This window comes from Sabethes cyaneus, chromosome 2 (genome assembly GCF_943734655.1).
Source record: "Sabethes cyaneus chromosome 2, idSabCyanKW18_F2, whole genome shotgun sequence".
NCBI lineage: Eukaryota > Metazoa > Arthropoda > Insecta > Diptera > Culicidae > Sabethes > Sabethes cyaneus.
Window position 1 is genome coordinate 200,926,291 of NC_071354.1, and position 72,089 is coordinate 200,998,379.

The 72,089-nt window shown below is 42.5% G+C and overlaps 3 protein-coding genes across 4 annotated transcripts; 1 reads left to right on the forward strand and 2 right to left on the reverse strand.

The window, feature by feature from the left end:
* Positions 1 to 11,048: 11,048 nt before the first annotated feature.
* On the reverse strand, positions 11,049 to 40,987 carry LOC128738004 (nuclear receptor coactivator 6-like). 2 transcript variants are annotated; one of them, XM_053832802.1, is made up of 9 exons: positions 34,534 to 34,936; positions 20,974 to 22,970; positions 19,431 to 20,910; positions 18,099 to 18,300; positions 17,793 to 18,027; positions 17,638 to 17,727; positions 17,127 to 17,294; positions 14,818 to 15,046; positions 11,049 to 14,750 (listed from the first exon to the last, which is right to left on the reverse strand). In XM_053832802.1, exons 1-9 carry the CDS (start codon positions 34,907 to 34,909, stop codon positions 14,272 to 14,274), a joined length of 5,256 nt encoding a protein of 1,751 aa, XP_053688777.1. In that variant the 5' UTR covers positions 34,910 to 34,936; the 3' UTR covers positions 11,049 to 14,271. The 2 variants fall into 2 exon arrangements, with proteins under 2 accessions (XP_053688777.1, XP_053688778.1); XM_053832803.1 differs by lacking the exon at positions 34,534 to 34,936 and adding an exon at positions 40,188 to 40,987 and having other exon boundaries at positions 19,431 to 22,970.
* Positions 40,988 to 45,452: 4,465 nt separating this feature from the next.
* LOC128738005 (D-glucuronyl C5-epimerase B) lies at positions 45,453 to 56,254 on the reverse strand. The gene is made up of 4 exons (XM_053832804.1): positions 55,568 to 56,254; positions 50,071 to 50,233; positions 48,597 to 50,012; positions 45,453 to 48,535 (listed from the first exon to the last, which is right to left on the reverse strand). The coding sequence occupies exons 1-4, from the start codon at positions 55,619 to 55,621 to the stop codon at positions 48,384 to 48,386; spliced, it is 1,785 nt and encodes a 594-aa protein (XP_053688779.1). The 5' UTR covers positions 55,622 to 56,254; the 3' UTR covers positions 45,453 to 48,383.
* A 975-nt stretch (positions 56,255 to 57,229) lies between these two features.
* Positions 57,230 to 59,066, forward strand: LOC128736545 (zinc finger protein 184-like). Its single transcript, XM_053831029.1, has 5 exons — positions 57,230 to 57,544; positions 57,606 to 57,759; positions 57,816 to 57,935; positions 57,997 to 58,291; positions 58,355 to 59,066. The coding sequence occupies exons 1-5, from the start codon at positions 57,230 to 57,232 to the stop codon at positions 59,034 to 59,036; spliced, it is 1,566 nt and encodes a 521-aa protein (XP_053687004.1). The 3' UTR covers positions 59,037 to 59,066.
* Positions 59,067 to 72,089: the final 13,023 nt, after the last annotated feature.

The following is a 72,089-nucleotide window of genomic DNA, read 5'->3' on the forward strand; positions in this document are numbered from 1 at the left end:
TGGACTACAATCCTTCCATACATTGCAAAATGGGCATATTTAAGGGAAAAAAGTTTTTCTAACAACAACTCTTTTAAGTCCTTTCCGGAAAAAAGGTATTCTAGTATTTTCGAAAATTTTAGCACCAACCAAAAATTTATGTATCGTGCCTTTTAGAAAATCTTCAGTTAAACAAAATGAGTACGTACTGGTGCGTGTTACACGAGTGGGGTTTTGGACTCGCTTGTACCGTAAGATGGTTTCAAGCGAGCTGACAGCCTATCGAATTTGCTGTTCAACATTGTATTGAAAGGTGCTATACAAAGGGCAGGCGTGTAGAGAAGTGATCTCATATACTTCTAGGCATCGCGGATGACATCGATATCATCGGTGTTAATCATAGAGCTGCGGAAGAAGCGTACACGCACCTTAAGGAGCAAGCTGTGACGATAGGGCTTATCAAACTCTGCTAAAACGAAGTATATGGTGGCTGGTAGAGAGCGTGGTAGCCCTTCGGTTGTTGGAACTGCAGTGGTGATACTTTTGAACGAATAAATCACGAAATATACCACGTATATAGATGTTGATATGATGAAGTGACTAAAACACGGCAGGCCACGTAGTAAGGATGCCGGACAAGAGGTAAGTCGCAGAGATCATTATCAGCACTATAGCGTGCGGTTGGCCAGACTGGCCCCCGCCATGGGCGCTAGTTCTTGAGGGCGCAAAAAGGGCATGCGTTTCAGCAATAACATGTACATTAAAAAGTGGGCTGAGCGACTTTCCTGTGGGCTTTTGTGGCTGACGTTCAGCGAGAAGAGAATGTTCAAGCCGCTGTTGTTTTTTTCGGAGTTTACGGTGACCAAGGAGATACGAAGATACAGTACGAAGTATCTACCGGATGTTGCCGTCTTCATCAATAAGTATCGCGCAAAGAACGAGCAAGTCTTTTGGCCGGCTCACCATCATGATAAGAGATCACTAGAGGAGATGAACCGGCTAAAGATAAACGTTGTACCGACGATCACCAACTCTCTGAAAATTTCCCAATTGCTACCTATCGAAAATGTTTAAGCGGAGCTCAAACGGAGCATTTACGCCAATAATTTTGTGACCAAAATCGAGAAGGAGCTCACCACCAAAGCCACGAAAGAGTTAAATAATATACCGACGTCTATCTTTTGATTGGCCACCATGAAGGTTCCAGCGAACGGCCGTAAAGCCACCTGGCAGAGCGTCAAAGCATTTTTATAGAAGGTTTATTAAACGTAGGATTTATGGATAACTAGCTGACCCGACAAACTTCGTATTGCCACAAATTAACCTGTGTTGTACATAAATCATGAATCTCGGATGATCTTTGTCACAATCTCGAGTTTTGCAAGCCCCCCAGTGGGCGGCGCTTCCGACGGCGGGTCACCGGCAACACTCGCGACCGTCTCGTCCTGAATGATCTAGTGTTACTATAGATAGTTTTTGTGGTCTTGTATTGACTAATGTTTTATGGAAGAGTCTCGAATTTTTCGAGTTCGATTAGTTTTTGAGTTTCGCAAAAATTTCTGTTTTATTTGTATGAGAGTCCATATCCCCCTACCACAGGGGTGAGAGGTCTCTAACTATCGTAAAATAAATTCAAGACTCCAAAATCTCCCACATGCCAAATTTGGTTCCATTTGCTTGATTAGTTCTCAAGTTTAAAAGGAAATTTGAATTTCATTTGTATGGGAGCTCCCCCTCTTAAAGTTGGGAGGGGTCCTAATTCACCATAGAAAATATTATTGCCCTCGAAAACTTTCACATGCCAAATTTGGTTTCATTTGCTTGATTAGCTCTCGAGTTATGAGGAAATTTGTATTTCATTTGTATTGGAGCCCCCCCTCCTAAAGTGAGGAGGGGTTCCAGTTCATCATAGAAAAAATTTTTGTCTCCAAAAACACCCACGTGCCAAATTTTGTTCCATTTGCTTGATTAGTTCTCGAGTTATGAGGAAATTTGTATTTCGTTTGTATAGGAGCCCCCCCTCTTAAAGTGAGGAGGGGTTCTAATTCACCATAGAAAATATTCATGCCCTAGAAAACTTTCACATGCCAAATTTGGTTCCATTTGCTTGATTAATTCTCGAGTTATGAGGAAATTTGCATTTCATTTGTATAGGAGCCCCCCTTCCTAAAGTGGGGAGGGGTCCCAATTTATCATAGAAAAAAATTTTGTCTCCAAAAACACCCACGTGCCAAATTTTGTTCCATTTGCTTGATTAGTTCTCGAGTTATGAGGAAATTTGTATTTCGTTTGTATAGGAGCCCCCCCTCTTAAAGTGGGAAGGGGTCCTTATTCACCATAGAAAATATTCTTGCCCTCGAAAACTTTCACATGCCAAATTTTGTTCCATTTGCTTGATTAGTTCTTCAGTTATGAGGAAATTTGTATTTCATGTGTATAGGATCCCCCCTCCTAAAACGGGGAGGGGTCCCAATTCATCATAGAAAAAATTTTTGTCTCCAAAAACAACCACATGCTAAATTTGGTTCCATTTGCTTGATTAGTTCTCGAGTTATGAGGAAATTTGTATGGAAGCCCCCCCTTTTAAAGAGGAGAGGAGATGTAATTCCCCTTATAAAGAGGGGAGGGGTCTCAATTTACCATAGAATAAATTCTTGTCACCGAAAACACCCACATGCCAAATTTTGTTCTATTTGCTTGATTAGTTGTCGAGTTATGCAGAAATTTGTGTTTCATTTGTATGGGAGCCCCCCCCCCCTCTTAGTGGGGGGAGGGGTTTCTAACCATCACTAAAACCTTTCCTGGCCCCAAAAACCCTCTACATGCATATTTTCATGCCGATTGGTTCAGTAGTTTTCGATTCTATAAGGAACATACGGACAGACAGACAGACAGACAGACAGAAATCCTTCTTTATAGGTATAGATTTGTTTCATTGCAGTTTCATTGGATTTTTTTCGAGGCCCCTATTCTCAACCACAAACGAGCTCAGGGAGAAATGAGAGTGTGTATGTGTTAGCTCTCTCTCCTCTTTCTGTCAGTATTTTTTGTTTTGTTTATGCTGGCCAAGTCTTGCTTAAAATGACGTTAAAACAAGAAGCATTCCGCGAGCGCGTTGTTATCTTCTACGAACTTCTACCGAAATCTCGGGAAAAAGTTTACGGTACAACGTTTAAAAAGCGAATATGTTGCGGCTTCGGCTGTTTACCATATCCTAGGATGCCCAATAACTATTCGCAAGCAAGGTAGTGGAAGACCGGCCAAAATTATAGACGCAGAAGGACATCGTTCTCTTTCTCGTTTCTTCAACAACAAGCCCTCTGGTTTGGCTTTCAATTAAGATGCACTAGACGAATGTTTGAAGAAAATTTTGAACCCGTTTCTACAAAAATATCATACAGATGGACAATACGTATTTTGGCCGGATAGAGCTTCATCGCATTACGCCTGAAAAACTCAACGAATACCCATTCGATCCCATTTTTACCCAAGAACCACGACCCGAAAAATTTGTCTCAGTGCGCCCAATCGAAAATTTCTTCGGAATTTTGAGTTCCTTGGTGAACAAAAATAACTGGCGAGCCACGAATTGCAAACAGTTGATTGATAGAATCAAGAGATGCAATTTGTTGCACACTGTGGCACCCAAGTGGCACTTTGACGTAGGACTACGTCTTTGTTTACTATACTGGAACTGGGTAGCACTTTGTGAAAACGCAAATAAAAGTGTAACGTTTGAATGAAAGATTTCAAATGCTAATAACTACTAAACTACTGAACGAAACTGAACAATTTATATGTCGTTAGATAGATAAAATGAACAGCAATTTTCTGGGGGATAAAACAGCAATTTCAAGGAGGGCGTAAGAGGAAGGGGGGCTCCTATCCAAAAGGAACACAAATTTCCTCAAAACTCGAGAACTAATCAAGCAAATGGAACCAAATTTGGCATGTGGGGGTTTTTGGAGGCAAGAATTTATTTTAAAATAATTTGAGACCCCTCACCCCTGTGGATAACGACTCTCATGCAAATAAAACAGGAATTTTTGCGTATTTGCCATGTTTTCTGTTAAATAACAAGCGGTAATCTATGAAAGTAAACTAGTAAAACCTTCGCGGGATAAGAGACAATGAATCAACGCCGCTAACTTACGTGCCTATTGCCATTCATGTCAAAAGAGAAGGACATTCGAATGGCACGTCATATTTGTGCGAACTGGTAGAAAGGAGCAACTGCTGGGTTGAAATTCTAAGTTTATAGACAGGAGGCTCTAAGGTGAAGTTGAATGATTAAATTGAAATCTGTAGCATCTCTTCGAATGGCAAGGCAATAAACATCAGATTCGTGTTCTGTCACCGCGTTGAGAGAACAAGCAACAATTACCATCGATTTCTGCCAAATAGCCGGTAGTAAATTTCAGGCGTCCCGATTCTCGGAAATTAAGATACAACAGGAGACAGCCAACGGTCAAATTCTGCGGATGCTGTACTGCTCTCTGCTTCCGATGTAGCAATTTACGCCACGTCGACCGTAATCGGTTCGCACCCGTTGCATATTTGCTATTAAATTTTATTACTTTATGATTATTGCTCGTACAGATAAATGTCTAACCACAGAGAGCGAATCCTTTATATGGACAACCCTTCCCCCGTTATGCTACGGTATGGTACATACATCTGTGCCACCGAGATGCTAAGATTATCATGAAACGGATGTTAGATATAGGAATACTGCCCTCTTCTGCCTGGTGCTGTTATGATGAGAATGGCGACTGATGGTATTTCGCCTCATCATAATAGGTACCATATCAGTACACATTGATGATGATAAAACCATCACTGTAGTTAACAACCATTCCCAGCACATTTCGCCCGTTTTCCGTTCGTATTTTCTAAAGAGACAATAATGGTTTTAAAATGATTATTGCCCTTTTTAACTTCAACGTGAGAAGCAAACCCGAATGTCTGACTGACAGCTTATTTGCCTTTCCTATACTGCTGTTCTCAGTTGGCCTACTTTCCAAAAGTTGTTGATGTTATGATGTTTTGAATTAATGGAGAAACATGGTGTTCTGTTATTTACGTAAAAACAAATAGAAGAAGAGGAAGCTTATTAATAACGTCCAAATTTTAGCTGCTCTTATTTTTAATTCTAATGAACAATCCGCTGCCTTGCACAGATTTTTATGAAATGTTTTCGGTTATGAACCCCGGCATAGGAGGTGGTGTCGCTGAAATTGGTGCTATTACATGCAGAAGAAAACCAGTCGGTGGACTAATAGTGAAATGATTGAATTTTTTTCTCGTTTCTCAATCTGCGTTCCGTGGTGACGGCTGTTGCGTGAAATTATTGCACTGTTTTTGACAAGCTTTTCGAATGATGGAATGGGTTGACCTGGTTGGGAGTTCCGACACAGAGAATTTTTGATGAAGGGGAAGACACTGACTGTCTGGGGCCGGCGTGCTGTTGCTGACTTTTGGCCGAAGGGATAGTACGGTAGTCTAGCAGCATCAAATATGCACGATAAGATGTTTTCATGACTGGTGTATTTTCGTCAAGTTTATGCTGAAAATGTGCCATTTAAGTTGGTAATAATGTAATACTCAATCGAAGTGGTGCCTTTCACAACAACCGAACTCTTCTTATCTTATCTTCTTATTCTTGTAATCGAACTCTTCTTATCAATCAATTCCTACTTGCCAATCTTTGAGATTACGAAGATCACCACCTACTTTATAGTTATCGTCTAAAGACTCAGAGAGAGTCAGAACAGCAAAATATTTTGAACAACTCTTTCGAGTTTAGAGTCAGTCAATGTCCAACAAAACCAGCAGCGCATGTCGCCAATAGTTCGACGCATTAATCGCGTCTACTCTGAGGCACAATCACTGGATAAAATTCAGGTAGCAATCAAAAGTATGAAATCCAGCAGAGCCCCAGGTATAAACTACATTTCAGCCGAGATGCTCAAAGCCGACTCTTCTTTGTCTATCCAGATGTTGCGTCAACCATTCAGCAATATACGTCAAATTGCAACTTTTCCGGTGGATTGGACGCAGGGCGTATTGGTCAAAATCCGTAAAAAGGTAGACCTAACTTTATGCGATAGCTGGCGTGTCATCACAAGCTTGGTAGCCAGACAACGCCCGACGGCGGTACCAAGACTGATAGAGCTACGCGGATTAGCAAGGCCAGAGGTGTCTTTGCAGGCGGTTCAGGCCCTAACCCAGCGAGGTTATGGTGCCGAACAAAGGCGCATTCGACTTTGCGCGACTTCATATAGCCAATAAGATGGGAGCGGGAACTCTTATTCCTATCTCCACGCGGTGCCGGCCGGGACACAACTGGGCCTAGGGTCGACCAAATACCAGTCTTTGGTTACCCCCTCAGTTGTGTGCTAACAGGGAGAGGGGGGCACGTTGTGCTTGTGGGTGGCGTGGTGCAGTGGTGTAAAGAGGCGAACGGGGCTCAACTCCTTTAAGCCAGCTGCGGACGCCGTAGTGTCCTGTTAGAGCTCAGGACTTTAAACGAAGAAGCCGGGTCAGGAGTGCCGTGAGCACATTAGGATCGGTTCCAGGAAGATCCTAATTATGGTGTACTGGACGGGCGGGAATAAACGTTTGGATTCGGCGCTATAGGGCTGACGGCTGTGCTATTCTACTACCTTAGGTAAGGAAGGGTGGTACCTTCCCGAAACGGCGAGTAGGCTAATGGTACAGCTGCCTTCCGTCCCGTCAAAACCGTGGCTGGTCTCTAGATACGTTCAAAGCTCGTCACACGCTATGTCCGAAGGCACATATTATTTAACTTTGATGCACCTCAGATTTTTCTTCACAGGCTGTTAGTATTGATCAAAACAATGAATTTAAAAAAGGTCTTAAAATATTCTATCTTGGGTTTTTTGAAAAATTCAATTTTTAAGTTTATATAGGAGTCATTTCCTCTCAAGTGATATTACCCGTTGTAATCGACCACCTCCGATTTCAACCAAATTTGGCATAATTGCTCATTCCAACCTCACCATCAATTTCCCAAAGTTTTGTACGGATTGATCAATCCCCCTTGCAGTGACATGCAGTGTAAAATGAGTTTTTTCGTGAATCTCAGAAAAATAGAGAAGCGGTACGGCAATTATGCCAAATTTGGTTGAAATCGGAGGTGGTCGATTACAACGGGTAATATCACTTGAGAGGAAATGGACCCTATATAAACTTAAAAATTGAATTTTTCAAAAAACCCAAGATAGAATATTTTAAGACCTTTTTTAAATTCATTGTTTTGATCAATACTAACAGCCTGTGAAGAAAAATCTGAGGTGCATCAAAGTTAAATAATATGTGCCTTCGGACATAGCGTGCGTCACTCACGTCAAAGTGTGGTGGAGTAGGCTCAGATGATACATTCCTGAATAACGCTGATCGGATGCTGACATCCCTGCCCCTATGACGGGTAGGGTGGAGTGTCCCTAGCCATGGCCTCACTGCTTGCATAGATCACCATGGGATCGTTAAGGCGACTACACAATACGAGTGGAGATAGCGGCCTTGAGTTGGGACCTATAAGCATGGATAAATTCCTAACAATGAAGACGACGGAAGAAACGAATGCGGGTGCTACAGGAGGCAAAGAGGATATCTTTGCCAAAAGTAATAAGCTGGCGAGATCGCCACCGGCAAAGACAGGTAGCCCCCCGTTACCGAGGGCGCGACCCAAGAAGGAAAGCCCGCAGAAATCGGGGGCACAGCCCAAACAGGAAAGCCCCCCGAAAACGGGGGCGATACCGAGAAGAAAGTTGACTCCACCAAAGTCTAACTAGGAAAATGTCAACGGAGGACGTGGTGCATCCTCTTCAGGCGGGAGTTGAGCTTCCTCCAGTCATCAGTAGCAAGCTGGAGGAAGCCAAAAGGTTGGTGAACGAGTTGTACTCGTTCATCAACTCGCGATCCAATGTCCACCTCGACATTAAAAAGCTGGCGGTGAACCATGAACCATGAGGCATGAGCTTCTGCACCGTTGCGAGATCGCCGAAGCTCTGGTCATAGCCGCTCAGGCTGTGGCCATGCCTGGTCATGTGCGTACGCCGCTTGCCAAGCGCAAGGCGGCTACGCCCGACCATGGACCAACGCTGGTGGCCAAGAGGCAGCGGACCTTGGATTGCGCCTCTACCAGCGAACGCGCGGAGGCGGTCCCGGACGGTGCTGCCGGGACCGGGGAAGACGACTGGCGGGTGGCTAGGCATAAACCGCCTAAACCGCCTAGGCCGAAACCGTGCGAGGCTGCGGCTGCAAAGCCAAAGCCAAGGCGTGTCCATAAGGGCGACGCCTTAGTAATGAAGCTGACAGGTAATCTGTCGTACGCTGACCTACTGCGTAAGGTTCGGGTGAACCCCAAGTTGCAGGACCTTGGGGCCAACGTAGTGAAGACCCGCCGAACCCAAGCCGGGGATATGCTCTTCGAGCTCAAAAAGGACCCAACGGTCCAGAGCTCGAATTACAGGCAACTGGTTGAGCAGTCCCTGGGCGAAGCGGGCCAGGTCAAGGCGCTGTCGCAGCGTGTTCTTGTCGAGTGTAAAAACCTCGACGAGATTACGACGGCAGTTGACCTGAAGGATGCTCTGCGGGATCAGCTTAAGGTTGATGTGGCACCCGCAGACATCCGGTTGCGGAAGGCATATGGAGATATGCAAACTGCAACCTTAAACGTGCCAGAGGCAATCGCCAACAAAATGTTGGCTTTTGAAAAAATTAAGGTGGGCTGGTCAGTCTGTACACTTGCGTCCAAACGGCGTATCGAACGCTGTTTCAGGTGTATGGGCTTTGGCCATCGGGCGGGCAAGTATAAGGCCCCCGATCGGTCTAAGCTGTGCAGGCGGTGCGGCGAAGATGGGCACTTCGCCAGGGGATGTAGCAATCCCCCTAGGTGCTTGTTCTGCACAGCCGAAGCGGGAAATAAGCATGCCACAGGTGGTCCACTGTGTGCGGCTTATAGGAGGGCTTTGCAACGATATTGATGCAGGTTATACAGATTAACCTGAACCACTGTGACACGGTACAGGAGTTGCTTTGGCAAACGGCAGCCGAAACGGGGTGCGATATTGCCATTATCGCGGATCCCTACTGGGTCCCCCGGGGCGGCGCTAAATGGGTAATCGACATGGGTCGGATGGCAGCGATCGCCGTGATGGGTAGATACCCGATCCAGGAGGTGGTGTAGTCCGACCAAGAAGGGTTCGTGATTGCTGTGGTCGATGGTGTCTGCATCTGTAGCAGCTACGCTCCACCCAGGTGGTCGCCGGAGCAGTTTGACCGGATGCTAGACGTACTCACCGACTAACTCACGGGCTGCAAGCTCGTTGTCAATGGAGGAGACTTCAATGCTTGGGTTGTCGAATGGTGTAGCAGATGCACTACTCCTAGGGGACAAAGCTTACAAGAAGCTCTGTCCAAGCTGGACGTAAGTCTGGTAAACGTGGGATCCAACAGTACCTTTTGTAGGGGGGTACAACCTTCTGCAGCCCAACGTTACTAGCCAAAATGGGTTGGAGGGTCTCGGATGAGTACACGCATAGCGACCACCAAGCTATACGGTATACGATTGAACGATGGATGCCACGGTCACGCGGGTAGCTCCGCTCCAGATGCCACAGAGCGAGAAGACTAGCGCAGAGGGCCCGGACCGATGCAGATGCTGAAGCTCGGGGTGTCGAACTTAGAGCGGCCAGGCTGGCGCTTAACAAGGAGGTTAGGTGTAGCAAGAAATCCTGTTTTCAGGAACTATGCCGCGATGCGGATTCGAACCCCTGGGGTGGTACATACCAGGTGGTGATGAAAAAGATGACGGGTGCATCCGCTCCGCAGGAAACCTGCCCCCAAAAGCTGAAAGTCATCGTGGAAGAGCTCTTTCCGCAACACGATCCAGTTTGGTGGCCTCCGACCCCGTACGGTCAATCAATTCCGGTCACGAATGAGGAACTCGTCGTAATTGCCAGGGGTTTAAAAACGAAAAAAGCGCCCGGTCCTGACGGGATTCCGAACGAGGCACTCAAAGTGGCGATTCAAGCATATCCCGATATGGTTAGAAAGGCGCTCCAGAACTGCCTAGAGGTATGCGAATTTCCCGATAAATGGAATGTTCAAAGATTGCTGCTGCTGCCAGTAGCGTGGTCTTAGTAAGGCAACCTACCCGAACAATAATTACAACACGGATCGTAATATTCGGCATTGACATAAGCGACGAAACAAGGAATGGAAACTCGGTACTTGGAACTGAAGATCGAGGAAGGCGACCAGGTCCAGCATCGTAGCTCTGCAGGAAATGTGACGCAAGAAAGAGAAGATTTAAAAAAACCCGCGGAGAAAAGGCCTAGTTTTACCAGAGCGGCGCCAACGTTGTATAAACTTCGCAGCTTTCCGAGGCCTAGTGATCGAAAATACCTTTTTCCCACGCAAAGATATCCATGAGATCACCTGACCAACGTAAATTGACCACATTCTCATATATGATCGTTCCTTTAACACGAACGTCCTCCTCGGTTGAACATTAGGCAACTGGATAACCCACAATCATCTAACATCAAATGAAATCATTATTACCTACCTTGGTTTCAATGTTACTTGAAGTTTTTCAATTTTCAATGAAATCTCCTGTGCTCTTAACTGATCAACTTGGAAATTTCTTTGGCATAGCTTGAAATTCTTTCACTAGTCACTTTGCTAATTTTTCGACCGAGCATCCTATTGCAGAATTAATTTCCCTCATTTCGTTGCCAGGTTTGTGGATTTCCGCAAAGATCACAATCTAGGATCGAGTTTCACCGTTTGTTTGTGTTTCTTTTTATAGTTACTACTAAGGATATGTGATAACAATAGGAGCACGCTATTTCCTTATATTAAATAGTCTAATATTTATTCCTTGTTTTAGCCTGTGACACACATGCACACCGCGACAATTTCGTTCCTACATGTATGCGCAACACTCAACTTGCTTGGTTGGTTTTAGTATCAGCCGGATTAGTTCAAACCAGATTTTTTTTTATTACGCAGCGCCTAGTCTTGTTTAAATTTTCATGTTTATTTTTTTCATACGCAGCGCCTAGTCTTGTTTAAATTTTGTTTCCATATGTTACATAATTTTAATGACAATCGTGTGTCAGTTTCTTTGTTTTTTACTCTAAATGTGTTTCATATAACTTTCCACGAAAAAAAAAACACAGTTCGAATTGTCTTTTAGTAATTAAAAAGAGAAGGAATTTCTATCATGGAACATAAGAGCAATGCCTCATCAGGGAAATGAGCAATGGTTGAGGATAGTTTTCAGTGCTTTTCTTTTTGTTTTTATACCAATTCAGTAAATAATATTACAATTCGCAAACCGAACTAAACATATAAGGTAAATAATTCATAAGCTTTTTTTAATCATACGTTTCCATCTATATCGGAATAGTTCGCTGTTTAATATAATGATGTTATGGGGGTACGTTATATTTTATGTGGTTCAAATATGACTGCCGTTAGCTTACTGCTGCATCCACCCAAGGTTTAAATATTTTTATTAGTAAGTGCACTTATCTACTGAACTCGTACGAACTCGAATCGATTGTAACGTTTTTTGTTTGTTTTACTTCAAACCGATTCATGACACACCAACAGTCGCTACATCCTAGGGTACGTAAAACTACCGCCGCCGTTGCAGCACACTATCGGCTAGTAGAAAAAAAAGAACTTACGTTCTAAAAAAAAACTTGCTGTTTTCAGTAATGTTTTGTTACCCTCATATCTACTTCAACCATTTTATTACTGCGTGCGTGTTGGGCATTCGATTTTCTCACTTCCCCAAGAAATTAAACGTAATTTGGCTAGTATACTGCGTTACAGATAGTGTTAGCTGTTTTGATCCTATTGTTTTTACTTTTGTTCCTCTAATTCTATCGTTTTTTTTACTGTGTGTTTGCTGCGAATGTTTGACATATGCATATTGTTAAATCTTGTTTGACTTCCTTACCTTTCTAGCGCTAGAATGATTAGATTATAGTATATTAGTTAAAAGTAGCGATTTTGTTGAACTTTACGTTCGGATTAATGTTATACACAGCCCTAACGGATCAGAAAACGGCTTCTCTCTCTCTCTTTCTTTCTTTCTTCGCACAAAAGATGACAACGGAAAGCGCAGTTCACTCTACTCTACTACTCTAGTCTACTCAGCCGACACCTTTCTATCGTTAATCTCTACAGTGTTCAGTCCTACCTTTATACCTGCAAATCTACATTCGGATTTTTAAGTCTACCGCATATTTTTTGCGCTTTTTCGTCATACACATTTCTACCTCTAACAGTGACTACGAACATTCTATAGACGTGCCAACCCAGTAAATGTTTCGGACCCATTTGGATGATGCATTCGGCTCGAAAATTCCCATCTATAAAAGAAAGTAAAGTCGAACTGCCACAGTTTGGTTTGTGTGCAAGATGCAACATGTAAAAACAATCAGTTTAGATGCCGATTAAACAATGATTATTCGTACGTTTTTATTCCAACAAATGAAAAGCGTCTCGACTACGATTACGTTTCAAAATAGTTAAAACGTGCCGTGCGAGTAGTTGTTTTTTTTTAAATTTCTATGTCGTAAACTAGAATAAGAAAATTCATACATTTTATAACGGATACACATAAAATACGGAACATTCTACATTAAACTGCTGATAGCGGCTCACTACTCGAACACGTCGGACACGTGCGCGTAGTGGCTTCGCTTCAAGAATTCCGCGCTGGTTAATTCAAGTCTCATTTTCGTCGGATGCGCACGATCGCTTGATCTATTCGCTAGAATCGTTAAACATTCGGAACAATGGATCGATCGATCGGATCGGATTCTACTTTCTATAGGAAAAACTACATCTCGCAGTGCAGTGCAGTATGTCACAAAATGTTTGCTGTACAGTACAGTTTAGTTAAGGTTCCAGGTGATTCACTGACTAAAATGTTAATGGAAGTAAATAAGAATTATGCCATACAACACAACAAGGTTGGGTAGTTTCCTTGCAAATTGCCAATTGTATGGTTAATAAAATACGACAGATATCAATTTTTAGCGATAGTATTCTACATTGATATAGGATTTAAAGGAAAAGGAGGAAACCACCAGGAAAGGGGATTTTCTACAGTTTGGCTAGATGCCATCATCATCACCAAACGAAACTATGTTTTACAACTATCATCGTGCACACATTTTTTTTTTTGTATTTCGCAATGCCTCACTTTTGTAACAGACCACAGGCAACACCAACTATACAGGTAGTAGTATGCCGTTCTATTCTGTGTATTAGAGTAATAATTTATTGCCGTAAATGTTCCTAACATCAAAGGTGATTAGAGATACAACTAAGATATAGTAAGGAAAGAAAATAATTGTAGTAACATAAGTTGCGATTCGTTTCCGGTGACTACCAACGCCATAAGCATATGATGATACACACACAGCTCTTACCATACACTTATGGCGCTGGGTAACATCTGGTAGTTTTTTCGGATCGCATGATTATTTGAATGCTATAAGATAGATATTATTCTGATCAAAAAACTATAAGTTAGACGTAATGCTTATAAAAACTCATGTAATAAGAAAAAACTGTGAACATATTTCCCGCTTTCAAAGGTTAGCAAAATAGGTATGGTTGCATAAAAGATGTATGTTTAATGTGATTATACAAAAACAAATAGTTCAGTATGTATCGTATCACTACAGCAGGAATCCTGTTTTACCCAGAGGAACTTAAACGATACAATAAGTTTGTCAAAGTAAACAAAGCCCCCTTTTCAAATGAGTAGCCAAATAAAAAGTTAATTACATGATCTACGCAAAAATACGATAATGAATTTTTTCTTGGTTTCAGGTTTCCCTAATCATGTCTCTCTAGAAAAGCTACCTCTAAACTAGTTTTTTTTCGGTTGATTTTACGTTTTTTTTTTTCGTTGATCCTCGGCGATTTGATCGCCCTTTTTCGCAACGTAGTTTTTCCTCTCTTCGCATCTACCAGTTGTTGTAGCATACAAAAAATTCTCTAAAACAAGCTGGGTCCCAATGATCGAAAATTCGTGCTGCTCGGAATAACACACCGTCCGCGATCGGATAACTTACTTAGTATATAGGGACACACGCAGACACACACACACAAATATCCTAGCTCACCCCTACGACAAACACTTACAAAACTAGATAAAAACGTCTTTTTTCGTTCGCTTTGCACTTGCAAATGTTCACTGTTCCTATTGGTGGCTTTCTTCCACGACTTCGTTTACTTCGAACCACTGCCACCACCGTAACCACTATTTGCACTGTAACTGTTTGCAGTGGAACTGAAGTTATTATTATTTACACTGTTACTGCTACTGTTATTGTTATTGTTGTTGTTGCTGCTGCTACTGGAACTGTTACTAGCGTTACTACCGTAACTTCCGGGTGCTCCCATGCCGGAACTATTGCTGCTGGAAGCAGCACTACTGTTTCCGCTGCTACCACCATAAGAATGGGTATCGAGCCGCCTATAGTAGAGCAGATACGGCACCCGAGGTGCCTTTGGATGCAGAACATTGAACTCCGGTACCGCCTTGACCGTACTATCATCGTAACGAATCCAGCTGCCGTAACCGGCGTGGAATACATCCGTAATGTAGTGACCCTTGGAGGCCTCCTTACCGTCGTGGTAAACCACGGCGAACAGCTTGTACTGTTTCTGTTTGGCCGTGTAGGTTTTACCCTTCGAAGACATTAGTTCTGTAAAATTCAAAAACAAAACATTTGTCAGTTCGAAAATTGGCTAGCAGGAAAAATAAAAACTCACTTGAATCGATCTTCAACTCGATCGGGAATTCCAACGTTTTCAGGATCTTGGTGCAACCGTCCATCTTGTAGTCGAAGCACTTCAGATGCAGGATCATCACGATCGGTAGCTCTTCCAGGGTAACCTGCTGCCAGGCAGCGATTTCCTGCTTGGTCTTGGAGCAGGTGACACCCTCCAGTTGATCCTTGCCAACCAGCAAATCTAGCGCGTCCTTCACCGAAGCGGCTTTCTGCAGGATAAAAAAAAAAACAAAATTAAATTAAATTAGATAATAGATAGATAATCATGTTACCAGTCCACGGCAGTGAACACAAACCGGAGAACAGTTCGATACCTATCTTTAGCATAGGGGATTTTTCAAAATTATCTTACAGGTTTGAACAGAAGTTTCAAAATTTCATAGAATTTCGCATTCGAGCATAGTTTAAGGACTTATTAAGGAAAGTAATGTTTAAGGGTATGAAATGGGGAAGGCAACTAAAAAAAAGCGCCCAACATAGCTCTAACTATCCCAAGCCCCTACCTAGCGCCTCCACACAACCATACCTGGAAATACTTCAATTTGTATAATTGAGTAGCGAAGCTAGGAGGTGCGGAGTCGTGCGGTTTTCAGTTCCTGCCCTTACAAATGTGATTTTAGGCAACAATTAAATCACACGACTTTATTTTCAAGTATTATATGATTTAAACTAATATTTTTGGCAAACTAATTTATTTTCAGAGAGCGAAACAAGGCGCTATGTCCTTGGTCAATTGCAGCCTGGCTTCTGGTCTAAATACTAGGTCCGGAGTATCACTTAACCTTTATTATTCGTAAAGATACTCCCAACTGTGAATAAATTATTATCTATGTATATGGGAAGCGTTTGGTACGGGAGGTCCACGCTTTCTTCCTTCCCCTTGATTTCATGGAGTTCAATGGAATTAGATATTTTTTCTGGTTCCACTTGATTCTTTGGAATTCTCTCTGCGGTACATGCTAAGCAGTTGGCCTGGCCATTGACAAGAAAAATGATTGATTCAAGTAATCGTCATTTTCCAGGATGCCTTCAAGAATTGGCTGCGTTGGTGTCAGATTATATTAAATTATGAATGAAAATTATGTTAAAAAAAATTCGAGGGCTCCTATTTTCCCAGAAAATTCCAGAAGGAATTTTCTGGTTTTCTCTGGCATCGCTTATCCACAAGTTCATAACTGTTGAATTGAGCGCCATAGAATAAAATTATTTTATGAACATGTTAAAAAAAAATTACCAATCTGGGAATAATATCAGTTGGAAAGTTGTCGGTGATATCGGCGATGGAGTTCTGAATTGCTGCTGAGTGCAAAACGACGTATCAGTGGCAGCGGTTTACGGATACCTGCAGTCTGTGCGTTATCTTCGCCAATATGCACCGCGTCTCGTAGGCGTGCAGTGCAATAGAAAGGATTTCACGTTTGAATTGAAAATTCGTGTTTTGTTAAGTCAAGCGAAATAAGCCATCCACCGCGTATCCACCATTAATTTTCCAACACAAACAACCACAAATGAACCAATAGGAAGACATATCTTGAACCAACAGTGGTTATCAACTTACCAGGGCTCGACCCATGGAAAAAGTTTCATCTTTCAACCCACTGGCATTTAGGCAGTCGCATGATAGGGCTACAAAGTGAATTGTGCGGTAGGATCATTAGTATCAAAATAAGCGGAAAAGACTGTAGAATCAGAATCGGAAATAAAAAAATATATTTTTTTCAAAAATTTAATTTTATCCCCTTAAGAAACAACAGCATTATAATAAAATTAATAATGCTCTTCGAAAGAAATTTCAATGACTAAATTACGTCCGGTAGCAATAAGCACCAACGAAATGTAAACAGATTCGTTTAAAAAAAATTATCAAAATAAACATAATCTGACGCATCATGTTACTAAACTTTAATTAATTAGATTAGAATTCTTACTTAAATAGAATTCTAATCTAAAGCTAAATATGCTAACAATTTCTGATTTTCTATGTTTTTCAAGATAATCGTCACCCTATTATTGTATCAAACTTGAAGCGAAGTGAACAGTTCGATACCTATTTCGATAGTCCTATTAATAGAATACACTCTGAGATGAGAAAAATTACAATTAAACCGCTAAAGCATATCTCTCTCAATCAATCATTAAATTGATTGCATAGTTTTAGTGCTAACACTTATCTTCTTATTTGAAAATGAACAGCGGCTTGAAATAATCAAGTCCTATAACAATCCAAGCTACTCTTTCGTTTCCCTCACATGCCGCTCTACTTTATCGACTTCAATCGAAATAACTTACCTCAATGTCGAGCTGCAGTGTAAAGAACGGTTGAATGTTGTCGGTTGCGTGATCGCCTTCGCGTTGCACACGTGATCGCAGCTTGCCTCCGAAGATGTCGCTGATCGGTGAGCGCCCGAAATCGGTCGTTCTAGTAATGGTGCCCTTGTTCCGGTTGCCACGGATGACCTGAAAAAAATATCATCACGTTAAAACTTAGGCCCTATTTATTGAATCGTCAGATTGATAGATAATAAATAAAAAATATCTATTTCTCGCCAATCTTAGATGACAAGGAATCATGAGTTCCTACAGACTGCCATCTTACACACAGGCGAGCTTGGTTTTTAATTTCCCCATCATATGCCACAGATTGTGAGATTGAAAACTCAGGCTCTGCCGGCTTAAGGATGATGGGGTGGGTGGTGGTGGTGGTGCGGGTTGGAACCCCCACCAATGCGATCAGTACGATACTGCTCGACTGCTCGACACTGTCGTCACGTTGCTCCGACAAACAACTTACAAAACTCACCTTCCAATCATCCTGGTCGTCCCCGTGCACCTCTCCGTTAGAGGGTTCCTCACCATTGACTTCGGACTCATTTTTGCTCAACTTCATCAGCTGTAAAATAAATCAGTTTTAGATTAAAACATGTCTATGTTTTAGCGTTGATTTTTTTCTCTTACTTCAAGCATCTCATCGTTGAGCCGATTTAGCACGCAGCCAAGAAACTCTTCGGCATCCTCCTGTCGGCCCTCCACCTGGAAAATATCCGACCGTAGCAGGTTCAGAATCTTGTGAATCACTACTGGTTCGATAGGGGAATCGTAATGAATTTCCGGTGTTTCCTCTTTTTTGGATTTATCACGTTGAACCTTCGAACGCAGTTGAAGTGTAGAAAATTCCGACACCAACGAGGTCCTAGAAGAAAAGTTGCGCAAAGCAAATGTTGTAAAAAGGTTTTGCTTCTCCGCTTTTAAAGGTGCTCTTACATTGCATCGGTGAATGGCTTCGGGTGTTTGCTGTTTCGAGCTGCTGGCAACGAACGAATTGCGCGCATCAGATGATAGAACGGTGGGCAAGCGACCAGAGCCTGCAGGATGGCATTGATGTAACAGTAATTCGATCGGTTAATCAAGCCTCGGGGCTGGATGCTGATGCTATTGTTTTCGATTTGGTAAGCGCTAAGGAATTCTGCATGGACAAATAAAATACCAAATTAGTTCTGTGGAATTTTCTTTGGATGAGACGACGAAAATGCTGAAAAACATTTTTTCAAAAATGTCTGTTTCAATTCTAGTGCCAACCGGATTGAATAAGACCAGATTGGCAAACTCTCTATGAAACGAGGATCCCAAACCGCGTGTCCGCTGGCATTGTTCGGGCGTCAATCAGAACGATTGACAGGGGAGGTGAACGGCCGGCAGACAAGGCCCGCGGGGAACCGCTTTTATTCTACCACATGTGTAACGCATATTGCTCTATGAAGGTAATGAGAGCAGTTTGCTGACTTCATGTGACATTACTACTACTACAAGTAGTAGGGGAAAAACTAAAGAGAATGCGATGAGGATCGAACTCACGCCTCCGGGCTCCGGATGACGTGACGTAGCACGTTATCCTAAAAGAACTGGTCCATGAATGGTTAGGGTGGCGGGAAGATTTAATGTAGGGGAAACCAGCGTTTTTGAAGCTAATTGCCTCGATTCTACATTCCGAGCAGAAACGTCCTGATCGACATGTGTTATAGCATACGTTGTATTCCGATCGAAGCGCAATTTCTGATCGGATCCGGCTTCGATCGGTATGTAGAATAGAGGCGAATCTGTAAATAAATTAATAATGCAATACAAATGTTGTGCGTCGCATCATAGAGGCTTTCAACTTATTAGTTGATTGTCGACATTGAAAACAATATTACACTCTAGGAAGCCGTTGGCAACCGGAAACATTTGTTTATATACAAAATTACACTGCACACAAAGCTGATTACGTTGCAAAAGATAACGAATTGGATGGAGAACTGAGAGTAAATTTTGACTTTTGTATCATTCCCTTCCAGGTGCCTAGCAAATAAAGCTTCAGATATAGTTCAGTAAAAAAATCAAGACTAATCCATCAGGATTAAACCGCCACATTCCATTCGATGGTCTGAAACGTGAGCCGCCCTCATCCGGTAACGTGTTGGATAACTCAAATTCTGGCTGACAGAGAAAAACACCAATTTTGATAAAAACGATTCGATTATGTTTTTTTCTTCTAGTACAACAGTTTTCAGCATCTTACAAAAAATAAAAAAGGAACACATTAATTAAATAACTTACCGCCTAGTTTGAGCGTATTTTCGTCCAACTGTTCCGGTTTGGAGGCAGACGATTGCTGCTGTTGCTGCGACTGAGTGGACGCACTTTTACCTTTGTTACCGCCGGTGCTGCCGCTGCCGCCGCCGGATGATTGACCACTGGAACCACCGGCCGAAGAGGACGACAAACCTTGCGCGGAAGCAGCCGAGTAGGACATTCCGGTGGTAGTGCTCGAACCGCTGCCACCGCCGCTGCTGCCGGTTTTATCGAATGGAAGCACCTTCGCGATGGGCTTTTTTGATGAAGCTGCGTCCAGCCCGGATGCGGGAAGAGCTCCACTGTGCGATGCTGACGATGAGGACGTTGCTGACGAGTGCTGTCCACGCTGAAGTTGTGGAATAAAGCTGGGCGCGAAAGGTGATGGCGTTGGAAGCGCTGGTGAATTGATCGAAGCAGGCGGCGGTATGATGCTGCTGGAGGCCGATGCCGGCTGGATAGACGATGACATATTGGACGACGAGGAAGATGAATTAAACAGACTGGCCCAGGACATGGCAGTGGGCGGTGATGTAGTTACCGGCGGGGGCGCGTACGATGTGGGACCTGGCGCGTAGGGAGGCTGCGGAGGCGGTACTGATAGTAGCGGTGGTGGACCGGGCGGTGGAAGAGGCGTAGGCAACGGAGCCTCTCGATGAGGAATGGCTTCCACTTTTTTCGATTCCATGATTGGCCCGCCAAGCATGGACGGTGCTAGCCCCGACGGATGTTGGTCGATCGACGAAAAGGATTTCTGCGGCGCGAGTGGCGGCGGTTGCTGCTTATGCATCGATAGAGGAGCGGACGTTGTTTTCAGCGATGTAAACGGAACGGGTGAGGTGTTCTTGTGGTAGGGTTTAGTCGGACCCGACGACATGACAGAGCTGCTGCTGCTGCTGATACTGGTGAACTCCTTGTTGGGGATGGCCGAAACCGACACAGAAGCGGTCGCTTTCTTCTGCTGCTGAGTGTTATGCTGCACGACGGTGGTTGTGGACGATGTGAAGGACGAAATCGTTGTGTTTGGAATATGCGACGAGGACGAAGACCAAGTGCTACGATAGGCCATATTGCGGCGATCATCCTTGAGGACGAACTTCTCCTGAACGGCTCTGGTTAGGCGGGCCATTTCTTCGGCAGAAGTAGACTGACTCTTACTGCTGTTGCTGCCAGTGCTGCCGCCGCTAGTGTTCATCTGGTGGTGGTGGTGATGGTGGTGTTGATTGCTTGGCACAGGCTTGCCCTCACCACTGTTATTGCCAGTCTTATCGTTGACGATGGCGGGCGTAGCTACAGACGCTACTTCGTTAGTTCTCTTTTTCGGGTTATTATTGGGGTCGCTGAGAACTGATTGAGACTGTTGATGTTGTTGTTGTTGTTGTTGTTGTTGTTGCTGTTGTAACTGTTGTTGTTGTTGTTCGAATTTCAGGAACTCGATCGGAATCGGTGGAGGTGGTTTGTTGAGCTGAGGTGGGGGGACATGGGTTATAGTTATCGGTAATGGTATTGGAATATGTGTAGATGTTACTGTTGGTGCGACCGCAACTGGTGTCTGTATGACCGAAGGTACCACCACCGGCGCTGGCGTTGTTTCTTGTACTTGTGGACTTTGCGTTAGTGTTGGTATTGGTTCCGGAGGCTGCATTGGTGTTTGCATTTGAATGATTGGTTCAGGATTGTAGCAATTATCGATTGGAGCCGGTTGACTGTGAATGTGCTGAGGCTGCGGTGGTGGGCTCATCGGTTGATTGTAAAGCGACTGATGGTCTTCTTCTTCGATGATGTAATTGTTGTCGTCGTCGAGCATCGTTTGCTGATCGTGATGATGAATGATTTGTGTATCGTGCGGTGGTAGTTCCATAAGTTGAGCATGGTGCTGCTGCTGCTGCTGTTGTAGCTGTTGAGACTCGTGTTGAGGTTGCGGCTGTTGTTGTGGCACAAGGTATATGTCGCTCTGAGTTAGATTCTGCTGTGATGAAGCATTCGAAGACGGGGACGACATTAAGTTGGCAGATGGAGACATCATAGCGTTATTGTTAATGACATTATAATCATCCGAGGGAGCTGGCGTCATCTCACCGTAGTCAGCATCCGCCGGAATTGGTGTTGGTGGTCCCATTTGCATGGTGAAATTCGGGACGTTGGGATCTAGAACGTGAGCAATCGGTTGCATGGTAGGTGGCCCAGGCTGCATCATTGTACCGTCATCCTCATGGGGAATGTACTCTGCAGAGTCTGGGTTGTATTCCAACATTGTCGGTGGTTGCCACATCGCTGGATGCATGACCTCTTCGGGTGCTGGTTGAGGATTGTGTTCGTCGCCTTTATCGTCGTACATTGGATACTCCGGTGGATAGATTGCCGGATACATGACTCCTGGTGAATAACTGTACATTGGAGTTGGGTACATCGGTACTTGGAAAATCGGTGCACCTGTTGCATGCTGTGCCGATGGATGGTGGCCCTGTACGTGGGGTTGATAGAACTGCAACGGAAAATAGTATCCGCCACCATAGCCGTAAGCCTGTGCAGGACTCATCATTTGTTGTGGCTCCATTGCCATCGGATGCTGAACGAGCTCCGGTGTGTGTTGTTGCGGTGGTTGCTGTACTTGCGACGATTGACTCTGGGTTTGTCCCTGCTGTGGTGGCTGTGGAGTGGCCGGTTGCTGTTGCTGCGGCTGCGTTTGTCCCTGTGGTAGAGGTTGCTGCGGTTGTACCTGCTGAACAACGACGGGCTGCTGCGCAATGTGATGTGGTACAAACGCTCCGCGTGGACGAGGTGCACTTCCAATACGGCTGCTTCTGCCAGTACGCCTGATTGCTCCGCGAGCATCACCTCCACGTGGCCCCATTACTTGACCTATCATTTCGTGCCCACCAGGTGGCACCTCACTAGCGATGAAAGCCCCGGTTGCTGCTCCCGGTGGAGTACCTGCTGCTGTCACGTACGAAGCTGGCATTCCGTGTGGCATGAAACCATGCACATTAACATTCGCGGTCAGATTGCTTACGTAAACGTTTCCCGGTAGAGGTTGAGGAATAACCTGCATCGGATACATCGCATTTCCATGCGGTCCGCCAGCCATATAACCTGCCGGAATAGGCTGCGATGGATACATCGCTTGATGAGAAGCCGAGGGAGCAGCTACAATGGTTTGCTGCTCACCGACTCCACGGTTAACGCTCGCTGTTACATTATGGCCATTCCCCGCCGCTTGGACCTGCGAGCTTTGTGTCTGACCTTGTGACTGCTGTGGTGGTTGATGTTGTGGTTGTTGCTGTTGCTGGGATTGCTGCTGTTGTTGTTGTTGCTGCTGCTGCTGTTGCTGTTGTTGTTGCGACTGATATTGGGGATTGTTGGTATGAGGAGGCATAGTAATCGTCACCGGTGTCGTTGAAGCCGTTGTCGAAGTATCTGCTACTGCTGACTGGCCGTAATTTCCGTAATAGCTGCCGGGTGGGCAGCTCAGCTGATGCTCGCACTCGTCGAATTCAGAATAGGGTGTTTCAAGGTTATTGTTTACTGTGAATAGAACAAAAAAGTGAGGAAAAAAGTCGATCAGATAAATTAATTATATAACGTTAGAATGTTGTTGCGTTCGATATCTAATCAATTGTTAGCTTTCGCAAATCATGGAAAGTATCTGTTGGTTCATCAGACCATGGTATCTGCTACTTCGGCTAGACAGCACAAATGAGCTGTTTACCCTCTCGCGGTGAACAGATTGGGTGTTCTAGCGATAAGAAAAATAAATACTGAATCACTAGCGCAAAAATATTTTTTTCACATTCCTGAAAGCAACCGCACAGTAGGTAGATGCCGTACCGTAGTGTAGTAGAATTATCGGCTTAATGAAGCAAATTTCGCATTCTATTCGCTCAATTATTAATGCTTCACTCTGGAGAAGGGTTAGAAAATAGCTTTCTAGCTTAAAACCGTACGGGGTGTGCATGGCGAAAAGTGTTTTTTTTATTTACTCAACTAAACCAGATCACATCGCTGCTGCGTTGCACAGAAATAGAATTTTTATAAGCACACAACCAAGGTAAGCCCTCAGTTCAAGTCTAGTATCGGAATAAAATGTCTTTCTTCCTTCACAATGACCTACATTGAGCAGGAATATAATTTCCACAGACGAACATCAAATTGTTATCTTGAGCGAAGTACGAAAACAATTCATACTCACCCAATCTTAATTGTTCAATAATGATGTATCGAAATACGTGCGGTCACGTTCGTTTATATTGTCTATCAGGATGGTTGAAATTAAAATTCATTCCACATAACTCCTCACTGCAGGGTACCTCCTTGGAAAAGTTGCTTTTTGATCATAAAGACTTTGAGTATTAGGTTTAATATTTAAGCATTAGGGGGAAGTCCTGTATGGCCGGACGGGCTTCTATGACCGGACACTGGTGATTTCTAAAAACAAAAAATGATAAAAATATTTGGAAAGAATGGAACAATAGTACTTTAATGGTACTATTGTCCTATTATTTCTCATTCCTTGTTTTTGAGAAATCGCTAGTGTCCGGGCAGAGCCCTGTCCGGCCACACAGGACTTCCCCCTATGATCAATTTTCTTCGAGCAAAAAAAACGAAAACGAAGACTTCACCTTTCATCAGTTGTAAAGCTCTACTGAGTAAAGGAGTTGCTTTTCAGTTTTTAGGACCGATCCCACGTAATAAATCTAAAGTTGTTGAGTTTTATTTAAATGTCATAAAAGTTTCATTGCTGCAATAATCGCCACCTACAGCCTTATGATGGTCATAGACATTATCAGAAACAACAAACAGTAAAATATACCCTTAGATGACAATAAAAACTCTAGCAAAAGTATTATAAATCCCACAAACCCAATTTTCCATACAAATTTTCGGTGCCGCTGATAGAATGATCAGTTTGATGTATCTTATAAAGCGAGTTTGAATTGCCACCGCGATTTTCCCACTGCAGCATTCCTGCCACATGAACATCCGTCGTCACGGTTCTGCGTGTGAGTGACGTAATGAAGCTCCCAAAATTCCTGACCGGGCAGGGCATTCATCCGATGAGGCAATCCCCACTTCCAGGTCAGTATCTTGTCCGCAGCACGCGCGGTTTGATTTGAGCGCCTAAGCCAAGCATAATTTCAAAAAGTTATGTATGAGTCACTCATAGAGTTAGTTATAACTTATAATATTGCTGAAATAAATAATTCTCTACCTTTATTATTTGCCTCTTTTTTTTACCAGCGATTAAAGCACCAGAATGAGAAGAGGTAAAACAACTAACCATACACAACTTTTGGAAATTCTGCGTTATTGAGGCGGTGCAGTCAAAAGAGCAAAATCGAATCAAACTGTGTGTACCAACTCTATCCGAAACTGAACTCTCGCATTCCTCTGTTGATTTGCTACCAGAACGTGCGAGGACTTCTGTACCAAATTAATGATTTTTTTATTGGTGTGGCAGAGTCAGACTTCGACATAACCGTTTTAACGAAAACCTAGTCTTGGCTTGTCTGCCGAGAAGATTCAGGCGGGACCGTCTTTAGACGTGCTCATAACCAGCAGAAAATCAGTTGCCACCGAGTGTTGATATCGCAATCTCTAGCAAGCTGAGCTACTTCATCGACTCCTGTCGTTCTCTGCACATCGGTGTTATCCATCAGGTGTACTAGAAAACGGCAGACCCCTAGCATCGACTACCAACGCTTTCACGCTTCCACGGCTTGTATCGCGCTTTTAAACGGATTCCATTTTTACGACCTGACACCCGGTTAACCTGGTTTGAAACAACAGCAACCACTTGGTAGATCTGATTACTGGGGCTAATTGATCCCGCACCCGCCATACAACGTTGTTTGATTACCGAGGGAGGTGGCTTAACCTATTTTCACGTTCGATGCTGATCAGCCCGCTTTTAATGTTACATGCAGTTGGCGGGTCACCGTCGTGTTCGAAAATATTATCAGCCACAGCAATCCTCATACGCCGATTTGGACGCAAATTTCCATAGGAAGATGCACATCGCCGTCGGTTGACGTACGTACAAGAGCTTCTGCTGTGCGCGCATTTCAAAGTTCTCGTTGCCACGCTAACTTGCGATGCTACAACCACGCCTATAATACGCCTATAGCCATTTTCGAACCTACAACCGTCTTCTGCATAAATGACATAGGGTAGCACGGGGCAAGATGCCCACCTTAAGCTCACAATCAATATATCCGAAGAAATCTACAGCAAAGGGCTCAAAACCCTCGCTACGTTATCTTTAACAGTCTTTTCTATAACCTGTATGCATATTGGGTGCAAAAAGTTATAACGCATATCAAATATTCACGAGCAAAAATTCATCGATTTTTGGGAATTTTTCCAACCTGCGGGGTAAGATGACCAACCTTGCGGGGCAAGATGACCATCCTTTCCAAAAGCTATTAAACCTTCATTGTATTTCACGTACAATATAAATAATAAATATTATGGATTCAAGCTGGTCATAAACTATTTTAACATTATTTGAATAATTTGGAGTGTTTAGTTAACCATAAAAAAGTTGTTCATTGAATGTACGTATTCCTCTGTGGTCATTATTAGACAGAAATATGTGAAACAATGTATTTTCATCGAAAAAAAATAAATATGCATGTTTATTCCGTTACAAATATTTTATGCAGCGATTGTTGCTGATTTAAGGTTATGGTTATGCAATTCAGGGTAGCAATCTTGGTCTATAAAGCGGTGCGCATTTTGTCCCGCAAGTAGATATATTTTTTAAAAGCAGCTTGTGGTAAATACATTATCTGCATAATTACTGCAATATCAATATCTGATTCATTACTAAAATCAATGCCACGATAACTCATTCGTTAGATGAAATTTTTTTAAATCATGATTAAAACCTTATTTTATGGCTGCGTAATCTTATAATAAATGCAGTATTTTTAATCATCGATCTATTTTTTATGTTATCGAAGAGTTCAATGATTTTATTTTTGTAATTGTTTGAATTATTGTTAGATGTAGTGTTTATTTACGCGTACGGTTACTAATTATATACCTTTATATCGTATATAACGATTTTTGGAAGGGTGGTCATCTTGCCCCGGGTGGGCATCTTGCCCCTTCCTACCCTACTCGACGAATGCAAGAAAGCCTTCGCAACAATCCGAACAAATTCCGATCGTTTGTCAATTCTAAAAAAGAAACCATGGATTAGTTTCTGAACGCGGTTATCCATCATGCGTCCAGAAAATGTATTGTATTGTTCTCGTTAGACCTGCTTCACTATTGCTGAAAAGATTCAGTCGTCTCGTCGTCGTCAGCAAGTGAAGGAAGACTTGCTGACGACGACGAGACGACTGAATCTTTTCAATTTTTGGGCCCGATTTTGGGTCACTTGTTGTTAATTTTCCAGGAGTCTCAGAAGACGCAAGTCGCTTTCGACCTGGTCGAGTCATCTCGCACGTTGGGCCCCTTTGTTCATCGTGCCGGTGGATGGGGTTGTTAAAGAGAATTGTTTTCGCTGGGATGTCGTTCGGCATGCTTACGACGTGTCCAGCCAACGCTACCGTAGTCTACCGACTTTCGCCAAATATATCAATGGGAGTGTTTTCAAGCAATGCCTGTAGCACGTGATTCATCACCTTTGCCACTTTCCGTTTTTTGTTTGTAGTACTCTACCAAAAATAATCCGCAACACGCTGCGCTCGAACACGACTAGGGCGCGCGTGTCCTTCGTGAGCAGTATCACAACTTTAAACATGATGTCAAAGAAAGTTTCGGTTATGTTGCCTTTAAACAAGACCGTTCTAACCATCTTAAAAGATTTTCACAACATCCGCATAAAAATACCGACAGCTGGACTGCAGAACAACTGACAGTTCATCTGAAAAAAAAAGCAGTGGTCCAAGGTTATCTCCCCGCGGGATATAGGATAGACAGACCCGATCTTCACGCTCACCTTCGGAGTTTCATGGTGTGTCAACTATGAGTACAGTCACATACAGAATGGGGAGCAAACTTTCAGTCTCCAAAGATAGATTATCAGAATATATTAGACAGAACTATAAGCTTTCGGAGATTCCCACACTGGCCCCATTCTTAATCATAACAGAGGGACTCTAATATGTACCCACATTCACATGACCGTTGTTCATTTACTGTTTAGTTCAAAAGCCATACACCACGAAAGGGCTCAGTTTTATCGTGTCCTGTTCTATGATTCTCGAAGCAATCCTGAACGATGCCTTGTTAGCTAGCTAGTCGACCCTACCTCTCCTTGAACCAGCATGCGTTTTCTCCGAAACGTTCAATTTCTACGAATTTCGTTGATTTCATCTGGTTCCGCTTCTTATGAAACATGAATGAAGGAGTGCAAATTGATGTAAAGTACACGGACCTGGCAGCCGCGTTTGATTGAGCATTTAGAAGTGTGAAAACTACGTGACACGGTTTTTTCCGGAACTACACAACCAATTTTAATGATCTTAGTACCAAATGAAAGCTCTTGCTATCCCTAAACTTTCTACCAAGTTTCATCGAAAACAAATATGCAGTTTAAAAGTTACGCTTAAAAAACCAGTTTTGACAAGGTCCAAATGATCGCCTGTTTCTCAGAGATAGCCAAACCGATTTATGCGTTATTAGTTTCATTGCAAAGATAATATAACCGGATAGATCACTATTGAATTGTTTTTTGATTGGACGTTTAGTTTGAAAGTTATGAGCAACCGTATACACCACACCAAAATTAACTATAATTTTTAATGATTTTAACCAAGTTAATTTGCCTAATTTCAATTTTTTTTAATGTTAAACGAGGTTTTGACACTACGAATATATATGCAAAATTTCATAAGAATTGGTTTTTCCGGTCAAAAGATATTAATCCTCGAACACTCGCGTTAACTTTTGTAACACAGTTACTCGCACGCACAATAGCCCAAAACCAAAGAAAACGTGCGCAAACTTGGAAAACTTGGTTTTAAGTTTATCAAACTTTTGGAAGAGTTTTTTGAAATTAAATGTTCTATCGTCTGGTAGAATTTAAATTTTGACTAATTCCCCTAAAAGTGAAATAAAAAAAATATTTTTCTTCAGTTTCAATATAACACATTGATGTGTTCTGCAAAGTTTTAGAGCATATTATTACAAGAAATTTTGCTGAAGACAGTAACCTTCTATCACAGAAATGCAGTGCAGAATACAGCATACACCCGGGCAACATTACAATAGATCAATAATGTTGTGGTCAAAGTGATAAGCCCATACAAAGGAAAAAAAATTATTACAAAGTATTACAAAGTTGTACAAATAGTAAAAATACACAACTTTACTGAATATAGTATACCTCTATGTCTGCTTGTTAAGGATCTGTAGAACTTTGAATATAAAAAACACCCTAATTTTGATTCCGAATTATTCGACTACCAACAGACGGATACATTTTAAACATTTTACATTTGCTGATAGTTTTGCTGCATACAGACATCATTTTTTTATATGAAGAAACGAGAGAAAATGCCAGTTGGGGCCAATTGCGATATACCTCACATGCTGCTTGCTTCGTTTCTGTGATTTTCTGTCGGTTTATACTGATGTTTTCCTAACAATTTAGAGCATTAATGCATCGAAAAATTCTGACATTTTGCTCATAACAAGTTTATTGAAGAACATACGTTAGTTAAACAATGATTTGTAACTACAGTTGGATTTCGAATTTGGCATGGTTCGATTTTGGCAACAAAAGTATCCGTTTTTGGCAACACAAGATATTTCTCTTCCAAAAATATGCCTAAATATCAATCAGTTTCCGCATACATGCTTTGAATAACGAAAAAATGATGCCCTGAGTATGTTTATGAAAAAAAGTTATGTGGTTTCAAACAATAATATTTTTATTGCCGTAGGACTACGTCTTACCGCAGGGTGTCAATAACTTATTTGCACCGGACGGATAGCTTTTGTCGGACTTTTCAAACATAAAATGGTTGCAATCGGTGATTAATGACATTTAGTCAACTTCTAAAGCATTTACATTAATTTTTTTCATATCGAAAAAAGGTCTCGATTTTGGCGCGGTTTTGATTTTGGCAACATAGGCGACACGCATTTGTTGCCAAATTCGAAATCCTACTGTATATAACAATATGGCATTCAAAAACCTACACATGTTGTACAAAATACAACAGCGTGAGTAACCGAATGTTAATAAAAATTGATGAAATTTATTCAAGAAAACGTTATTGATGTGAATCAAATAGAATGGCATTACAGGAAATTATGCACAGTTCGAAAACCTATAAACTAGACCTTTACTACGCAATGTATAGGTTAAACAAATTTTATGTAAACCCAACGCACAATGCAACGTTAACCAATAGATGAATTATTTTCCGAAGACGTGTCGATTTCTATCTCAAATAGCAAGTAAGACCGTATAACAAAAGTTCCTTTCACCACTAGGTGGAATAAATTAGGGTTTTCTTTACGGGAAGAGTAAATGTTTCACCAAGACCAAGAGGTCCCAAGCTGCTGCTTTTTTTGGATGACAATAAGGCACTTTACTTCTTTCTTTACCGGAAGAGTAAATGTTTAACCAGGACCAAGAGGAACCAAGCTGCTCAGCATTGGCTCGTGGCCATGGTCGTCTTCTAAGTAGTCACCTATTTTATCCTAGCTTGTTTGTTACTAGTTTCATTGTGCCACCATAACTATCTTTGTCTAGTATTGGGGCCTCGTGGATCTCTAAGTATCTGACCTACAACGTTACTAACGTCTTGAGGCACCTCAAAACTATTATCTAAAGGTTGTCTGCACCATTTTCCATATCTAGTATTCCAAACTCGTGTTGATAGTATTTGACCTTGAAATGCGGTCAGGCATTAATAGTAATATTTTTTACAAACGGTGCGAAAAAAAAGATTTGGTCGGCGTGTGAGGTTGCATACTACAATCCTAAAATTCTTTAATCTTGGATAACTATATCCGGTAAGAATTGTCGGTCAGACATCGTCCGACACAAGCGAACCATTCGTTTGCGTCTGTCCGACACCGCCTGACACACTCTTATCGGGCAACTGGGTGCGATCCCAGTGTGAACTGGGAGTGCGCCGTAAATAGTAAAGATAGAGCAATAATTAGTTCAGCAATCTTATGGATAATAATTTACTCTATAAATGCCCCATATATAATATTTTCGAATTTTGCTCGGCTGAGATGTTACAGTTAAAAAAGTCACAAGTTCACTGAGTGCAGGATAAGCCTGCCAGGCAATGTGGCATAAGCGTACATAAGAAATTGCCAAGAGCATAAACCAAAATCAAAAAATCTAACTCTCATCTCCCACTCCTATCCGCCACCCGGAGTACGCCCTCTTAGGCTGATCCACCAAGTCCAGAGTCTTTCTCGCAGATGATAGTGGTATTTATATTTCGACTATATCTATTAACTATACCCCCATCCATTTCAAAGCAAACTTTGTTGTATCTCAGTGATGCCCAGGCATATGCATGATGCGGACCAAATCAGATCGCCCATGAATGCCGCGGGCCGCAATAATCTCTAGCCATTCCTGTGCATAAAAAAATGCAAAATAGGTGACAACAAAAACCATTTTCTAGGAATCACCATGATATTTAAACCGCAAAGCATTCAGATTCACAACATGCGCGAGGCATAACGATTAAACTGAGAGACTTCTATGTCATCAAAAAATTTCTCCTAAGTCCACCATCTTTCAAATCAGTCCGCGGGTCGCACGAATCGTCTCAAAGGGCCACATGCGGCCCGCGGACCGCATTTTGGCCACCACTGCTGTATCTCATCGATTTGGTTTGCTTACGCGAGCGTTATATTCCCTAGAATAGCCCGTCGTCATTCATTCATCGCATTAAGAAGATCCAACCGTGCCGAAAACTGCGGATAAGCCTCGTTGAATATTTCTAGAACTCGAGACCTGTAAAAGTCCACGAATGGCATCTCTTAATCGCAACATTGCTTTTTCTATGGCTGCTTGAACTTGGTATTTGTTGTTTTCTCATGAAAACCATTGTCCGATAGATTAAAAATGTTCCAATTGTCATTTTTTATGATAGAAGCCTTCAGCTGGTGATCGATCGCAATCAAAACTCCGCCTCTCGTAATTTTGTGGCTGGTCTAGTACATACTTCGATAACAGCGAAAACAACTCATAATTATACCAAAAAAGTCCGCACGTACAATTGTGAAGCCGGTAGTACTTCAAACAGATTCTCTAACCCCCTTGCAGAACCGGAATCATTTTTAAACGCTGGCGGAAATAGCGCGACTGTAGTGGGAGTCTTCTATAAAACCAGCTTCGGTGTATCCCGGTATTGTAGAAGATTTGTAAATCATGCTTCGTCCGCTGCAGGAGCCTGTGTTAGAATACATAGGAGTCTACAATGGGACTCCAAAAGGAAATGGAAACACCGAGGTAATTGTAAAAGCAGACGAAGAGCCGGCGGCAGTTGAGTTTCCTTGAATCAGACTTGTAAAAGCACGCAGCTAACACGCTCTTGGTGCGTTTTGGTGCCAAGCTTAATCTTTTGCCGCCGATGTAAACATGAAACTGTGCCTTATTATTTGGGTACCATGTTCTGAATTTGCGGCCAATGTGCGGGACTCGAACGCCGTCTTGTATCTTTTTCGCTGTATCTTTTTTGTGCTTATAGAGATGCTCGGCAATGACTACATCGCTGTTTTCAAAGCAATGTTGGCGATCCTGTCCATTTTGGATGCTTCTCTTGCCTGGATGATTTCTACCAGAGATCCTGAACCCTTTTGCCCCCGCAACAAGTTCCTCATTGAAGATTATTTGTTCTTCAGCGTTGGCATCCTCCACTCGTTCTACGCTGTAAGGGATCAGATCGTTAGAGCGTGCTGCGGAAAATATTTCTCAATGATGACCTTCAGCTTGTCTGGGCATATTTCAGTGGACATTGCTGGATCCAAGGGATCATATCAGCATCTCGGCATAGCTTTGCTTAATCGTTAAATGTCACTTTGGCCGCTCTGTATACACTTAAAAAACCACCGTATTCTGACTTTGAAACAACTAGCTTGAAGGACGCTGAGTGATCAATTTTCTAGGGATAGCTGTGTCACAATCTGTGGTCAGCGTTTCCGTCAGCTCGTTTGCGTTCCGGGTAGAAGGTCCACCTTCCGCACGAATTACTTGAAAGAAGAGAACGCTCTAAACATGCTTCGTTTATTACTGATAGTCATGGATCTAGATCACGGAGTTTCGCTGACTGATGTACCCTTCGCACGCTGTGTTTGCCATCAGCAGTGGACCTCAAAAGATGATGTCAATAATAGAGTTCTGACCATCTTTGTGGAAACTTCACTGGTGATGTGTTCGTTCATCAGATTGACATCCAGCTTCTCAAGGGCGTGAGTAAGTGAAACTGTTTCTTTGTCCATCTTTAGGATGCGTACCAAACGGGCACTAGAATATCAGTGATTTTGCATTCATCGAACCGTTGATTGGGCTTGCGTCCACTTCTAGAATAGGTTATCTATCCATAACATGAATTGCAGCTACCGCTGCTTTACCAGCTTTATCCAGTTACCGAGGAACACGATACGACTCTGCAAACATTCGTAACTTTTTGTCTACAATTTGTTGCACCGACAGTTGAACAGCAGCTAGGTACAAGTGGATCAGAATTCAAAATCCAATTCTCGCCTCTTTTATTGAACATTGGCGGCAGCTAACTATTATTAGAAGCTGCAAATTTTATGTTATCCGGCATTGAGTCATTATGATGATGAGTTGACACAACGGCACTCCATGGTTTTCATCCGTCTTTTCGTCCACTGTACTTACAGATTGCAAAAATTGTTTTTGCAGTCAGTTTTGCGCTGTCGTGAATAAGTCGTATCTTGTACACTACCTTCATCTTTGATAAAAAAAAGATAGTTCTCCGAAGATGAAAGTACGCTGGATTCCCACTCAGCTTATTTTTCTGTACAATAGGATAAGGTTCGAATTGTCAGATTTGTCGAATGCAGTTTCATCTTCTCAATAAGATTAAGGTTTGTTCCCGGTTCATATGAGGAAAGCGTTCCTTAGCACACTGAGATTATCAGGCTCTATAACATTGCTCTCTGAAATAGAAATGTAGGGAATCACAACAGCGAAATACTGTAAACCTACAACCATCATCGCGGTCTTATGAAATGATGGAAAATTTCACTTCTCATCGATGCGCACTGCTTAGTTGTTGCATGATTATTATAACGATTAGATTTTTTTTGTAAAAAGTAAGACATTTTAACCATGAACAATAGATTGAAGATGGAATTGTTGGTTCGTAGTAGAATAAATTAAATATCTAATAAATTTTTACTTCAATGTTATAGTTTCAACGAAAGACTAATAACTTTCAATGTCATTCCATTTCAACTTTGCTGTAAAAGTAATAAACAAATAGCATTATTTATTAAAACAAACACCGCTTTAAACAGTGTACTGTGTGGCGTCAACATAACCGAGGAAAAAATAGTTCTTTTTACTTTCCACTTCCATATAATTACATGTCATAAAAATGATTTATAGTTATAACCATTTAGTGAAATACACATTCACGTTGATTAGATTTAATTCCCAGTCAAGCTGTGGCCATTGGCAGCAATTGATTTTAAGCTTGGCCACAGTTTACCTGAGAAGACGCCCACCAATCAACGAAATCACTTTAGGAAATAAACAGGACGACAACAACAGGAAATACTTTTTATGCGCGATTGAGGTTAGGTTTTTTTGACTGGACGAAAAAACTAACTAAACTGTTACAGAGCGAGAGCGAATGAAAAAAAAGGTACAGCGGACTATTCTATGTATTTACTAAACACGCAATACAACTGTGCAGAAAGCGGTGCACTTAGATGGTAGGTATACTTGGAGTGATAGTTATGACAACAAAAATAACAGTTTTTAATAGATCTAAAGGTGTGCAACTGTGAGATAAATAAGGCGAAGGGAAGCAATATTAAAAGAGGAATAGAGTAGCGACAACAGAAAACAAGAAACTAAAAAAAAGGAAACAGAAATCTCTGCTAAGCAGGAACAACCGCTTACCAGAACTGTTTGGCAGTGTGTAGGAGGACGAGGCGGAAGAAGGCACTACTACCGGCGACCAGCAGGGTGTCGGCACCTGCTGCGCTTGTGGCTGGTAGTGGTGCGATGCTCTTCCCGCAGCGACCGAGTGATCCGTAGATTTCGAGTGTCCTATGCGTTTCGCTGGAACCGTCGAAGGGGGGCGATAAAATCCGCCAGAACCATCCACGATGAGTGGAGCTACGCTGTACGGAAAGTGAGGACTGTGATGATACTCCGGTGCACCCACGGAATGACTGGACGGATAGGCGGCCGTTACCAGATGCGGGTAGGGTGGGTACCGGCGTGAATCGTACGGAATATATTCGTACACTCCGGATCCGTCCGACGATGACATTACCGAAGAGGCATTCGATTGTCTTCGACGAGTGCGGTACTGCTTGCGATTACCTTTGAAGCCACCGGAATTGCTGCCGTCACCGCCACTGCCGTTCCCATTAACACTTCCACCACCACCAACAACAACACCACCACCCCCACCGCCAGCCAAAGCCGGCCCAGTGTACAGAGTGGAAGCCAGTGCGTTCTTCACGCAATCATCAACGTCGGTCAAATCGAGAAACTCGTAACACTCGTGCGGCTTCTTCCGGGCCAAATTGGATTCAGGATCCGGTTTCAACGGGCAGCCGATGAGAACGGTGCCACAGCACAGTTTAGTTGATTTTTTTCGTTTTTGAGACAAGGACATATTCGGTTGACCAGTTCATTCAAGGCCACAGACAAGCAGGAGCGGTTCATATTTTTCGTTTGAAGTTTCAGTTGAGCATTGTTCGGTTTCATTTTCGGTTTCGATTTTTCGAGATCGTAAACGGAAGAGAAAGAAAAAAGAGAAAAAGTAAGAAATGGCCATTAAAATTTTTGTTTCTGTAAACTACAGCTAGGAATGGATTATGGACGTGTTCTAGTGGCATTCTGACGCGTGCTTGTGTGCGTGAGAAATAATATAGCTACCATGATAAAGGAACAATCAAACACGCACATCTCATTTCTCTTCACGATAAGCGATAGTATAGTTCAATTGTTGATTTCTAGTGTAAATTGCTCTGCTAAAAATATGATAATTAACAATATAGCCGCAATTTGAAGTAAAATGTCAGTCATATATAGAAGTCTGATGTGTACAGATTTTTACAGTTAAGAGAAACTAACAAAATAACAATAACGCACCAAGAACACATTTTGCTATCTATTGCATAACACTTTCAATATGCTATTAATACACTATCAGAACGGATGTGGACTCCAAACCAAAAACCGATTGTGATTAGGTCAGCCTAAACTGGCAATTAATTTGATTGTAATTGTAGTCTGTTGAACAGTTGCAAATCTTGGATTGTTTGTGAATTAATTGTTGGTCAAAATTAGATGAGCCATCCTCCATCAGCCAATTTATAGACATCAGAACAGCCTTACGTTTTGTAGGTTGAGCCCGGAACATTGAGAGGAATGCATCGACTTCGTTTGAGCAACGAATTTTCATTTAATGTAAAACGTCTAACGTTTACGTATTACTATTCGGTGACTATAACCAGATTAATTGATAAATACTAAAATATTAGGTAGTCGCAGGGCAGAGGGCATGAGAAACCCGTTCATGCATTTTTGTAAGACGCTCCAAGCTCAGCTTACAATATTCGAGATAATCGTAAGCAATCCCTTATTTACCAGGGAATATTTATTCCGAAACTTTTTTTCTGTGAAACTCGCTAATTTTTGTCTCATTTGTCATTTTTGAGCTTGAGGATTATGGTACTCCTATGTAAATAGTAGAAAAACCAGGAAGTTTAAATTCCTCAGGAGAAATATAGAATCAACGTGAAGATCGAATTCAACTAGTCTAACCGGTTTTGCATTATCCCTGAATTGAGTACCGCAAGGGAACTGTTATTTTCACCAGTTGTCAATTGTTTTGCCTTTAAACGCCAAGTTTCTAAAAGTTCAAAACATACTGTCTGTATGGAATTCAAATGACTAATAAACAGTTTTAAAGATGCTATTTGTTCACGAAAACAAATTCGCAAAATTCCATTCTATTTTTTGAGCATTAACCGCGTCACGTGAGGCATCATGACTGGATGAAATTGAAGCAGTCATTATAAGTATGAAATCCAACAGAGCGCTAGGGCTAGATTGCAGTTCCGCCGCGAGGCTAAAAAGCTTACCCATCCTTGTCTGCCCAGATGATGCATCAGCTCTTGAGCAAAATATGGGAAATCTCAACTTTTCCGCAACGCCTCCCGATGCAGGGCATATTGGTCAAAGTCCTTACAAAACTAACCTAACTGAATGCGATAACTGTTAATATCACGTTGCTTTGTATTACTTTTAAAGTATTCTGTAAGGTAATCCTCAACCGTATCCAGGAGAAGATCGACGTTACTTTCCGGCGGCAGCATGCTGGATTCCATGACGCACCGCATTATATTCGAGCAGGCCAACGGACTCGAGGACTGTCTTCTGCCTGTGTTCGTTGACTTTAAAAAAGCATTTGACCGACTGAACCACGAAAACATCTCTGGGGCGTGCTTAGGCGTAGAGGAGTTCCAATTAAGCTAATCTATCTTATTGGGGCCAAGCGCTAGGCGTTCTCTTCTGAGGTGTTGCACCATTGCGTCTTGTCCGACCCTATAAGGGTAAGACAATGCTGCATATTATCACATCCAAGGCTTGAAAACGGATCGCAAGTTGAACGTGACTGCGAGAAAGCGTACGCTTTCCGCATTTAACTTGCGCTTTTTTGGTGATTATTTGACTGTTTTTTGAGTCCAGTTAATCTGCCGCTTTCGCTGCTACCGTCTTATAATTCATGTGGTCTCTCAAGAGAAGCCAACAGTTGATCTCCTGCTTTGCGTTCATATTGCAGAATGTAAACGGCAAACTGACTGGAAACATAAGGTGACGTATTTTTTCGTTTCTCTTTTTGTTTGCAAATCGGCTGTTCACAGTAATAGTTTGTCGCCCGGAGTCGGTCCGACGCAAGCAAAATGTTCGTTTGTATTGGACGGAGCCCGACCGACTTCTTCCATGCATGTAGTGGTTGTTTTTTGTAGTATTGAAACATACGATAGCGCGGTTCCATTTCCAGTGGTCCCGTGATCTTGTCGGCGTTCTATTTAGCCACGCCGAAAATCCTTTTCGGCTCCAGTTATTAACCTTTTTTCGCTCTACAGTAATCCACCCTAATCCTGTTGTGGACACTGGAATTCGTAGACCACCTTTATAAGCTAGATCAGATTTGTCCTTCAGAGCTGCCGAGCTTCGTCAATTGATGTGTAGTTAGCCTCGCTGAACGGAAAGGCTTAGTTTCGAGTTGTACATTCCGCTCCGTGCAAATGGGATTTTACCTTCTCCACCTCTCATATCACTGAGCGAAATAAATGATTTTTTACATTATTTTTACAATCCCCTAGGCTACAATGTTGGTTTCTTGTTGCCTACCAGCTACCATCTGTTTCCGTTTTCTCAACTTTCGAAACATTGTACTAGTTATTTTGTAAAGTACAAACGTTTAATCCTACTATAGTATAAAAAATAGGATGAAATAAAAATAGTACCTTGGCTCTCATTTGACAGCTATTTGTTTGGGTTTTTACAACAATAGAACTTGAGTCAAAACGTGTTTTTGAGGGCTTTGCTAACAGAAAAATTGGACGAAAAATTCATCGGGCACACACGGCTATTGGAAGCTACCCGAAAATGTTGATTAACTTAACCGTATCGAGAAACGTGGAAAGAAACGGAAGCTCTCCCCAAAAGATAAACGGAGAATTCGTAGAATTGCCGTGAACCAGAAAAGAACAGCATCACAAGTTCGTGCAGAATTGGGACTTCCGGTCAGTACACGTCGAGTACAAGTTCTCTCAAGCAATGAAAACGCGAAGTGTCGAAAACGACTTGGAAAACCCAAGTTAACGGAACGACATAAGTAGAATCGTTTCAAATTTGTACAAACATGCTATCTTTATTTCTCTCAATGCAACAACAGTATTTCGGTAACCGAGAACGTTACGAATATGCACCATAATTTCTCAAAAATTGAGATTCTTGCAACTTTGTTTGTAAGTAAACAAACCTATTCGTGGTCAATGCTTACATCCAACATGGGTGATTCGTCAATTTGACACATCAGAACACCCATCTAAACTCACCTTGGATAATGATTGTAATCATTTTAGTGTTAGCAATCAAAAAAATTCTTCGGGAGAGTGCCAAACAATATATTAACTACCTACCAGGTAAGCTTGCACCAGTACCGCACCCGTCGTTTTTAGTTGCCGATGCAGGCCTTTAAAAGGCAATGTTGTGAAGCTAGCTAATGTCAAGCATGTGCTAGACTTAGGTATTGACAAGGTGATTTTTCTAGGGCTCGCAGATAGAAAATTACTTCCAAATAGCTAGTCATCACTATGGTAACCGATTTCCAAGTGAATAACTTGAATGTAAACAAAACATAAAAGGTGCGCAATTTCGAGAAACATTTACATACCTTGAAGGCGTAAAAAAAGAAACAAGGCTTATCCAGCAAAACCTATTCATACTAAACACATTACGAATAATTATATCGTCATTTTCTACTGTTTTGTCAGCTTAGCTTGAAATTTACAATGCAAGAGGTGACGAAATCGAAGCACAGTGTTGATTTGATTTTCTATTCTACCTTTCATCGGTCGGCCATACGAAATACCGTGCTTTATGTGTATATGTGGCGGTTGTGCCATTTCCCCGTCTATTGCAAGTCCGCTCCAATAGCCAGGCGAATTCTTGCTCACCGTAGCTATTCAGAGAACCAGGCTAACATGTTTAAACCCAGCAATGCGAGTTAATTAATAAAGCCTTTCTACAGAATATTTCATCGCGTGTAGTACTAAATTACTACTCAGCAACAATCCACAATGTAACTCTTACAATACATTACACAATGCAGCTCCCGAAACAAAGAAAATACGTCATGAAAAGACAGTCAATAACCACAGCCCAAAACGCCCCTAAAAGGCAACGTGTTTGAGCCCTGCAAAATCCGGTCGAAAACCTTGACACGGGGAAGGCAAATCACGATGTCATTGAAGAAAGTCTGCCTGATGATTTATATACGTCTCCTACCGTCCCGTCTGCTGTAGAGGCACTCTGCACCCTGCAAAGCCAATCCGTACAAGATGTAGGTAAGAAGTGAAGGCAGGCAGCGAAGCGGAAATCTCGATATGGTGTCAGCATCAGCAAAGCTAGACTAACTTCCGTGCGCTGGTGACACGATGATGATAGATAGATAGGACAGATATTTCATAACTACCTTGAGCAATCTGTACTTAACTCTTTCAGATGAATTTACTCTTATTTTTAGGTACCTAATGGCTTTGTTTCAGTCAGAATATAGTTCAATCAAACAAAGCCGATCAATTAGAAAATACGTGTACACTGAAATGTCGATTTCAAAGTTGCGTAACGAGACCGACGACCATCGCGACCTGCGACTTTACTCCCTACATAAATTACACGATAAAATCGACAAAAATGTATTCCATTCAATTCAATCCCGTTTCAATATGGAAACTAGCAGACTTATGGAGAATAAACTACGGACTACGAACGGCCAAGCCTAGAAAGTTCCAAACGCTCACCGTTTTAGTTTGATCCATGACACACCGCACTGGTGGACAACATTGTTCCGGCTGTGTTGAGAACACGGGCTGCTCCGAAGGGACAATACTATTCACGTTTTTTTCGTTCTTCTCTCTTTGCCTCAACAATAATGCCCGGTATCAATCGACAATCTACTGGCATACACTATGATACTTCGGAACGTAGTCAGCTTCCCGTACGGCTACGTGGTACTAGTTAACACGAAACGATTACGAAAAAAAAATTGCTGCCACTTTGCTTGCACACTACCAGTAAGTGAAGCAAACTACTTCACATCAGTTGTCAGAAATTTTCTTCGCTACCTACTCCTATTTCTCAAATGGCTTCGCCGACTCAGTCGGAAAGAACACAGGCAAATAAAATTAAAAAAAAAGATGGAAAGTTACGACAAACTTCGCTTTCTTCTTCTTCTTCCCCTCACTTCGAATGGTAAACGAAAATATCTAAAAGGGCCCTTAATGTCGCTGGCAGGCTGCCGGAAATCCTCTCGCGGCACACCCTTCAGGGCACAGCCCCTATGTATGTGCACTTCGTCACTAGCTAGTTGGCTGTTGGCACTTTTTTCACCTTTCTTCGTGATGGTTGTTGCTTTCCAAACGCCAGAGAAAATTCAATATTTCACTTGTAATTCACTGTTCGCATATATTCTTTTCACCGAAAAACGATGCCGTATGCGGTATGACTTGCTTTTACGATAGTACACTGTCGATATTCCCCGTACGAAGGAGACAAATTCAAATTTTAATCCGAGCCGAACCGACGACGGACCCTTTTTTCGCTTTTGTCGTACGCAAACGTCAAAAACCGGACCGGAAACGGTTAGCGCTGGCCGATATGATGAAAAGCGTAAAAAATATCGAAAATATCGAAAGCCGGTCGGGCGAAATGTCAAAACACATCGAAAAATGGCGTGTAGGGCGGTGCAATAGGGGAAAGTGGTGTTCTGTTGAAAAATTGGATATTGCAGATTGCTAGACAAATCCTCACATTGCGGTTATCTTGATAGCTGAACCAGCAAAAGATAATCGCATGATTTATTATAGTAATTTAGTATTTGAAAATTTACTAGATCAATTATTTTCCACCACAAACACGCTACAAAACTGATACTTTGTCGAACCACAAACCACCGAGTGAAACGCAGCGATGAAATGCTATTTCATTTTCGCACACTCGAGATTTGGATGTTGGTGGCGAAAACATGGTAACCTGCCGATGGAATGAATGGTTCGCACAAATTTGACATGACACATGAACCAATGTCCCAGCACTCTGCTGGGAGTTTCTTGCATTTCGCGTTTTGATACATCTTGCCCCCGCGACGATTCTGGCGACCAGCCCGGTGTCACCAATACACTCTCACATATGATTTGACAGTACCCCCATACTGATGGGCCCCTCGTTGCTGGGCCCCAAACAACAATGGCCGCTCAATATATTTTCTATGAAATGATTTCCCGCCCAGTGTTTTGACGTTTTAGATTGCGGTCATAGAAAAATGGCGGAGTGCCGGGGGGTCGCTGGCGACGGTTATAATTCATCGCGTACGAAAGGGTGGGAAATTGATAATATATGTATCACATATTCAATATTTATGGAGGATGTGATTTGCCCCGTGTATACCGGTGAGACATACCTGATATTTACAAACTTTCACTTGAAACCGATCTAATAACACTTGAACACTTTTTGCACTAAAACCACAGAGAACAGATTAAAAGACTCGAAGAAAGTAATCGATTTTTTGTGTGTAAAATCTGATGGCAGCGACATCAAATTTTAGTTTGCCACTTACAACAGCTCGAGGTGTGCTCCTTCGTAGAATTACTCGTTAGTTACATAAAAACCTTTTACACACTTCTGGTCAATAACGTTTTGAAATTGGGCCGTGTACAATTGAAATTGAAAGTGGACACAACTGTCCAAACAACTTCCCACCAAACTACTTTCTGCTGGTTTTTGTTCAGCGGTCGGTTAGTTATTAGGAAGCAATTTCAAAAAAGAATTCATAGCTTCACGGCCTACCGACCATAGTTTTACCAAGTGCCTACCTATAATCAGTGTCTGGGAGAGGCACCGCTTAGGTAGCTATGTAATCGGTTTCATTGGTATGTTCGGGCTGGCATATTCTATGCAGAATTTAGGTAAACGTTGAAAACCGGAGACAATCGCTTTTCAAAATCTGAAATGTAGTACCAATCTTAAGAAACACATTTTATTTTATCCTTAGAAGTACACTCAACCCTCGCTAATATGAAAAACCGCTCGTTCAGATTGGGCGAGTTCATTTTTAATCTGAATATTTGGTAACTCTATTCATTTTCACACACGCACAAGACGCGCACCCTATGAACTTGTTGTTTTGATTTGACGAAAACAAACGTTTTGAAAACATCTCAAACATATGCTAAAGGTTCGGTTTGTATAATACGAAATTGGCTCGGCAGCTTCGACTAAAATGGTCTGGAGAGAGATAAGTTGCATATGAGCTATATAGCCAAAGCTACTGAGTAAGAGGAAACGCATTAAGATTTTTTGCTTTTTTTAAATTTACCGGTCCACTTTACCGTCAATTGTGTGTGACGCTTGATCGGTTTTTAATGTGAACGCATTCATACCATCGGGGTACAGATTAAAAATGTTCAGATTAAAGAAGGTCATACCGACGGGGGTACATGGTATTCAGTTACAACACCCGATAGCGATTATTTTTGTAAAAATCTGCACATTTCTCCATTTAATGTATCCTAAGGGTACCGCCAGAGTGCAAGCGACATGCGACGCGACGCGACATTTCTTGCTGTAGTTATACGCGCAGCCCTTTTTCGCCCGAAGCAGGACTGTTCATTTAGCAACATGAGAGCGAAGTCGTGTCGCGTTTACTCTGTACGGGGCCTAAGGGTGCCAACAGAGTACACGCGACAGCGACGCGACGCGACTTCGCTCACATTCATGTAAATACACAGCTCTTTTTCGCCGGAAGCGGGGCTACGCATTAAAAACACTGTGAACGAAGTGGCGTCGCGTCGCTGTCGCGTGCACTCTGTAGGCACCCTAAGGCCACAGAGAAACAGACATAACACTCGTTTTCCATTCTTCGTACCGATTAAACCGTCATTTCAAATTTGGGCTTAGTTGGGAATGTCTCCGTTTTGTCAAAGTGGCGCTTTTTGACGAAAGAAGGGGAATTCCCCATAAAAATACTTGTTACTTCGAGGGATACCCATGTTGCTATTTGATATTTGGGAGTGTCGATCATAGACGGTGCTAGTGTTCAAGCTAAATGTGAGGTACGATAATGTTTGTTGATTTTTCTTCCAAGAGTTATGTCTGTTTGTCTGTGCTAAGGCTCTCTAGGCACCGCCAGAGTAAACGCGACAGCGACGCGTCGCGACTTCGCTCACATTCGTTTAAAAACTCAGTACTTTTTCGCCGGAAGCAGGGCTGCGTATTTAAACGAATGTGAGCGAAGTCGCGTCGCGTCGCAGTCGCGTTTACTCTGTACGGGTCGCGTAGCAGGTCGCTTGCACTCTGGCTGTCCCATATATGTGCATTTGCCGTATTTGAACGAAAGCACCTCATGCACCTATCCATCATGCACCTGGCGAAAGTTGGCAGACTACTTTGGACCAGCCACGTCGCAAGGATGCCGGACGACCGTGCAGTGAAACTCGTTCTGTTTAACAACCCCACCGGAACCAGGAATAGAGGGGCCCAAAACGTGTCAGATCGCTCGATCAGGTTGAAGCCGACTTGCGTATGTCGAGACGCGCAACGAATTGGCGACGAGTAGCCCAGGAGCAACTACAATGGAGAGGAGTTCTTGATACGACAAGAGCCACCCCGGCTCTCGGCTGGTAAAGTAGCAGTAGTAGTATCACCTAGTAGCTGAGCATTGGGCAGTTGGATAACCCGCAAGGCACAAATCTTCCACATGATTGTGAGGAACGTGCTGCTCGAGCCAAAAATGCTGATAGATAACCCGCAACCTGCCGAAAACTAAGCGCGTATACTGTTTGAGGCACCGCCTTCTTCCGAATAATTGGGTGCTTCGAATGTCGAAGACGGTCGCTGCAGAATACGTTCGGCCATCAGAGTAGGCGAGAAGCTCCGGAGAATACGAAATGATTGATTTGGTGGGACATGCCAACTAGCAATGGAGCAGAAAAAAATCGCTTGGTAAAATTATCTGAGCATTTCGATGAGCGAGGATCAGTAGACCATGATTCAAAAAGGGAAAAGCGCTAGAAGAAGGACAGAACACAGAGTTCGAGAAGAATTAGACCAAATATATATTCCCAGCTAATATCACGCTTCACGCGCAAGTTTTACGAGAAGGTTAAGCACACCAAAATCTGGCATGTGTAATGAGAGAAGGAGTTCGATCACAAACAAGCACGACCTGGTCGACAGGTGAATCGGAAGTTAACCTAGGAATGCCCATGGAAGATGTCCCAGGACCAAGAAATCGACCCAATCGCCCTTTTCGTAGATCGGGTTGCTGAAGACCACCAAAGCCACTGGTAAGGACCGCCTACCAGTAGAATTTTTTAAGCATGGACTAAATGTTGAGCAAGGCCAAACGTTGGCAACGGCTCTACACTAGGTTATTTACCAGATTTGGGAGGAGAAGAAGCTACCGGAGGAATAGATGGGCAGAGTTTACAAAAAGTTTACTGTCGCGGTATAACGTTGGCAAACGCCGTTTACGAGATAGTCTTCCAGATCCTGTTACGTTGACTGTCACCGATAGCATTGGAGATCGCACCACTGCAGACCAAATTTTCACCATCCGATAGATCTTGCAGAAATCTCTGGATACCAACGTGCACACGCACCACACATTTATTGACTTCAAAGCAGCATACGATACAGTCCATCGAGACCAACTGTGGCAAATAATGTACGCACACGGTTTTCCGGACAAACTGACGCGACTCATCAGAGCTACATTGGATCGAGTGATGCATTTGTTGCGTGTTTCGGAAAAACTATAGCTTTTCAACGAAACCGATTAGGCTGATACGTGCCATACTTGATGATTGAATGTCAACATAAACTGGACGACGGACCTCGAAGCAAAGTGTCTTTGTACAATCTTGGGATTAATTAGACCGCCCCAATATCGAGTACTGCCTCGCAATGCCTCGCCTTAAACACTTAAGAGTTAAAACTGAGTAAGAATTGATAGATGTCGTATTTCGGCATATTTGGGACAACCCAAAAAATGTATTTGTGTTATTACATTTTTTTTATTATTTCATCTTTGTATGGGTATTGACATGTGTTCATGAATTTGGTAGTGATTTGAACATTTTGGGTTCACTGCTCATTGGTTGTTTCGTTCCAGCTTTTGTAAGTGTCTATTTGACCGCTTTTTTCCCCTCCTAATATTCAATCATACATTTCAATACAAATTAGTCTAAGTATAGATATTACTGTCTGTTGTAGTAGTGGTCATATGTTATATAGTTACAAACTTTGCTTTGATTGTTTAGAAATCGTGGTTTTATTTTTTTTCTTAATTTTTTTTCTTGCTTTCAAAAAAGTGTCCGTTCCTACTAATACTAGCCTAGTTTACAATTGACTATGTTCGGTTGATCTGGAAATCGGTTTCGGCATTTCTTCGAGTGTTCGTTCAGCATCCTCTAGGAACCCAGACAGACAGCCGCAATGTTGTGTAGTTGTTTTTTCAGATAAACATCACAAAACCGCATTTGGTTTTGATGTTCCGCAAGGTGAGGTGGATCGAGATGTTCTCACAGGATGATGCTCAACTTAGGTTTACAGATTTACGGATTTACTAGCAGTATGGTTTGGGGTGGTGTGAAAAAGCTTTCCTAGGAAGAACTGATTCGATTTACTGATTCGATTTGATGGCGCGAAATTGCTGTTTGAAACCGCGAAATAATCAATAACTGTATGGTTTTCTATGACTAATTTGTATGTTTTTGAAGAGCATTGGCTATCTTTAAGTACCTATTTTTTATGTTTTTTTTTCAGAGGAGTGGGCGTAATTTGTGAAATGTGCACGTTGTTATATTATTGCATATTTTAAGTTTAATGATTCTGTGCTGCCATTCTTCTTATTTTTCCATTTGTCTTGCTGTATTGGTAATAAGCAATGAGCTACTGTGCAATTTCCGTTCACTATAATATAGGCGTTCTTCACGAAATCTACTGAACGTAAGAAATCTCGAAAAGTGCCGTTTTAGTCAGCTTATTTTCGGGTTCTTTTTATTTAGAAAAGGATATTTTCGACACATTCTTACTAAGTTCTACAATCAGTATTGTTTAAGAGAGTTTTATTGTCCTCCGATATAACACGCTACAACAGATTTGTTACAGTTCCAACATAGCGAAAGAAAAAAACAAACTTCCTACGTTCTCTACTCAGACTACAGAATCAGTTTAACTGAAAGAAAATTCAAATTTAGATAATTGTTATTTTTTTAACCGTAGTTTTATGGGTAGAACGTAGTTCGTAGTTTTCGACAGTCTTTTAGATTTTGTGGGTTGGTCCCTAATTCGAGTGTCACTCTCTACGTTTTGTTGAGTACAATTCAATTACAACGTGTAGTGAAACTTGCAATTAGGACCGCTTGTTCGAGTGAGAAAGCTTGCCTTGTTTTCTATAAATACAGTATAATAGTAGCAATAGACATTTCCTTCATTAGTCCTTTACTGTACTTTCTAAGGAATGGTTGGATACAATTGGACTTTTTTGAAGGAACTTTTTTTACTGTGAATATTCCGTATAGCTAGTGTAGTGAAAATCAACGAACAAATCAGATGGTAAACATAGTTTAAAATTTATGTTTCCTATTTCCTGCAACCTTACGGTATAACCTAATTTAATTATAGAAAATTCGCTACACTTTCCTACTACATACACCAATTCACTCGAGCCCTAACGGTTAGCGTACTTCTTCTCACAACTGTTTCGTTCCATCAGTGCCTTGACGAACAATTCTTACTTTTTGTGCCATATTTTATAAATATATGTGTGATTTTTTTATAACTCAGAATTATTATTCTGCATTTATTTTATTACAAGCTCTCTAAAGTGGTGTGGTTCGCATCATAAACGGGTTATAAACAATTTTATTTCGCAGCAAGGTCTTTTCTTTAGGCTTAATAGTTACAGATTTAAATTAGACTGCTTAAGCTCAAAACAAACTTATATCTAGAAAAGTTGCACTTTATCAAAAAACAGACTGGTTAATAAATTATGATATGCTTAACAGGAGACGGTTTCCGGAGACGGCCAATAACTGATAACGTAGGCGTCAGATGTGTTGGTTGACTACCGTTCGTAGCCTTGCATTGGTTTAGCATTACGTTTAGCAAAAATAAATTAACGAATTAGCTCCTTCAACCGACGGCAAGAAAGTAAGTCTCTTAGTGGTCTTTTGTTATAAAACAGCTACCTAGCAGGGGTTCGCCGTATTAGTTAGCCTAGATTCAGGATGTTCGACCTCAAACCTATTCCATAGTAGTTACCAAAACTGATCGAAGTCTACTACAGAAGATGCCTTTTAAGAATATCGGCAACAGTAACAATCACAATCACTATCATTTCCAGTTTTTTTTTATTTTCTAGTCTAATACTCTATAAAACCACGACCGTGTATAGGCTAACTACTATCATGCTACTATCTGTGAATCTACTACATTACGACGGTGTATTGTGTATTCGTTTGAAAATGTAGTTATTCCAGTTTGTACACAATTAGACAGTGTTTACTTCGGATAACATCTATCGATTTTTCCAATGGTTCTTTTGTTTTGTAATGGTTCAGAACGCTGGAGGTTCTCCTACTGATTACTATCGGGTAAAACACAAGAAGAAAAAGGCGTTCGTCTTCGTCTTACATTTGTCTTTAAAGTTGATCGTTTGTTAAAACTTCACTTGATTATTATTATTCACAATGTGTTTATGTGGCTGAGAACACTCGGTAGAGAGTTTAAAATCCTGCAACTTATCAAATGTTGTTATTCCTAAGTCGACATTTTATACCCCGCGCACGCCGGCGCGTAGTGTATGTTTGTGTGTATGTGTCTGTGTGTGGTTGTGTAAGGCATTAGAAGGAAGAGGAAGAGCCATTTGTTTGCTTACGATTTTTTGTTTGACCGACACATTGACTCGGTGTTAAGTACTTACTTGGGCTGAGCTAATTATGTTGAGCTCGCTTTCCGAGCATGTAGTTTTTCCACCGTTCAGCCGTCTGCGAAATCAGCGGATCCGAATCGATGGTGGCCAACAGCAGAAGCTGATTGACGTGTGTCGCGTGATAGTCCCATCGGGCCAGGTTTGGTGCAATGCCTGCGACAATGTAATTTGAGTTATAAAATTGTGATATCTAGTCAAAGCTAAATCAACTCACCCAAAGTGAAGTGCCTCAAATCGTAACTGGTACCGGATCCGGTATCGAACAGCAGCAGCATCTTTTTCAGCGAAATCATGCCCTGGCCCAGCAGGGCGGCTGCTTCGTGCGAAAGGTTAGCCGGCGCTGTCGAATTCAGATCGTACAACCCCAGCAGCGAGTAGATGAATCCGTTGAGCACAAACGACGGCGGAGTGGTCGGATACTCCTCATACCAGGCATATTTCCCGAGGAAAGTCGCCAGTACTCCACCCTGGTAGGAAGGTATCCGAAATAGTTTCAGCCCATCCAGTGCTGCCTTCAGATACCGTCCATCACCCTGCGAATGATAGTATGCTCTGGCTAGCAGTGAAATAGCATGACCTTGCGACATCGCTGAGTACCATCCGCGTGACAGCTCGCCAAAACCAACGCCTAGCTTTCGCCGCACAGGAATAGGCCACCCGCCGGTAGTCGGATCTTGATGACGTATAAACCACTCAGCGGCATCGTAAAAATGACTAATATGTTCGCTGGTCGACAGCGTCAAATTATCAAAGCTACCATTTCCAAGAAATGAAATCTCCACTACCTTCAGTTCCGTTCGGCGCATTTTGCGCCGTTTCTCCGTATTAATATACTGCGGAAGACCCTTCTGTAAATCCACAAACAGATCCCGGGTCAGCCTCCGCCAGCTTGACGTATTGTTTTGCCCAATACCGTAGTAGATATTGTCATCCTGCACGCTGATCATCAGATCGGCCAAAATATATATAACATTGTACAACTTTTGCGTTTCCCGATTTTGCAACGTAACCGTAAAACTGGAATTCGGTCGCAACAGCAGGTTCACGCTTAGCACCAAATCCAACACGTGGTCCATCGGGAGCGTAACTGCACTATCAAAGTGTTTACCGGTCGAAAAATGCACCACCGTCGTATCCTTATCCTTCACGTACGACCTGCTCAGCGAGCTATTCCTCGGAACTCTCCACTCGGCCAACTCTTTGTCACCATCCTCCAGTATCTTTCGTCTCGGTTCCGGTTCCGTCAAATTCTTACTATAATGTGACAGTCCGAACTGTGCAATCTGCGTTGCATAGTAGTAACCTTGGCTCTCCCACTGGGTCGAAATGGGAACACCTTCCACGGCACTGATACACTTCACCCGGTCCCTCATTTCAACGTTGTAATTTTCGAAGTACATAAAAATACCCTTCGGGTCGTATCGGCCCTTGGGCTGATTGACCTTCCCATAGCTGTGCGACCAATCGAATCGTTTCACTCCATCCACCGAGTTAAGCGAACCGTACACCTCGAAGTACTTGCTTAGAAACGAGAATGGCAGGTACACTTCATCACCTTCGCGCCGGCAGCCGATCGTATACTCCTGATTGATGACACAATCGATTTCCTCCGTGAGCTCTAGCTGGTTATCTGTAATCAAAAACGACGGTTATTTCCGATATTTTTTTGGCCATGGCACGGTACCAACCATTCTCGTATCGATGGCTCCACTTGGGAACGAGACCACGGGCGAACGGCAGATCCCCGCCGCAGTTCGTCCACAGTGTGAACGTGATCAGAAACACGGCGAAGCACAGACATATCAGCAGAAACTTCAGGTTTAGACGCATCATTACAAGAAAGAATCTTGTCTGCAATTGGAGAATGATAAATTTTAGGATGATTAAAAACTAAATCTTAGTTTAATTTAAGCAAAGTAGAACATGATTATCAGTACAAGTCGCCTGACGAAGGTAAACTGTAAGGGCTGTCACCAACCTGACTTTCAGTCTCGGTTTACGCCAGGTAAGTCATGTCGTCTAGTTGATGTTTCTATAGTTTGCTGTATTTGTTCGACTACCTCATACTGTTTTCTGTATTGAGGACGGGTATGGGGGCGGGTAGCTTCTTTTGCACTGCTCCGAATGCAGAGCAAACTAGGCACAGGTGTTTCGACGTTTCTTCAGTTTTAACAACTGCTGCACTCTATCGTGGTGAAATGTATCAAAACCAGTTCGAATATTACTGGAGCAACCACGCCCAGGCAGAAATTGCAGAAGGCAGGCAGAAGTTTTCCCCTTGTACCTACATTGAGCTTTTGTGAAAAATTCCAAGAAAACAAAAACATAACATCGAAGATTTTTAAAATTTTATTCCTACAATCTTCTGAACAGATCAGAATGGCCTAAAGCATGGTTATCGAATATAAACGCGGTATATTTCACTTCAAACTTAAACTCTAACGTACAAGGAGGGCTGTCTTAACCTAAAGTGCACAAGTCGCACAAGCGAATTCTGGAAATACATTATGATGTACATAATTAAATTCCATTAAATGGGGCAAATTCACATTGGAACAAAAACGGCTGCGCAGATAAAGTTCCAGCTGGATCGTTGTCGACTAAGCGGGTGCAGTAAAAATGTCGCATCGGTAAAGCAGAAGAAAGGCACGTTGATTAAACAGGACAAATGTCGCTCTGGTGGATGTAAACAAATGTCGATAATGCAGAAGTATGATTATCGATGTTGCACAAGCAAGATGAATGTCGATAATATTGCGATGATAAAACAGTTCAACTTCCAGCTGAAACAGTACTGATGTAGTCATTCTCCCTGGTGTCTTGATATTCCGTCTCCGAGCCATTCAGGTGCTCATTGTACTGCTACTTCCACCTTTTGATCACCTCCGATTCATCCCGGTTCATCCGATAAGATCCCTCCATTTTTATTTCGACATGTTTCGGCTCGCGGCACAAAACCTTTGCGGGATACGTTCAGTTTTTTGTAGAATTTATGCGTTTCCTGAAAACGATACAGCTGTTCCACCGATCCTTTCTACCGCAGTCATACCAACGCGCATTCAAGTTCACACCGTCCGTTTAGTGGTGGAATACGAACGCTATGCATAACACAACTGGCAGTTTGCTCAGTCAAACGCCGATTGCACGCAGTAGAACGAACCGGTTCTAAAGCTTTTTAACATTTTCGTTTCGATCAAGTTGCCTTTACCGTTTGGAGCAGCGAATGACTGCAAAACAGTCAAATGACTGGCAATCACCACGCTAACGAAAAGCAACCGCACAATCGTATGATTCAATACTACAAAAAAACAACCACTACATGTGCATGGAAGAAGTCGGTCGGGCTCCGTCCAACACAAACGAATATTTTGCTTGCGTCGGACCGACGTCCGGGTGACAAACTATTACTATGAGTAGCCGATTCGGAGACAAAAAGAGAAACGAAAAAATACGTCACCGTATGCTTCCAGTCAGTTTGCAGTTTATATTCTCAAAGCGCAAAGCAAAACGGGAGATTGACTGTTTGCTTTTGCTGAGATGCCGCATAAATTGTAAGACGGCAGCAGCGCAAGCGGCAGATTGACTAGATTCAAAAAACAGTCAAACGATCGTTTACAAAGCGGAGTTTGAATGTGGAAAGTTCGCATTCACGGCAGTCACATTCAATTTGCTATCCCTTTTCAAGCACTGCTCTTATGTCATGAAATTTTTTTTTTCATAAGTCCGCCATCTTTCGGATCAGTCCGCGGGCCGCATGGATTATCTCGAAGGGCCACATGCGACCCGTGGGCCGCAGTTTGGCCATCACTGGTCTATATCGTTCCACGTTTTGACGCATCGCATGCTGCAACATCGACACCCGCGCTGCATTCTCATCTAACATCCTCTGGCATTCCTCGTCGAACCAGCCGTTACGTCGACTCCTCTCAGCAAACCCAATGGAACCTTCCGCTGTGCCGTTGATGGCTGCTTTAACGCTATGCCAGTAGTCCTCGAGAGGGGCTTCGTTTAGTTCTCCCTCACTCGGCAGCGCAACCTCAAGGCATTGCGCGTACTTAGTAGTTACCTTAGGTAACTTGAGTCGTTCCAGATTGTACCGTGCCGGGCGATGGTATCGATGGTATTAAATGCAAAGGCGGGGTCGGTTCCCACCGCTGTCACCACACGATGAAGTACCCCGTAGTGGGCTTCTTCATCCAAATCTAAGGAATAAAACAATATTACGTAGGACAGACAATCGACCATATGGACCGTCTGCCAAAAACATAAGATCCCGTATATTATCAATTGTTGTTACAGGTTAATTCTTTTTCTTAATTCTACCGTACTCTAAGTTCCAACACGACTTCTCCTAGCCATTTATGTCATTCTGCCCCGCGGCGGTCGATCTTCCCTTTCGCGTATTCATAATATTTGTAAACATTTAGTGAGTGCGATTGACTTCACGATCACGTTTTACGAACGCGAACAAAACCGTGTACTGGATGGCATGCAAAAGTACGTCAATATTGCCAGCGGGCGTTAACCGCGCCATATAATGAAAAAGTTTCATCATTTTTATTATTTAATTCGAATCGGCGAAATACACGTCGGGCGTACACCTCGCCATATAACAAAAAGTTTCATCATTCAATTTACTTCATGCTATTCGGTGGAAATACACCTAAATAGGTCAATTGCATTCCAATCGGACAGCATGTTAAAGAACCCCGTTGCCAGACTTTTTAGTCGTTAGTCAACGGGAAGGCCGCTACACACGGAGACGAATCGGAACATGAAATGGCTCAACTTGTAAGTGAAGCAAGCCGCCTGAAGCTTGAAATTCCTGCTCTGAGCGAGGCCCGCTGACCGCGTGCTGGTGAACACAAGATATCTACCGTGCAAGTCTTGTTTTACTCTGGCATACAAAGAGTTGGATTTCCACTAAGCCCAGCAACACATGCCCCGATGAAGTATGGGAACCAATAAAAGAAAGAATAATCGTGACCAAATCTAGAACACGGGTTAAAAACCTTTCTGCAGTCCAATGACACACGCTAACAGATGCTGTAAACCTGCTGGAGAAAGAGAGTTTCTACAGCGCTCAACCCTCCTCAACAACACTTGAGAAAAGCCTAAACTCGATGATTGGCTCAAACAAAGCGGACCTTGAACGTGTCATGGATCGCCATGGCGTAGATGAGCGTTGAGCGAAAACGGGGAGCTGCGGGTCCCTCTCTGGAAACGGGGGTCTATCGCGCTGATAGCCGCTACCATCTTCTAGAAGATAGCTTCAACCTCGACAGCGACTCATTGATGGAGGACCTTCAGTCTCGTCACTGATCCTGATTTCACTAAATGGGAAAGTAGAGAGTCATACGTACAATCTTTCCGAACAGACAACGCGATCAGACGACAATGGGCCAATAATGCCGTCTCATGTTGGCTCTCCAATGCACAAAAATGGTAGCATAAGTGTACCGCAGTGAGGGAATCACACCAGAAAGATGCCAGGAAACTGACCCTTCGTTCTGTCGACCGCAACTTCTCGAGCAGAGCAAGCAGCAACAATCGACGGAAACTGTGCCGCCAAATACGAGCGCAAAAGGTCTAACACCAAACGTCCTAGGATGCGCAAAAACGAAGTGGCACTTGTGCTCAAACTTCATAAAGGGGTTTCGTTTAACGAGATGGTGGATGCTTTCTGATCAAGTGATGATGGCTGCTAACTGAACAGGTTGAAAGTAGTCATATTCACTCCGATTCTAGATGAAATCTCGCCGGTTCACCGAAATCTAAACTACATCTTATAGCCACATGGCGTGCAAGGGATTGGAGACTAAACTATCCAGTTGTCGAGTTTTAAAGCACTTCTTATATAAGACACTTGGTCATCCGGTCACAATCTAACCATCATTATTTCAAGCAACTCGGTATGACTTAACGATGATTGTTTTCGATCTCGATTTCAACAATATTTACTGTGCAGTATCACAATGGTTAAGGTTTATTTGTCTGGGGTATATTATCTTTACCCCATATTTTGATTACCATCTCTTCTCAAAAACGACAGAATCAGATTCTAGTTTTAAATAGAATATTTAACGAGAATAACATTTCTAATGTAAAAATCATGAAGAAAAATGTCAAAATAATAAAAATAATCAATTTTTGCAAAGGTCCGTCAGTATTAGCACTAGACGCGTAATTAATTTTTCAAACAATTCGAAAGTGCACTCGAATAAAACTGATTCTTGCGATAAAATTGCATTGTAGGTATAAAGATAAAATAGTAATCGGTGATTTACAAGTACGAGCAAAATATATTTTGCTGCCAACTTCAATAAAGCGTACGGAGTGAGTAATGATGTCACACAAGCCGAAGCAAGCAAACGATGATTAATAGCTTCAAATTATTTTACCGGCACTCTATTTCCCGAGTAAAGGAATGTCATGATAAGAATTGCTTTTCGATTTGTATGCAGCTAGATTAAGTGTCTTGATGGAAACGTCGTTTGTTCGTGGTAACATCACATTTTCGTATATTCCATCGTAATTACTGCCGTCTGCTGTCCCAACGGCCTCATCAGCCTACGTATATTCCTTACTCGATGGTCTTTTTTCTCTGCTACATACAATACTGTGCGTGTTGGATTACAGCAGCATGAATAAATCAATGATGCACGAGCGAACGAACAGAGCCGTCCCTTGCCAAAATGGGGACTGAAACCGAAACCGTGAATAATGTATGAAACTTATCAAATCGGATTTGCACAACAATACCGACTGCCATTTATGCCAACTGTACCCGTAAAACCCAACGTCCGGCGTTGCACTTGTGTTTTACCTGTTCCAGTTAGATACCTGGCAGCAGACCGCCCGTCCACCCGTCAGGGGCGTTTTCTGTGTCAATCACAGCCGACGACAGCCAGCTACAAATCTGGCTTGCCACGGTCTGAAGCAAGCGGAAAATCTCCTACATGGCCGTTTTCAGGAAAACGGATACATACTTGAACTGGCTGTTTCCTTCGTGCAATCGCTATTATTAGAACAACTTGAGGGAGTTTGCTGCCGTATGCCGCATATATAAAAAAACACCCTCTCTCTTCTATGATTGATCGGTACGAAATATGCAAAATATAAATAAAAATATTTTCACTGCTGTTTTGCAGCGAGCGCAGGAAGCTAAAAGAAATTTACACTCACTTTATGATGATGTGCTGGAGCGCTGAAGCCGTTTCGTAACGTAATCGTGGTCATCGGATAGCAGCTGTTTACCTAGTTCCAGTCGATCTGGCTTCAGGGAGAACAGTTGCCACCCCGTTCGCAGTAACAATATTCATTTTCTACCGCAATCAACATCCGTACACAGCAGGGCAGGCACTCACTAGGTAATCGATTGCTGTTTCGCCCAACCGCTTTGTCAATCCTTTATAACTATATTTAATAGCAGTGAATTTCCTCTAGCAGATACTTAACACGGTCATAACTTTTCCTACAACTTTGTCCATTGGACAATCGCAATTGAAAACAGAAGAAAAATCCTGCTTCCTGTTTCCTGCTACCAGCAGCTTTTCTTCCTGGATCGAATTTTGCACTCCCTATTATATCGCTCTCACATATCCTGGCCTGCCGTCTCTGTGGGTGACGTTTTCACACTAACCGACCGACCGATCGATTTTTCCGACTTTTCCCTGGTATGTACACAAGAAGAGCAGACGAGCGAATGTTTGCAATTTTCATGCGTGAAAAAAAGCTTGAGAACTGAACTGAACTGCTGCTTTGCTGCCTCTGTAAACGAAACGAGAAGGCCGAAGCAAACCAAAACAAACATCAGCCGCAGTCGCAGACGTCGCCGAGCAGCAGGAAGAGGAAGCAGAGAAGTCGATGTAGTGGTTCTCCAATGGTAAGGCTAAACTGTTCGCTCCTATGGCGTTTTTACGTTCTTTATGTCCAGTTTTAAATGAGGGTCGGTGGCAGTAGTTTGCTATTTCGCTTGTCCTGCTGTAAAACTGCCTATAGATCCGTGCGATGATTTTCTTCGTAATGCGATGAGAGTTTTGAAATCAAACCGGCGAAGATATCGACGATATATTTTCTAGCTGTCAAAGTGGTTTAGTTGACGTTTCGTAAATTATACAGATTGTTTTCTTCAGGATTTGTAATTTTGCCTATTGTGTGGTAAGTTATTTTTAACTTTTATTATAGAATTACGCATTTGTTAATCATACTGTGGTAAACATTTCAAGTATGAAATTAAATACGTGATGAATGTTGATCAGATTCAGCCAAACTCTTTTTTAATTGATCGCAATGATATCTGCAAAAGAAGATTTTAAGACGGATTATACACATCAATTTATTGATAATTAAGACTCTTAACTAATCAAAACAAGTATTATATATAAAATCTACACAGCAAGAACTTGCACCTATGCTTTCTGATTTTACGACTTTTAGATATAAGTTAAAGATAAAAGTTTTTATTAATCGAATAAAGTAAGTAATAAAGTACTTATAACTAGGTACATTTTGCGGTTTTGATTCAAGGAAACTTGAAATTAAATTATTTTTTCGAATTTCTTGGCTGTAATCTTTTGTCCTATTTTGCGACAAATAAGTAATGGAATAACGAATTATCACATTTATAAAAAATCAATATTCTATTAAAACTCATAAAATTAGGAGAGATATTCAATGAAAAGATTGCTGTATTATTTTAAGTTAATTTTTTTTGCCAGTTGAATTTTCATTTTGTTCAGTCTTTTAAAATAAAAATATGAAGAGTTGCATAAGACTAGAAACAATCTGAATTAGACTGAAGCCATCGGATAGCCTGAACAATTGTTTCCTCTCCTTCCAGCGAGCATGGAATGCACCGTCTCCGGTAATTCAATAGACACTGCCTCGCCTGGGATCGTCAAGCAGGAGCCAATCGGCGAGGCTGACGAGCTAAGTGCCGCTCTATTGGACACGCTGCGTAATGTCCCGAACCCGATGCCCATCAGAGAACCCAGGGGCGACAAGAACCCTGTGATAACTTTAGAATCGTTCAAAAAAGAGCACCGTCATGTGTGCGACCTGTGCGGTAAACGATTTCGTAAGTCCGGTAATTTACTTCAGCATAAAGTAACACACGGTGAACAGCTAGACTGTGACTCTTGTTCCGAGCGGTTTTTCAAGGTACTGTATTGTTGTTGCGTTCTTCCAAATTTCTAATCTAACATTCAATGTGATATTTCAGCCCTGGGATCTCAACAAACACCGGTTAGAAAAGCATGGCAAATCAAAACTTCCTGAGTGCGAAGAATGTCACAAAACCTTCATAGACCACTGGCGACTGTTACGCCACCTGCGCACGCATGCAAAGGAAAAACAATACAAATGCGACGTTTGTGGTTTGTTTCGCTGAAAACCCCCTATTTTCTAACACTAATTTTATAAATCATTTTAGAAAAAACTTTCAGTGAAAGTGGCAACTTAGCAAAACACATAAAGCAAGTTCACTCCAAAGATCGACCGTACGGATGTGACTTATGCGATAAAACCTATCCTCAGAAAAAGGATTTACTGAGTAAGCAAACTGCAACGAAACTGCCATGGTCCACGTTAATCAAAGCTTATTACTATTGTAGGACACATGCTTGTTCACAAAGAAAAACGGTTCAAGTGTCAGGTGTGCGATATGAGCTTCGCCTATCTTAAGGAAAAGCGAGCTCACTTCCGAGCCGAACACGCGGTTGAGCGCGTGGAAAAGACGTACGTGTGTGCGCTTTGCAATGCCGTTTACCACTCCAAAGGAAAGCTCAGTAATCACTGGCTGACGCATGGCGAAAGAAGGTACGATTGCAATGTTTGTCCGAAAAAATTCCACACTCACGCCCGCTTGCGCAAACACATTCGCGCTCACAAGGTTGAGGAGCATTCTATGTAAGTTAATCACTTACCCAGTTATTTTTTGCATGGACCCAACACATAATATTGTCACTTTAGGTGTGAAATCTGCAGCAAAACTTTCTCGCAAGTTTGCAACCTCAAACGGCACGTCGAGCTAATGCACATGCGCGATGGCATCTACGCGTGCCTGCACTGTCCGCAACGGTTCGCACTGCCCGAAGAGCTGAAAGCTCACCGAGAAGTTCACCGGAATGAAAAGGCGTACAAATGCGCCTTCTGCGACAAAACCTTCTCGCAAACGCAAAGTCTAGCTAACCACACCAAGTGCCACCGCAGAGCGGAGCGTCATTTGAAGGAATTTATTTCGAAGAAGCTTCGGATGCGACGCAAAGTCAAGGTTAAGCAAACCGATAGGGAGAACTCGCCTACCGCCCCACCTGAGAATGAAGAGCAGAGCAAAAAAGATCCGGTAGCTGCTTCGCAGCCCAAGAAACGAGGACGTCCGAGAAAAGTTGTAACTACAACCGAAACCGAAACAACGGATTCCAAGAGTGATGTACTGTTGATTCCGTTGCAACGCAAAAAAAGGGGAAGACCTAAAAAGTCCACTAAGACGACAATGCCACTTGTAATAATTCCTGTTTCGCAGCCGACAGTATCGATTAAGTCGGAACCGATAGAAACCGAGGCGGAACTGCCAAAACCAAAAATTAAGGTAGAAGAAACCGATCTAATAGATATTGGACCTACCCAATTGCAGGAGGTTTGTTACGAATGAATGGCATATGGTTTGTGTCTTGCATTTAAGCTGCCGATTGGGTTATATCAATTATTACATTGACAAAGAATGAAGAAGGCGGTTCAGATAAGTTAGATTATTTACCCCCTTTCTTAGTATTTTTTTCCGAAAATTCCACAGCAATTCATATTTTCAACAGTTTAGGAAACTTCTGTGAAAAGAGAATAGGATTTTTATCCTGTTCTTAGAGGAGTAGTCAAGGCTGGGTTTGAAGGTGTCTTCAAGACACGAACAGAAACGTAGAACACTAGAGTACAGACATTAAACATTTTACACAATTTTCTCTGGAAAGGGTTTCTGATTTAAAGTATGACTACACAGTATGTAAAAAAGCTTTTGAGCAGAGGAAAAAACTGATGATCAAGAGTATGAAGTCTTCCAAATACAAACCGAAACGCGACACATTATTAGATACGTGAGAGAGTGGTTTCATTAGATGATTACGAATTAGAAGTTTCGAAAAGCTCATCAGAAGCGCTGTAAAAACTGCAACTTAGGCTGTTCAACGAAGACTTGGCAGATTAGAGAAAGAATACTCTCTGAAGATATTTTCTATAGTGAACTGATAAAGGGGTCAGCTGGCTGCGATGCAGGATGCTTTCTGGTTCGCTTTAAAGTAATAAAGGAACGAGCTCATAAAACCAAGAATTCGGTTCGTTTCTTATCCCTCGGAACCGCGCTGCCGGAAGAGGGTGAAATGGATGAGTCCCCTCTTCAGAACTATTAGAATACCGTGAATACAGCCATTAACAGCGTAGCGGAGAATGTCCTAGGCCGTGTGGCATCGAATCGACGTGAAGAATGGTTTGACGAGCAATACCAGCATATATTGAAGCCACCCGTCAGAATGTGGAGCGATACAAACAGAAGCGGAGACAGCAAACACGACTGTTCCAGGAGAAGCGCCACCAGGAGGAGAAGGAGTGCTAAGAACTAGACCAGCTGTACGTTTTCACGACACACTGAAGTTCTATCAGAGACTCGACGAATCTCGCAAAGGCTTTGTGCCGCGGACCGAAATGTGCAGAGATAAAGATGAAGGTTTCTTGACTGACGACCGTACGGTGATCGAAAGGTGCAAGTAGCACTACGATGAACACCTGAATGGCGTGCAGGTGGATGGCCATGATAGTGGAGGAAGTGACCTCATTAGTGTAGCAAGCAACGGAGATGTGCCAACCCCATCGATAAGGAAACTTTAAGAAGCCATTCAGCGGCTGAAGAACAACAAAGCAGCTGGAAAGAATGGCATTGGAGCGGAACTCATTAAAATGGGTTCGAATAAGTTGGCCGGTTGTTTTTCGCGTCAACTGACTGTCAAGATTGGGGTACGGAACGACTATCGGAGGAATGGAAGGCGGGGTTATTTGATCTATCTACAAGCAAGGATCGGTCTACATCGGACCAAATCTTCACCCTGCGGCAGATCTTCCAGAAGTACCGCGAATTCCGAGTCCCCACGCATCACCTGTTCATCGATTATAAAGCCACATATGATAGTGTAAACCGACAAGAGCTATGATAAATTTCGGACGAAAACGGCTTTCCGGGTAAGCTTCTAGATTTATCATGGCTACGATGGATGGTAACTGGTGCTGTGCGAGAATCTCGGGTGGACTGTCAAACCCATTCGAATCGTGCAGGGGACTTCGACAAGGAGATAGTCTTTCCTGCCTGCTATTCAACATTGCACTTGAAGGCGTTATAAGACGAGCGGCGAACTTATCGTTGCGGGGCACGATTTTCAATAAATCCAGTCAACTTATCTGCTTTGCTGACGACGTGTTTTCACAAACACTTGAAACGGTGGAACAATCTGAGCCCCCGTACAAGGTGCACACTGTATAAAACGCTAATTAGACTGGTTGTCCTCTACGGACACGAAACGTGGACACTGTTAGAAGAGGACCTACGAGCACTCGGAGTTTTCGAACGGCGGGTGCTAAGAACCATCTTTGATGGCGTGCAAGAGAACGGTGTATGGAGGCGAAGAATGAACCACGAGCTCGCGCGTCTCTGCGGCGAACCCAGTATACAGAAAGTGGTTAAAGTTGCTTAGATACTTTGGGTACGACATGTTGCTAGAATGCCGGACAACTAACCCGCAAAAATGGTTTTCGCATCGAATACGGTAGGAAAAAGACGAAGAGGGGCACAGCGGGCGAGGCGGCAAAACCAGGTGGAACGGCATCTGGCGAGCACTGGGTACCCGCGGAATTGGAGACCAGCTGCCATAGACCGAAATAGATGGAGAAATTATACTACGCAGGCCTTGTCATAAGACGTTAGGCCATTAGGACGCCGCCTCTAGTTCCTTATAATAAATAACAAAAGTTGGCGCAAGTGTTTCACCAAGCGCCATGCGTGAGAGTATGCTTGAAACTACCAATGTTTCCCTGTTGAATACAACAGATGTCGTTACTCCGTAACGCATATTGTTCATTTCGGAAACAGCTGAATTTTGCGCGACAATAAATTTACTCAACACAGCAACCTTACTCTCTCATGCATCTCAGTTTCTTTTGTGTTTATTGCTAATCGCAATATAACGATTGACACCTGAACCAATAAATAGTTGGTAAACATTGTTTTTATTTATTGCGTTCATGTTGCGAAATTTAATTTTTTCGAATTGTCCGACCATTCTACGCTATGGACTGAGATACTGGAACGTCGGCTGTGGGATGACTCAACGGCCTTGGCTCGTAGCTCGGAAAGAGGCCCTCGATGATCCTCTCCAGTATCTCTGGAGAAAGTTCTGCGGGTGCCATCACGCCCTTGGTCTTTGCCATTACGACCCCACAGATTCGCATTGGCACTAGCACATAACCTTTTAAAGCAGGCTCGCTTGCTAGCTTTTGTCCCACCCTTAAGCGCTGCGCGTGCAGCAACTAGTGCTACTCGACATTCTGCCCTCCCCTCTTCCGAACGTGCTCTTTGCATAATTCTCCTTGCACGAAAGCAGGTTCCGCGGAGTTCCGCAATTTCTTCTGTCCACCAGTAAGCCGGTGCCCTACGTCACACGCTCGCGACAGTACCTCAACCAAATCATATCAGGCACTTGGGAGGGGCAGTACAGTCCCGCGCTATATGGCCCGCACCGCCACATCTCCTACACAGGTGGCTTCTGTCAGGCTCCTTACAGCTTCAGGACTTGTGCCCTAACCCAACCCACCGGAAGCAGGCCTCCGGCTGCTGAAACACGCTCAGTGGGTATACGGACCATCCCATCTTCAGCTTAACCTGCATTGGCTGCATTTCCGTCTACCAGTGGAAGTCTTATTGTAGCTACCTGGGTTCCCGCCGGTCCCTTGCGCAGACGAACTGCTTCGGTAGTCACCACCACGTTACATTGCTCCTTGAGAGCTCGTGCCAGTTCGACTGCTTCAGTGATCTCGTCCAGGTTTTTAAGCTGGAGAGTCATCTCAGGCGTTAGTGCGCGGATCTGTACGCTATCACCAAGGACCTTTTCTGCCAGCACTTCGTAGGCAGAACCCTTCTCAGTGGCATCCTTTTTAAGCTCAAGGATCATATTGCCCGTGCGGAAGCGGTGGATACTCCGCATATCCGCGCCAAGACCCTTCAGCTGATCGTCCTCTCTCACAGTTTTGAAGGACAAAAATATCTCAGCCCCTCAGTTTTGAGGATAAGGGCATCGCCTTTGCTCCTCTTTTTTCTGACCACTTTTGGTGGAGTTCGATCCTCATCTTTCTTCCTGGCCTTCTTCTTTTTCACTAATTCCCACTGATTGTCGGACGCTAATTGCGTCTTGTTACCCTCGGTGGGTTCTTCAGTTGGCTTGCGACCCTCAGCGATCAAGCGCTTCTTCGGACCCGTGGGGGTTTCTTCCACTGGGGACTGCCTTGCACGTTTGGTGGATACCTTGTTGTCATTGGACTGCTCCGTAGTCGCAAGGGCCACGGTGTGGTCAGTTGTTGACAGGTAGGCATTCGTTTGTACAGACCTCGATTTAAACGCCTTCTCGGTCTCTTTCTCTGCCATTTTTACTCGCGCTTCGAGTACAAGCCCCCCTCAGACGAAAATTTGTTCTATACTTTTTAGCTTGAAATTTCATAGCCAGCTGTTTAGTGCACAGGAATATTTACGGGCCATGTTGTACGATCTTCGTCGTCGTCAGCAGCAGCTTAGAGCCGGGTTAGTTCCTACTGTTTTAAGCTCTATTCAACTCGATTTTGGGTTACTCGTCGCTCATTTCCCAGGCGTCTCTGAAGTCGCAGTTTATTTTATTTAAAAAATAAAAAATGTCACTTTAGAACTGTACGAGCCATCTCGCACGTTCAGTCCCTCTGTTCTGGGTGCCGGTGGGGTTGTTGTGAAAAACTGTTTTCCTTACGACCTGTCCGGTACACCGTGGCTTACCGATTTTCGCCAAATACACGTCTCCCCAAGTAGTATCTATTTATTTATTAACTTTTTTCAATGAGGCTTTCAACCAGTGGTTGGTTCGCTCTAAAAGCAGTATCTATTACCATTAATTCATGCACCTCCGCTGCTCTTAGCTTTCAGCTTGTACTCCCCCAAATGTCGTCCGCAAAGGCACGTGTGCCCTGCAACAGTATTGTCAAATCTATAAAAACTATCGGTCTAGAAGAGGGTTCGTACGGCGGCTTATGCCTTTTGATCGTAGCGTTTTGCGAAGGGCAAAGCAGTTTCGATGTCCTGTTTGAATACGCCGCTCATTTTATGTGATATTAAGTGCGACGGAATCTATTACTGGATTCTCTGCGAGACAAATAGCTTTGTTAAATGTAAGAAGATTAGAACAATGTAACGTCCGTATAAATAGAATGCTGTTGTCCGAGATAGTTGTGTAATATAGATGGTCAAGTACGATCATGTGGTGTTTTATTCTGCCGAAAATTTGTCCTGTTTCGTTGTCCATTGAAAGCTGCTACTATTCGTCTTATGGCCCACAGGATAAGTTCAAAGATAGTGGGTATCGTACTTTCGTCTGCGGATTTGTGCTGTCCGTAATTGGTGAGCAGCAACATCGCTGGATCTTCTTATTTGTGTTGCCCACGGCTATCAGCCATCCCACATACGCGAACTCATTTACCACTTTTGGTTCGTCGCGGTCAACGATTACCGTCCGCGAAAAAAGCACGTTCGTTTCGTTTGAGCTTCTGTCATTCATGTATTTAATCTTCGACGCGTTTATTTTAGGCCGAATCCTCCTAGCCACCGCTTTCAGTTTAGCGCAAATTGCCTCTGCAGCGGCAAAATGTCTGGTTTTAATATCAAAGTCACCTGCGTATCCAAGAAGTTTACTGCCCTTTCTGAAAATCAAACCACCGGTTTCGAAATCTGCTCGGCGGATCACTCCAAGAGCAAAGTTTAAAATCTTGCAAGATAATTTGTTAGCAGCACCTTCACTGCATCTCGAAGAGACTCGATCCGATGGACTCTAACAGAATCTCCCAGCCGAGATTCGAACATACGACGTATCTCAATGCCAACTGGAAGGCAAAATTTTAACATTTATTTTCTATTAGGGCACGGGAGTGTATTTTCAGCCCATTAAGCGATGGCATCTATTTTTTCGGCCTATGGTTTAGTTCTAGTGGAAGAACAGGAGGTTTTGACGTTCTTTGAACAAAATATAGTAGATTACTTACAGTCTTGAGAAAATAGTTAGAACATATTAAAATTGTATGTCGGCAAAGCATTTTTATTGGCGAAAGAAAAGGCAAATAGGCTGAATTTAGAAACCTGCTGAAAATACCCTCCCGTACCCTATTTCAATATTATATTTTTAGTCAAAATAACACTCAATTTCAACCAAAATAGCTTTTAACTGAAAATAATTCCCCATTTCCTGAATAAACTCCTTACGGTTAGGCTATGTCAGATTTTTTTGTAAATGGGAAACATTTCTGGCTACGCCCATGCGCTACACAGTTAATAGAATCTTTGCCCTAGCTCCGTAATTTTCCTGTATTCTAATAACCGGCTGCGGTTAGCAAATGTGCTATATTTAATTAATTAACTGCTCCAAAGAAACATCCGTTGAAAAATTACACATTTTTACTATACTCAAATCTTTTTTTACACGGTTTGTTTTTTTTCGATTACTCGAAAACGGTGCAGCTAAGGAACTACATATTTACAATCTACGTGAGGAATGTCGAGCTACTCCCAAATGTATTGAGAAATAAATGAATGATCTCTAAGTTACCCCGTTCTTAATAGTCAAAAAACTAAACCGTGTAAAAAAAGTACTTGAGTGTATATTATTCTGTTTTTTAGGTTTAGGTTTAGTTTAGTTAAAATCGCTATAAATTATTGTAAATTTTAACATGTAACTTTAATTGCTCATAACTTTCAAACTAAAGGTCCAATCAAAAAACAATGCAATAGTGATCTATCCGGCTATATTACCTTTCAAATGAGACTAATAGCGCATAAATCGGTTTGGCCATCTCTGAGAAACAGGCGATAATTATTACCTTGTCAAAATACGTTTTTAGGCTTAACTTTTAAACTACTTGTTTGTTTTCAATAAAACTTCCTAAAAATTTTTATGGTAGCAAGAGCTTTCATTTGGTACTAAGATCATTGAAATCGGTTGGGTGGTTCCGAAGAAAATCGTGTCACGTAGTTTTCACATTTTTGCTTATAACTTGTAAACGAAATATCGGACCAAGAAACAATTCAATAGTGACATACTAGACAATAATACCTTTCAAATGAGATCAATAGCGCATAAATCGCTTCAGCCATATCTGAGAAACAGGCGATAGAACATGAGCTGCACACACGCACACGCACACACACACACGCACACACACACACACACACACACACACACACACACACACACACACACACACACACACACACACACACACACACACACACACACACACACACACACACACACACACACACACACACACACACACACACACACACACACACACACACACACACACACACACACACACACACACACACACACACACACACACACACACACACACACACACACACACACACACACACACACACACACACACACACACACACACACACACACACACACACACACACACACACACACACACACACACACACACACACACACACACACACACACACACACACACACACACACACACACACACACACACACACACACACACACACACACACACACACACACACACACACATACACACACAGACATTGCTCAGTTTGTCGAGCTCAATCGATTGATATATCTGACTTGGCCCTCCTGGCCTCGTGTTTTTCGGCCAATTTCTAAACCTTTGTTATACACTATAACAAAGGTAAAACATTTTTCTTCAGTTACAATATAACACATTGATGTGTTCTGCAAAATTTTAGAGAGCATATTATTATAAGAAGTTTCGCTGAAGACAGTAACCTTCTATCTCTTCAGCGAAGATAGAAAAATCTTATTTAATGTATATGAATTTGTAAAACCAGTTTTTCTATTTTAGCTCTTTTTGTAATTGTTGTCTGACTTCTTCATGTATTACAAAGTTGTACAAAATGTAAAAATATACAACTTTGCTGAATTTAGTACACCTCTATGTTTGCTTGTTTAGGAACTGTAGAACTTTGATTATATGAAATGCCCCAATTTTTACCCCGGATTACTCGACTACCTACAGACAGATACATTTTAAACATTTTACATTTCTCGGGTAATTTTTGAAATAGACCTATGTGACAATGAGAGATTCTCTTTGCGTCTCCTCTCTTCTGCTTTTCACGGCTACATAAATGCATAGAAAAGCAAATTTTCAACACATTTAGCTAACTAGTAACACCGGCAACCGATTCACGCAAAGCTGATGTATTTTAACACAGCATTAGTATTGCCGTAAAAAACAGAAGAGAGGAGACATGAAGAGAATCTCTCATTTTCACATATGTCTATATGAAACCTGAGATTTGCTGATAGTCATTTTGCTCATAACAAGTTTATTGAAGAATATACGTTAGATAAACAACGATTTGTAACTTTATAACAATATGGCGTTCAAAATACAAAATACAAAATACAACAGCGTGAGTAACCGAAGGTTAATAAAAATTGATGAAATTTATTCAAGAAAACTTTATTGATGTGAATCAAATAGAATGGCATTACAGGAAATTATGCATAGTTCCAAAACCTATAAACTAGACCTTTACTAGTCAATGTATGTGTTAAAGAATAAGATTTCCTCTTACAACTTACTTTTACTTGCACTTACTTAAATTATTAACAACTTACTTATTCTTACTTAGCAATTTCATGAAAAAAGGATCTATCAAAATTTATAAGTGCTTCTATTTTGTTCAAATTTTGTAAACTTAATTCAATTTTCAAAAATTTTATGTAAACCAAGGCGCTACGCAACGTTAACCAATAGATGAATTATGCTCCGAAGATGTCTCGATTTCTATCTCAAATAGCAAGCAAGACCGTATAACAAAGGTTCCTTTCACCACTATGTGGATTAAATCGGATTTTATTTATTTGGCAACAAAAAATTTTATAAGCGGTGAACGGCACCCACAGGGGCGGTGAATGGATCATCGTATTTCAGGTGAGCGGTAAAAGGGGTCGTGAGAGTGCATTACTTTTTTTTTTAAACGAAGTCGCTATTATTAAATATTTAGAAACCAAGTGAATTTTTCTTGTAAACACAATTGTTTTCTCTAGCTTATGACGCAAAATGCGTTTCGATGGACCTCAATTTAGATTTGTTATGGCCATCTAACTTAAAATCGTTATTAAATGAGTGGTAGATGGCGACCATATGGTATTTTGGTTTTGATTGTTCATATAGAATCCCACGTGTTGAGGGTAAAGAAGAGTCCGCCGCATCAGAGGCCCTCATGATGCGGTAAGGGCTGATTACTGTGGAGGGCGCTCTGGTACTCCACAGGCTCCGTTTAAGGCTGAGTATTTATAGAACCCCGCACGGGTCGCATGACACCTTGGATTAGGGGTTTATCCATTCACGTTTTTACTTTTAGCCATGGATAACAGCTAATAAAACCATCCTCCTTTGGGGCTTTGGACCCTCTGCTTAGGTTCTCAGCATTTCCAGGTTCATCAAACATGCTTCTACCGAGATCCATCATTTGCAGGCGGAGAGTTTCCACTTAGCCTTCGCATGAAGGCCCCCTTCTCTGTCCGCATACGACCCTAGTTTCTACCGGTTGTCCGATTTCCACTATGGAACGTATCTCGGGATGGTACCACGAGGAGGTAGAGATAGGAATTGCTGAATAAGACTCCTCCGAATAAGACTCCTCTTGAATAAGACACCGAACATTTAACAAACAAGAATCTCCTAAGTGAACCACGCCAAAATAACGGTCACCGATGCCATCAAGGAAAATTGTCACCCTAAGAAGATAAAGATGAACACGTGTTGAATTGTTTATCGATCCGTTAAAAACTCAACTCGCATCACTCGCTTGAGGTCAATCCTGACTAATACCTGAATCCCTTTTCCAAGTCCGGAGTATTTCTGAAAGAGTCGTTGTATCGTTGTAGGCCTTCTATAAAGTAAATACTACATCATCATTTTTATTCCATTTTTGCAAGCTACGGTAAAGTTGGGCGTGGCCAGCAATAATGACTCTCAGATTATATTCTAACTTTGACTGAAACAGTGTTATTTCTAAACATTGTTTTCTAAATAGCAAGAGGAGAAATTGAGCGTCATTTGTCTGCAATCTAGGAAATATAATGTGCATATGCTACGCTATATGCTACTTATTTTTATAATAGTTTTCTTTAGAATAAAAATGAATAAACCCATTAACTATCCCTGTTAAGAACCGAGCTACAAACATTCGCTCATTCAACTTTGTAGTTTTTCTGCTAAAGAGCCTTTCTCCATGATAACTGCCAACCTGCTTGTTGGTGGCGAAATAAAAACAACCATTAATAAAAGTGATCGACGCCGCCACGCAGCCGCTACCGGTTGGCTTGTTTCGTAAAGCCACACCGTTACGATTCGAAATTGAAATAAACGGCTAAATAATGATCCCACCGTGTCTGGCGCCTATCCTATCCTATGTTTAGCCCGACACGACCGACGACCGGTCGGTGGCGGTGAAGCTGATGGATCGGCCGGACTTTCAAGATACTATCGCTCGGAAATTCCTCTCTCGACTTGATTACTTTATTACGCATGTTTGCCGATAATAATTAGTTTTATTGCTAATTTTCAGGCCCCACTTTCCGCGATCATGTGGGCAGCTCAAATGGCAACTACATTTTATCGTGCATCTTGATCGCGGGTCTTTCGGGAAAGTATCGGCTGAAGGGAAAAGATTTACCTGTCGGATAGCTAATCAAAGTAATTACCAAGTAATGTTGTTGTCCTGATCCTGACTTGTCGATCGGCAGGCCGAGAGCGATCGGCCAACGGCGGGCAGTAAAGTGCGGTTCGAGGCATGCAGAGAACGACCGCCGCTTGCCGCCCGTCGCCGCCGTTGATGGCTGGGCTCGTTAGAAGTAGTTGTGGCCGCAGACACGGTCTTCAATCTGGGGTTGGCTCGTAAAGATATTACCCATCATGAATCATCCTTTCATCAACTGGACCCTGTTAGATTAACGATTTAGCGGCTTGTAAATATAGTATCGGATCATGAAGTAGCATTTGTGGTTTAAAAGTTGCGATAGCTGCCAGCTCAAGGTTTTCCTTTATAACAAGCAATCTTTTGTTGGTACTTAATCGTAATATTTTTTCGAAGTTCTTAACTTATGACTTGAAAAATGCACAGTTCCACATTTGCACTCGGTTTGCAGTTCATCTTTTATATATTAATTCAGATTATTAACATTTTTCACTATCTTATCTCAAGTCACAACAAATTCATCAAGTTTATTTATTTTCAGCAATGCTTGGAACTGTTGAATCTTAAGCTTCTGGATCCAACCGTTTTGCTCCTTTCCGCTGTAGTTCAAAAACCAACTTTAGGTTACGTGGATCATGTGCCATCACGCTACAAACTCTGTTAGCAAGAACTTTTTCTGTTCCGGAACCAGTGCTCATGACGGTACAAGACACTACATGAGTCTCGATTTAGACATCGTTCGCCACACTTTGGGGTAGGCGAGACCATATCGTAAGGAACATGCTCACGAGGTTTTTCCGCTGTAGAGGAACGGACGGGCGGAATGCGCCAGAAAAATTTATAGTTTCGAGATATCGATTTTATTTATGAGTTCCACCGGATTCGAAGCAGCGGCAGTCGACCGACAGTGACAGACTTAGTTCACCGCAGGACTCCGATTTGGCAGTTTCGGATTGGTCCACTGTAGGCTCCAGTGGCTGGTGGAGTTCGCTCAGGCACGGCGTGCTGGGAGCCGGTTGATGGCGCTATCGCTAAACGTTAATCTTACGCCGCACCGACCGTGTGCCGATCGTGCCTTTGCCCGCGATACGTAGCTAAATATTCGCAACGCTCAACGAGAGCAGGCAACTGGAAATAAAGGAAACACTGGGTCATGAGTTTCTCTTTATGGGCAGATCGTTAGAAGTCAACCAGTTGGCCCATTAAAGCAGCATTCTAATTAAGTGCATGTATGCAAAATAATAAACATGGCAACATAATGAGCATATTATTATGATTTTGTAATATATTTGTTTTGGACTAGTGCAGGCCATTCGGGTGATTCATGGCTCATGCGCGCCAGCCAACCAACCAACCAACCAACCGGGGGCTTAACGGTTACTTCGGCAGGGGTTGAAACGCTAGCAAACGAGAAGCTCGTAAAAGTGTACCCCGTCGACAGGCCGTAAGCTAATGATAATACATTAAATTTGAATGACCTATGCAAGCGAGGTTTCAACGGTAAATATAAAAAATAATCTCGAGGAAATGTTGAAAATTGGCCCGCCAGGGGGCCAATCTCGGTGATCTTGATTATTGTTGAGTCGGTGCTATTCTTGGCAATGGCGGTCAGGGTTGAACGCAAGCGACAGCCAACAATTGCATCGTGGATCGCCAATTTCTCGACTCACTGTTCCCTTAAACCTAACCCTAGCACTCGAATGCTTCTGGCAGGAAAGGAAGTGACCGGCACTACATCCCTTTCGCTCCGGACCGTGGCCAGAGCAGCCAAAGGGAGCACATTATACAAAATGCTCACAGGGTGCAAACCGTGTCCAAGAGCACCTGATCAAGTGTATCAATATAATCTACACTTTATAGAAGCCACTTAAAGCATGATTTATAGCTTAATAAAACTACGACGTAACTATTACCCATTGGCAATTACGGATTCGATTTGCCGCTCCCGAAGCCGTCGCTGCTGCCCACTGACTGAGATATATAGAGCGAGAGAGAGGTATGCATCAGGCAGGGTACGCGATCCATATGTTGCCGGCTGTTGTTGGCTACCGGCTGGCCGGCTGGTTTCGACGGCGGTAGCTGCCTTCCGATGCGATCCGATGTTTCCGTGCTGCAGCGACTGGAAGGCACGCGTACCTCTTGCCGGTTGCCGTTGCAGATTTTAATGGTTCATTCTTCTCGGTGACCATCAACAGGCGTGGATGAGAGCAGCAACACTATGTGCACTCCAGTATGGCCAGCGCAGCAGCGTTCAGCGATCGATTCCGCGTCTGAGGGATCGTGGCTGAAATTGGCCCATTATTACTTACAATTATGATTCGTTCTATGGGCGCGGGAGAAATTTTCCTCTGCATGTTATTGCTGCTACCGTGGTGCAATACATTAATGCGAATTTTAATGTCGATAGAAAACGATATAGTTGGCTTCTGAGCCTGCGGCGAATCGGTCATGAGCGTAAAATTGTGGCAGTCGTATAATGTATAAATAAAAACTGGTTGGAGAGAGATAAAAAATAAGCCGTACACCCATAAATGCTGGTTCGCGTTTGTATTGCACCAAAAGCGCGAAAAGGTTAAATTGATTTGATGTGTATTGCTTTCTGAAGTGAGTTACTGTTTACTTAATTTCCGTTGCTCTTAAAAGTGCTCACTTAAGAAATTAGATTACTGCTAAAGTGTT

What these genes read in the sequence shown, in the direction of transcription:
- LOC128738004 (XM_053832802.1), bottom strand. Translation starts at nt 34,909, where the DNA reads ATGTCATCGTCGGACGGATCCGGAGTGTACGAATATATTCCGTACGAT. An exon ending in CACTGCAGCTCGACATTGAG is followed by an intron (nt 15,047 to 17,126) that starts GTAAGTTATTTC and finishes TTTATCCTGCAG; the next exon opens with AAAGCCGCTTCGGTGAAGGA. An exon ending in CGAGTTGAAGATCGATTCAA is followed by an intron (nt 14,751 to 14,817) that starts GTGAGTTTTTAT and finishes TGAATTTTACAG; the next exon opens with AACTAATGTCTTCGAAGGGT.
- LOC128738005 (XM_053832804.1), bottom strand. Translation starts at nt 55,621, where the DNA reads ATGACCACGATTACGTTACGAAACGGCTTCAGCGCTCCAGCACATCAT. An exon ending in GAGCCATCGATACGAGAATG is followed by an intron (nt 50,013 to 50,070) that starts GTTGGTACCGTG and finishes TTTTGATTACAG; the next exon opens with ATAACCAGCTAGAGCTCACG. An exon ending in TTTGAGGCACTTCACTTTGG is followed by an intron (nt 48,536 to 48,596) that starts GTGAGTTGATTT and finishes ACATTGTCGCAG; the next exon opens with GCATTGCACCAAACCTGGCC.
- LOC128736545 (XM_053831029.1), top strand. Translation starts at nt 57,230, where the DNA reads ATGGAATGCACCGTCTCCGGTAATTCAATAGACACTGCCTCGCCTGGG. An exon ending in GTTCCGAGCGGTTTTTCAAG is followed by an intron (nt 57,545 to 57,605) that starts GTACTGTATTGT and finishes GTGATATTTCAG; the next exon opens with CCCTGGGATCTCAACAAACA. An exon ending in TCAGAAAAAGGATTTACTGA is followed by an intron (nt 57,936 to 57,996) that starts GTAAGCAAACTG and finishes TTACTATTGTAG; the next exon opens with GACACATGCTTGTTCACAAA.